The sequence below is a fragment of the Lepisma saccharinum genome, chromosome 3 (genome assembly GCF_977018435.1).
Source record: "Lepisma saccharinum chromosome 3, izLepSacc3.1, whole genome shotgun sequence".
In the NCBI taxonomy this organism is placed as follows: domain Eukaryota; kingdom Metazoa; phylum Arthropoda; class Insecta; order Zygentoma; family Lepismatidae; genus Lepisma; species Lepisma saccharinum.
Window position 1 is genome coordinate 65509092 of NC_139231.1, and position 61739 is coordinate 65570830.

At 36.8% G+C, this 61739-nt stretch overlaps 1 protein-coding gene across 1 annotated transcript; it reads left to right on the forward strand.

Annotated features, from left to right (window-relative positions):
- Positions 1 to 8949: 8949 nt before the first annotated feature.
- LOC145985820 (uncharacterized) lies at positions 8950 to 60651 on the forward strand. Its single transcript, XM_083119911.1, has 10 exons — positions 8950 to 9488; positions 12313 to 12401; positions 16987 to 17123; positions 19065 to 19369; positions 23058 to 23264; positions 31411 to 31983; positions 34013 to 34214; positions 39748 to 39884; positions 43768 to 43947; positions 60092 to 60651. The coding sequence occupies exons 1-10, from the start codon at positions 8954 to 8956 to the stop codon at positions 60181 to 60183; spliced, it is 2457 nt and encodes an 818-aa protein (XP_082976037.1). The 5' UTR covers positions 8950 to 8953; the 3' UTR covers positions 60184 to 60651.
- The last annotated feature ends 1088 nt before the right edge of the window (positions 60652 to 61739 follow it).

Consider the following 61739-nt stretch of genomic DNA (forward strand, 5'->3'; position numbering starts at 1 on the left):
TTTTCAGCATAATCACCAGCGTTGTTCTGGCATTTGTCGTAGCATGGCACTAAATTTTGTATGCCCATGGCATATGTGTCTGACAGCAAATACTGGAACTATCTCTACCGCAGTGTAGCTGTCAAATCCTTGTTCTGCCAAAAATCCCTTCAGTTGAACAAAGAGATAAAAGTCGGTGCATGCAAGGCCAGGGCTGTAAAGGGATCTCTAACCTGAAGTGATGCAAAGGGCCCGCGTGTACTCAGCTGTATGGGGTTGTTGTGCTCATTCAATTGGCCTTCTGTGAATTGTCTGCACCATCGTATGATCATACTATCACTCATGACGTCCGGCCTGCACACCTCACACGATTGCTGGTGGCCCTGTGCCAAATTCTGAGCATGCAAAAATTTGATTACTACATGTAGGCTACATCACAGTCGGTGGGAGACTGTATGAGAGCTGGAATCTTTAACCTAGAACTGTCCTAAAATGGCTGCATTGCGACTGTACCAGATTGCAGCTACATGCCACTTCTTCCTGCCCGCATGTGTGTGTGTCGCTCTCCGACCACTAGTTCTGCGTATAGACACCATTGGAGCTTTTTTCAGGATGCCCCTCATATATGAACTTTCAGAAGCTGTTATTAACAATGCAATTCTATAAATTCCTTGCATTAAATTTCTAATACCTATATACCCTTTTCGTCATCAATAATGGTATAACTGCTTGTTGTGAGTTTCACAGTACTTCACTTGGATATACCTTACTGAAGCAGAAATCCCATTGAAAATGTAAGGAAATATGACACTTTCTTTTGTACAATTCACTAGTTTCACTTATATGTAAGAGTTAAGTTGTTTGCTTTACAGAGAAGAGAGAAGTAGCTTTATGCATCGAAAAATGAGTCCGCACTCATGGCTCTTGCAAGCATAGGGTTCCAAACCTCAATGGAAGTATCAACATATAATACCGGGAATGGATAAGGAGACTGATAAATTACAAAAAGTATTTCTAAATCACTCCCTACTCTAATATCATTTAGTCGTAACTTAAAAAATAATCAAGTATTTTATTTTAAACTTACTGCGTATGATAAAATTCCGTAATCCTTACTACCTACTTTGTGAATTGTAATGATTTTCCAAATTCACTATTTTGCAGTTTGAATTTAAATCATAGAGAATAGAGAAATTGTGAATTTCATAAAAGATAATATTGGTACTTAAGAATTCCATACCTGGATCTGTCTGAGTTTATTATTTCCATTTGCAAAACATCGATTTAGTTTAGTTTGTAATTGTCAGGGAAAAATGTAAATTTTGTCCTGGAAAACCTGGAAAAGTCAGGGAATTTCATTTCTGCTTGTTTGTAGCCACCCTGATATACATGTTAGGAAAAATCAAATTAGTAACAATAACCAATGGCCAATATCTGTCTCTTGGCTGCTACATCATGTACATTTTTTTTAGCTAGTTGTAAAATATGTCATTACAAACCTGTAAACTCATAACAGTAAATTCGAATTAAATAGGTTAGCTGTATTGGGTAAAAAGCAAAAATTTTGGGGAAAAAGCCAGTGCTCTAAGATGCCAGAGGTCCCAGGTTCCTTCATCAATTTCATCATATCACCAATCATCCTCATCTTTGCGATTAGCCAAAAGTGCCAGAAAAGTGAAGTAATAATAAACTAAATCAATCAATCAATGTAACAAAATAGCAGAAAACTGCACTAAATTATGAGATATTTACAGATATATCGGATCGGTAATTTTACCGATACAACAATAGAGTACCGGTAAATCCTTCCCAACACTACCTTTTTTTTAAATACTGAGTACAGTATGTTTTTTTAATATTTGTATGTTTTCTGTGTCAAGTATCATTAAATCAGAATAATGAGCATGGCATGATAAATTTTTGCACTGTTGATATCCGAATTTTAAAATCTGTAGCGATATGGTAGATTCGGCCATATATTACAATGTATTGTGTAGGATGTATCCTTAGGAAGGCCACTCCAGTGCAAGAATTAGTTATTCTTAATCCGGTATTGTATTACTTAATAAATTAAATGTTTCAAGATCACATTTCATAGCTTATTTTACTAGGAGATGCTACGAGTTGGGAAATTACGTTTGGGATGGGACTTCGTGTAGTGCACACTAGCCATCCATTTATGAAAAAAATGCCTTTCAATGTCTCGAAGCATACATCATGTGCCTCAAGCCGAAAGCAACTGTCGCTAGGTGTGGGAAAGCAGTGGACCTTTGTCCTAAAGTTACAAGTAAATTTAGGCATTTGACAACATTTTCGCAAAATTTCAAGGTTTTGGTTGTTTGGAGTGACAGAATGAAAAATATAATTAACCTTTACTCGGCCAATGGGTCACATGTGACCCATAGAAAATATAGGTGTAGTCGGCCCATGGGCCACTGGTGATCACGCGGATTAAAAAGTTCATGTGCTTTTAGCACCTTCATCTTGTATGTGAGGTTGTAAATGCTGACAGATGTTCAGATAAGACCTTGAAATGTCCTGTTGAAGAAAACCCAATTACCCATGACCTCCTCTCCCCCTCCTTTCCCGTGGCATTTGTTGACACCTGGGAAATGAATGCAATGCAATATATGAGATTTACGAGCTTGTTTTCTGCCTCCCAGCTTGGGAAATCCAAGCTATCTTTTGTCAACATGTTGGGTTGTGTGTTCCAATGCTGAAGTTGGTGACGAGAGTCTAAAAATAGAACAAGGGAAGCCAAAATGCACTGTCACACCTGACTGGAACAAAAGGAAATATGTTGGTCACAGCTTTCTGCGAAGGAAATGTGGCGCCTCTGCTGTCATTGTTGATAAAATTCTGCCTGCCTCCCCCTCCCTCCCATGTAATCAATAGCGTCTTTGTGAGTCGCACACAGTGACAGGTCACAAGCGATTCTTGAGTTCTAGCTGAAACTTGTGCGTCTGTGTGCTCTGTTGTTGGTGCTTGCTAGTGCGTTGGCTGATTGTGGTAAGTCCTTGCATCTTCTGTTCTGCAAATCCACTTTTTTCTGTTTATTCAGGTCTTCGATCAAACATGTCCAGGAAAAAGCGAATGAGCGAAAGGGAGATATATGATTTCCTAGACAACATGGATGACGAAGATGAGACTGTAGGACCACAGGGTGACGAAGATGCTGTAGGAGCTGATGATTGATTGGGAAAGTATATTCGATTCTTCTTCTGATGAAGATGATGCTCCTGTTCCATCAACATCAGCAGCATCGACTTCAACTTCGTCAACCTGGGGCCCGCGACCCGCTCATCTTCCAAGTCCAACTGCTTTCCCTTTCACTGGGCGACCCAGACCCAAAACTTCTGATTTTTCTGAAAACTCTTAGCCTTTTGATTCTTTCCGACTATTCTGGACATGCTCTTTTCGACATTCTGCTGGTAGAATCTAACTGATACTACCAGCAGTTTGTGGACAAGAGTCATCTGTCCAGGGTAGAGCCCCCCCAATCACCCTTGGCGAACTTTTTCTTTTGTTTGCCCTGTGGCTGTACTTCGGACACAATAGACATGACTACATAGAATCTTACTGGCAGAGAAACCTTTTCGATATCCCTGGGTCGGCTATCTCCTTTCCTGTAACCGTTTCCGGCACATTCTTCGCATCCTTCACTTTTCCGACAATTCATCTCCTCCTCCTGCGACAGAGAACATGGACCGACTGTGGAAACATTTTTTAGAACATTTCAGACAACGTTACCTTGACTTGTGCCATCCCACTGAACATGTATCCATTGACGAGGCTATTGTTCTTTACAAGGGTAAAGTGCTGTTCAAACAATAAATTCGAAAGAAGCACAAGCGATTTGGCATCAAGCTATACTTGCTCTGTGACTCTTTGGGATATACGTTTGATATTCCCGTTTATCTTGGAAATGACAGAGCAAGGCAGACTGGAACTGTGACATCCACCCATGCCCTGGTCATCAAACTAAGTAGGAGAGTTCAAGGAATTGGCCATAAATTGTTTATGGACAATTTATTTACCTCCCCCGATCTTTTTTATGATCTCGCAACAAAGCACATGCAATGTTGTGGGACTCTCAATAAGAATCGGCTTTCCATGCCTATTGACTTCAAGACAAGCAAGACAAAACATGGTGACCTGGACGTACATGCGAAGGGAGACTTGACATCTGTACGGTGGCACGACAAACGTGACGTCCTTGTGCTGACGAATTACCACAGACCCCCTGTACAAGGGAACTTTCTTGACGCCCATGGTAACCCATTGAAACCCGAAATTATACTTGACTATAATAGACATATGGGTTACGTGGACAAAGCTGACAGGATGACATGTACCTATCTGACTGGCAGATGGACAATCAAGTGGACTAACAAACTCTTTTTCCACCTTGTAAACCAGTCCATCCTGAATTCTCACATCCTCCTGAAACACTTCTCCCGAAATTACTCACATCGTGATTTCCGGATAAGTTTGATCAAGGAGCTGGCTAAACGGGGGAAGACAGAGCAGGCTGGTCCTTCCGATGCCAATCTCCCACCACCTCTCGAGATGGTCAGAAGAGAAGCTTCGGCTAACAGGCATTAGCCTATATTGACTACGACACGCAGAAGGTGCAAGGTTAAAAAAAAAAAATCCATGAGTGCAAAGTATCCATAGTTGCACTATGTGTGTACCTGTGCTTTGAGGCTTTCCATGTGGGCAACTAGGTGGTGAGTACATATATTACTAGGGCCCGGGACATTGTTATAACATATTTTTCATTTGGCTTTAATATTGGGGTGAGATCTTTACATATCTGATGAAAATCAGCTGAAATAGACAAACTTGACAAAGCATATTTTGACATACTTCACCAATTTCACGTTTTTACAACATATTTCTTCAATTTTGTTGTAATAAGACATATTTCTGTATAATTTCGTAATTCTCTCGCACATAATAGATTATTTCATATTGTCGATGGCAGGATATGAAAATTACGGAGGAAGAAAGGTGCCGTCTTTTCTTAGTACAGAACACTAATTCCCCACTTTTTTATCCTGCCGATAATGATAGCCATGCAAACATTATTGAGGAAAAATGTTCTCTCTCATTGTTGCACGGGAAGTAAAGAAGTTTCGTTCTCATTTCTTTGCCTTTTTAGCTTTTCACAAAAATCAGTCAAAAGTAAAAATAATATTCGGTACATTACAGCACCTACTCTACTCTATCGGGTATGGGAGAAATTCGAGACTACTGTTGTTCATATTTTTGGCTTTACTGGAAATATTTCTTCATTTTTCTGACATATTTGTAATTTTTCATGACATATTTTCCAATTTATATGACATAATTACATACATCTTTTACAGGACATAAAGTCCTGGGCCCTATATATTACATAACACTAGTTATTTTGCTGTGCAACATTATTTATCATGTCTCTTTTCGTACTGTTTGCTCCCAAATGTAACCCAACGGGATATTTTGACATTGCATTGTTGCAAATATTGCATTGCATTGTTGCAAATATTGCATCATTCTAAACTTTCTATGACAGCAACGACCATGAAACAAATTTCATTGTGTTGCAAAAGGTACATTCTTTGAAAACAATGCAAAAGTTTGCACCCTTTTCCCAAAAAAGCGAGAAAAAAGGGGCGAACGCCAGATTTTTATTTTTTTCATTGAAATTTGGGGACTTAGCCCCCCCCCAACCCCGTTTTTCTCACTTGGGCATTCTGAATTGTAAACAGTCGCGTGCTCTGATGTTTTTGCTTCCAAACAAAAGTTAGCTGAAGTAGATTGCTCAAATAGTCTCCGAGTAATAATAATTTATTCTCAAATATGCAAATTAGCTATTTTTTGCCAAAATGCAGAATTGTACATATTGCATCATATTTCAGCCTGTTTGTGGACTACGGACTTGAAACAAGTTTCACTTTGTTGCAAAAGGTCTATTCTTTTAAAACAATGCAAAAGTGTGCCCTTTTCCCAAAATAACAGAAGAGGGGGCGAACGCCAGATTTTTATTTTTTTCATCAAAATTTGGGGACTGAGCCCCCCAACCCCGTTTTTCTCACTTGTGCACTCTGAATTGTATATGGTCGTGTGCTCCCATGTTTTTTCTTCCAAACAAAAGTTAGCTGAAGTAGATTGCTCAAATAGTTCAGAGATATAACATTTTTCTGAAATAGGTGTAAAAATTAAAAAATCGAACGCAAAGGCCGCGGCCAGAGAGGGGTTACCTTCGAAAACCCGCTTGGCGGTGTAAAGGACATTAACAGGTAGATTATACGCTGGGGTAACTTTGACGTCACCGGCCTGTGTCTTGTTGAAGATTTGAAGTTCATCGTCCAATTGTTGTCCGCATGTTCAGCATATCAGCTGTTACGATATTTATGTTGGTCGTGTGCAATGGAAACCTGTGTTGGACTTTGCTCTCAGTTGGAACAGGATCTGCATCGCTCAAACTCAGTTTGGTCGCCTGTGAGCACTAAACTCCATGCTGACGAGAGAAAAAAATGTATCTACTTCCTTAAGTACTTGAGAGTACTGAGCAGCATATCCGATAAATTTGATGCCCCTTGCTTTTGGGTTGAAATGTGATGACTGCCGCCTAGAGTTCAATTCCCTATGTACCTGATTTCTAAGATCGTCATGATCTTTACGGAGAGCAAGAGTCGTGGAAACTAGATTTTTAAGTACAGACATGTTACCCTGTAATATATCGAAAATACTGGGTGTTTCATAAATACTTGAGGGGTTACACATATTAATGTATTGAACTTACGTTAATGAGACCAGTCCAGAATGAACAAGGAACTCAAATAGTTTATTTTAACACCTGCAAATGTTCAATGTATGCACCACGGCTGACACAGCACGCATCAACACAATAGTCTACTTCTTACAACACTCGCATCAACATGGGCCTGTCAATAGTGTCTATCTCTGTGATGCTATTCTCCTTTAGGGCTGCGATATCATGCGCCACTGGTTAGACGAATACCCTGTATTTAATGAAACCCCACAAAAAGAAGTCGCAAAGTGTAAAGTCTGTGATATTGAGGACCAAAAGATTGCACAAAACACTGTGAGTGATGTGGCTGATTTGAGTGTCACCTAGTGGCAGGGATATGAACTCTCAGCTTAACAAAACATGCACACACAAACTTTTGCATTCCTATTGTGTTGATGCATGCAGTGTGTCACCTGTCGTGCATACATTGAACATTTGTAGGTACTGAAGAAAACTGTTTGAGTTCCTTAATCGTTCTGGACTGGTTTCATTAACGAATGTTCAATAGTTTACTTCCAATAATTTTTTTATAACCCCTCAATCATTTATGAAACACCTGGTACTTTGTTGATTTTTAGAGATCTGGTTGTGACATTTTGTGATTGTGATATATGTGATGTCAAGGTAAGAGACTCTTAGAGCAATGTGTTAGGCATATCTCTTAGCTTGCAAAAATGAATTGTTTGCGCTAAAGGTTTCAGGGCCGGTGAAATTGTTTCTCACGTGCGAATCCCTGAGAACTTCTTTCTGGCTTTAATGAGCTCTTCGCTGGAAAATTTTGTGAATTCAGAAAACAATATTTTGTCTATACTACAAAAAAACCAGCGCATTAACCACCATGTTACATTTAGGTCATTCGCCAGCTTAAATTGCTTGGCTGCGAGAAGATGTATAAATGAGGAATGGAATAAATTACAATCATCACCCTTTACCAATATTTAATCGAAACCATATGCACGAGCCAGTGTTAAATCTAAACACTGATATTGATAAACTCGGCGTCACCACTGTACCTGCTTTGTCTCATAGCTCCTTGGCTGGGTCACGGCACAGTTGCTTTGGTCCATCGAAGGTATCTTCAGTGGGTTCGCCCAACCCCTTTACAGTGACCAACTTAACAAGGTCACTCGCAAAATGACCAACTTTACAAGGTCACTCGCAAAACACTTCACGCTTTGCCCACTCGATCAAGACTTCTCCCAGTGACCTCTTGTTCCCAGGGACTGGTGGTGTTTTTCATTACACAGCCTTTTATTCTGGCTATTGATACATGAGGTGAAGATATTGTGCAACTACCAAGTCATCCGGTGGCATGGTGCTAACTTATCAGTGCTTCAGACTGTACCAATTTAGGCACTTTGCAGAACCGACCTTTTGTAACTTTCTGTCTCTTTAAAATGTACAAAGTTGTCTCTCCAAATTTGTAGTTCATTTGTGCACAATCATTTCCAGTCATACTCTTGTACCAATTATAAAATTCATTATTCTAATTAGCATAATAATTTGTTAGATGCCTGAAAGCACATATATATGATGTGTACTGAGTGCAGAATAATTTTAACATCCATGTTCATGACCATCTTGTAACAATTGCCTGTTAATTACCTGTTTTCTGAGGGTTGTTTTGCTTTCAATTGTTATAGTGTGCAGTTGTTTGAGTTGTTTTTTTATTTTACTTTTTTTTATGCAGAGTAAGGCTAATCTGGACTGGACCTACAGTTTAAAGTGGGATCAAAACCACTATGTGCCAACACTGGGTATTAAACCCTGGGCCCCTTGATTACGAGGTGATTGTGATGTGGTGAACTATGCCTTTAAACTAGGTTATATTGGGTTGGTTTGGTTTAACATTTCACTTTCTATTTTCTATTTGTGTGCATTGCTATTTCATGAAAATTACCATGTAATAGATTTTGTTGTTCTCCGAACCAGCATGCAAGAAAACATATAATCAATCCAGTCCCAAATACAGAATTGAGAATAACCAATAGAGTTGTTTTACTCGTGTGGCATCCATTTTTAAATTGCCAATGGATACTAAAAGCATCTGCATTTCTTTTTAGTAGATATCACACATTGTTTTAATCCCATCTCATTAAATAATGTTAGATGAGTAGCCTATGAACTGAGCAAGATTGCATATTTCTGTCTTTTCTTTGCAGGTAAGGGAGAATGGAGCCTGAAGTGCAGGAGTCTGCTAATATGAACGAAGAAGAGAGAAGCTGTAGTATGCAGAAAGTGAAAAATCAAGCAGTCAGACATGTTTGGTGCCAGAGGTCTGAAAATAACACATCAGAGATTAGTGCTTCGGAACCTAAGTGTATTGACGATAAAGATTGCATTGCTGATATGATGTCACTTAAGATATCCCACGAACAGTCAAATAGAAACTTGAAAAATAGATGCAAGGAAAGTGAGATGTCATCGTGTGAGGACACTGCCACAAATGGAAGTTCCAAAACTGCTAGTCCTGAATCGGACAGCTTTCCAACGGATAATAGTGCTGATTCTTGGGATTGCCAGTACATTGTAAATTGCAACTACTTAGAAGATAAAGATGTTGGTATGTGGAGTAGTGAGAGTACGGAAACAAATGAATCGCCTGATGATTTGGAAGACAAAAACACATCTGAGGGAAATGACTACTCCAATAGTGCAAGTGACATTTATGATGCATCTTTCAAAATAGATACTTGGGTTATGGAAGGTGGGTATACATGTCAAAATTTGCTTTCATACACTGGTATAGTATCACTGTGTAGCTGACACATCTGATATACTTAGGAAAAGAGTCAAAGGGGTTCTGCGGATTCGTTAAGGCACTGTGGCATTTTTAGGTTGAGCGTGCAGACTCCATCATCCATCTGTGGAACTTATTGCCCTTGAAATCCAGAAAATGAACTCTCATTTTTTTTTCTTCAAATGGCTACTATATACTTAGATATCTTTCTTGGGACTGGACCTGTAGTTTTTCTTCTATGTATGTATTGCTTGCATTGTAGAATTATTTCTCTTGTAGTTTACAATTCTTACAAGCATATGAACACTATATTTGATGTAATGTTTTGTGAGAACACATACTCCCTTCCTCAGACTAAGAATAAATGCTTGTAAGATCCCCAAACTACATCAGAAATCATTCTTAGCCTATAATTAAAAGTGAGATACAAGGGTCGTTCAAGGTTGACCGGGACTTTTATTTCTGCAGAGGAAATAGGTAGCAGAAGAAACACCAAACTATGTCAGTTTTTCAAAGTATTCTCCATGCACGCCGAGGCACCGTTGCCATCGTTCTGGCAGCTCCCGAATTCCTTTGGCGTAGAAAGAACTTTGTTGTTGTTGTCGTAGCCACTGGAGGACATCGCTCCGCAGTGCTTCGTCTGTCGTGAATTTCTTCCCTCCCAGATGGTCTTTAAGGGGTGCAAACAAATGATAATCACTGGGGGCTAAATCCGGACTGTAGGGGGGATGTGGCAGAACTTCCCAGCGCATGTCGGCCAGAGTTGTTGTTGTCACATTAGCCGTGTGAGGGCGGGCATTGTCATGGAGAAGAATGACATTTCCAGACAACATCCAAGGTCTTTTCTTGCGAATGGACTTTCGTACAGCACCACTCAACAATGTGGAGTAATACTGGGCATTAATCGTACTCCCTTTGTCCAGAAAATCCACATGGATAACGCCCTTCATATCCCAGAAGACACTTGCCATGATCTTTCCAGCGGACGGCTGTGTTTTGCTTTTCTTGGGGGGGGGGGGGGGACCTTTATGCCGCCACTCCATGATGCATCTTTTGGTCTCTGGGGTTGAATTGTGCAACCATGTTTCATCACACGTGATGATGGATTGCAACAATTCATCACCTTCTGCACGAAACCGATTCAGAAGCTGTTCACAGACCATCCTGCATGTCCACTTCTGATCGAATGTCAGCTGGCGGGAAACCTACCTTGCACAGATTTTGCGGAAGCGTAAGTGGTCGTGAATGATTGTCTCAACACTCCCGACACTGATATTCACCTCGGCAGCAATATCCCTCACTGTTACTCGCCGGTTCTCAAGAATCATTTGCTCAACACGTGCGATATTCACTGGTGTGACTGCAGTCGGGCGAATGTGTCCATGCGCTTCATTTGTCACCAGCTCCCGTCCTTCGCGAAACTGCTCACACCATTCGTACACTCTTGTCCGCGACATTGTTTGTTCACCATACTGTGCTTGCAATCGTCTGAAAATCTCAGCTGGTTTCACTTTCTCCTTCACGAGAAATTTGATTACACACCGCTGCTCCACAGCCACAGACACACTGCTTGCCACCATGTTCGCTGCAACTGCTGCGCATGCGCGAAATACGTCATGCCGGGCGCTAGTTACTCGCGAAGGAATACATTACGTCACCCACACGTTTCATCATGATCCGGCTATTCATCGGTTTTTTACGTACGAAAATCCCGGTCAACCTTGAATGACCCTTGTACAAAGCACTGTGCCATGGGTCTCCACTGGTGATAAAACCCAGGACCGCTTGATTTAAAGGAGACATTATTACAGATATTTCAATTTTCTTTATTAAAGGGCGAGGTTCAGCCTGCGGCTGTTCTGCCACCTACCCATTGACATCCTTCCATCTCTGTTTTTGTGATCCTGAATGAATTTTGTGGCTTGTGTACAGTAATTGCTAAAAGCATGATTTGGTGCTTGTCTAGCTACAAAATTCCTCAACTTGGTATCTCAGATAGTGTAGCGGTTTAAGTTCCTAGGTTCAATTCTTCATGGAGACACATCGCACAGTGGCTTGGATTCCTCTTTATACTTGGTCGGGTTCGTATTGGCCTCTTTGAGCATATGTTAAGTAAAAACTCTCATGTGTGCCTGTAACTTGATTTGGGTATCAGAATATTTTTTTTAGTGTCTGAACATGTAGTCACACAAAATATGTCTTCAATCATCCATGCTAGGAATTGCTCCAAGCAAATTTCAGGTAAGGGGTTTATTTTCCATTGGCTTCTGGTGCATGTTTGACCATTTGCAACCAGATGTGCTGTTTTTGCAATAGAAAACATGTGAAGCAAGAGTAACTACACATTGAACAAGCAAATAATCCAACATCACATATGCCAAGCCCACTGATCCTATCTGCATGGGAATAACAGCCGTGAAAATTATAGAACTTTAAAAAAATGAAAAATTCTAATTGTATACATGTTCCACATTTATGAGATGAGTTTATTTTTGCTTCCACATAATATCTTTCTGTGGTATATTTTGACTAATGTCCGTAAGATATGTCAAACGTCTAAAGGTACCCAGAACTATGCTACCTGGAACATGGTGCTCCACTGTAGCTGAAATCAAGAATGTTCAAACTATCTCCCTCCATATGTGCCTTGATATTATGGTTGGAGTGCACATTATCTTCTTTTTTATGGCAAGTTGTATGCTGATATTTTGTTCCCTCTTGAGGTTATAATTGTCCTGAAAAACAGGAAACATTATTGAGGCAGATCTTAATATTCATTATTTTATTTCAGGCACGGGTAACTTGGAACAACAGGGAAACACATCCAATGAAGATGATGTTCCAGTCAGAAAGATATTTGTTGGAAATCTTGTTCATCGGGTAAGTGACATTCCGTGTTCTCGCACCCTAAATTGCAGTGATTGAAATGCTTGGGAAAATTCATGTGCAAGGTGCAATTATTTCAAATAGGGAAGAATAATGTTACCAATCGTATATATAGGGTGTACCAGAAGTGATAGCACAAACTGAAACTTTGAAAAGTACACAATAAGAGAAGTAAAAAAGTCTCTGTAAACATAGGATCGCAAACAAACCACTTGCAAGATGATTGCGAATGTATGGTTATGTGTGAGGTGCCATAGTCCTACTTAGTGACAAATAACAAAATTAAAAGATTCACCTCGCTAGACTTTACTGTTGCTTTTATTATCAAGAACTATTGTACTGTACAGTATGTTACATGTTTGACAGTGTTCAGTTTTAAACAAAGAAACCTCGGAGTGCTCAAGGAGACAAGCATACGATGTGTACAAACAATCAAGTCCAAGTCCAACCATAGCATCGTGGCTACTCACCGGGAATTCCTTGAATTCTGGGAATTATGCTCGAATTATTGGCTTCTGGAATTGTGTGAATTCTATTTTAATTTTTCTCCATAGGCGTGAAAAATTGCAACATTTTTATCCAGGAAGAAACAGAAAACATAGCTCTGTGGAAAATAAATGCTTTGTTAGTGTTCTTTGCAGAACAATCTGTCTGATGGAAGATTATTGTTGCAAGATTTCTTGAAGTTGGTTATATAAATTGAAGTTTGAAAATCTTGCACGTCAGCTTATATTGTCTGTATGATATGCTCAATATGTTGACCCTCTTCAGCAAGGCACATGTTCAGACGACACTCCCAGTTCTTTAAGACACTGAGAATTGTGGCAGGTGGTATTTGTGCTTCACATTCAGTTATCCTCCCTTGCAGATGGTGTAGGTTGTGAATCTAGGTGGAATAAACCATTGCCTTCAGGTCACCCCATAGGTAATACATTTGTGTGAGGTCAGGGGACCTCCTGGGACACTCAATGGGGTCTTGCAGACCTATCCTCCTTTCCGGAACCTGGTCATCCAGCCAGTGACGGAAAATTAATCCATAAAGAAACACTGTAGGCAACTTGTCATCCTCATTAAGAACTTTCGGCATGGCACATTCCTCTAAGAGAGTCTTGTACATCTAGGTGGTGAGGCTACCTTCCTTCGATAGAAAATGGACCAATGATCCTCACACCCAATATTCCACCACACCAGTATCTTCTCTGCACCCTGTCTCTTGAACGCATCTGTCTAATGGGGATTGGTGTCACTCCACAGTCGCCAGTTCTGTGTGCTGACTACCTGTAAGAAATATCCTCCTGAGTGCCTATTAGCAGAACTCTTTGAGTGTAGATTGGGATCATCCTCACTAAGGTGTTGGAGCATCTGCAGTTTGTAAGGATGTCATTTTTACTTCGTACAGAACTCGGACTCTCCTCGGCTACTGTCCAAGGTCTACCTGATCAAGGTCATTCATGCACACTGCCAGTCTCCTTGAACCATTGGAGCAACTTCACGACTGCACTATGCATGATTGGATGTCTATCAGGGTGTAGACGATCGAATTCTGTAGCAACGTCTCTTGCACTGTGACTGCCAGCCAGCAGTACCACTTCAACATACTCGTCTTTGGTCAGCACCTGAAACCCACAATAGTCACACATAGTCCTATGGTTCCTGACTTTTGACTCACCCTGTATATACCGATCAATTGAATTGAATTAGAATTTTTAGATAATTAGTATCGTGCAGACCCTTTATATTGTTAATGCATCTATGTGTGTGTGTGTATGTGGGAGTGGTGAGAGGTGGTAATATGTAAGGTTGAAATAGAGAAAACATCTGCTTGTACCCTTGAATTTTAGGAAAGTTTGCCTTGCCTTGAAAACCGGGAATTATACTTGAATTTTATCATGGTCCTGGAATGGCCACCCTGCATACATTCACAATTCTCTCAAATGATGAGGACAAACAATGAAGTCAGTGGTGAATCTTAATGTGATCCCAAGTTTACTGAAGTGTATAATTTGTATTGCTTCACCTAGTATAACTCTAAATAGGCAGTTTCTTTTTCAAATGTAAAAATCCTTGCACTTACCTAGTTATTCATGGGGTTAAGGAATCATTCAGGTTCTTCAATGAACGTTTGAAATTTTGTATCCGGTTAGTAGGCTACTAGTCCTCGTTATCTGTGAATTTGATATCTGTGCATTTATCAACATCAGTCCATCTCTAGTGTCAGCATTACTGTATTTACAGCAGTTTCAAGTAACTTCTTAATTTTTCTTGGAGTAAGATGTCAACTGACAGAATTAAGTAAGCTACAGATTACATAAATAACATTGTTGTAATTCTTAACAATTTTATCAAGTAATCTCTTTATCTGTCATTCAAATGATATTTGTATCAATTATCTTGCATCATATAGAAAAATGTCATCAACTTGGAGTGGAGGGAATAGAACAAATAATGTGTACTTTGGTTGTTGTAACAGGATAGCCCAGCATTTTTTTACATATCATATACTGGTGTGTGTTATAAGTTATGACACAAAACTACAAACTTGTTCTTTTAATGTTTAAAATTCTTTTAGACTGAATTTTTTAAAACGTAAGTGCAGATTTTATTTATGGAATTGTGCTATATTGGTACTCACTAAAACTAATTGTTTGGTTCGTGGAAAGTTTCTGGTCTAATTTTGCCGATTTTTATGTCTGTTGCTCTTTATGGATTTCTTTTGTGACATGGCATACAGTGTAGCACTAGTTTGGGATAATGTCTCTGGAAATGATTGTCCATGTACAATGTATAGATGAGTCCTTCCTTTATTTTTAACAAAATTTTCATTGTTCTGCAGCGAATACATTTTTTATGTAATAATGTAAAACTGAGACTGATCTATATGAAACTGAATATTCTTAATCTCAAAGTGCTAATTCGAGACCTCAGATTACCTTTAAAACTATTTTGCTTTCTTTTGCAAACAACTAAAGTAACATTCTCGTACCTTCTTCTCTGAAGCTTTTTGCTCACTGCTTTGTTGCCAAGTCATTTAGCACAGGGAGAGGTTTATCATCTTATGAGGTCATGTGAAGAGTGAAGCATGAAATCAAGAGGTTAATACATAATTATAATTATGAAATGGATAGTAGGAGTTTACTTTTCGGGGATCCAAATTCATCAGTTCTTATCTTATCTTATAAATGTATACTCTATGTGAAATGAGAATTCCGAGGGGATCGGTTGTAAGTCCACAGTTCTGTTCTGCTTTTTGTAGAGGCATTTATGTAACTGGGATTTTTTTCCGCCTGTTCAAGCAGGTCCGGTGCCCACCCAGTGTCGTATAAAGTGGGTACCTGGACTAAACTCCGGGGGGTAAAGGCAGCCAGGGGCGTGGTGCTGATCACATCACCCACACCTTTGGCCATGGTCAAGAAAGTGTGGGGCCCTAACTCCACACCCCCTATACGCCTTCATGGTGTGGTGGAAAGTACAGGGGAGCAATTGAATTCACTTGTTTTTCCATACATTATTCGTAGATTTACCTGAGGTTCACTTCAATTTGCTATTCAATGAATTCAGTCTTATTTCCTCTCTCCCCTTTGCTTTCCATCCTAACTCAATTTACATTACAACCTCGCACAAAAGGACATAGTCTTTAGTTATAACTAGGGTGCGAATTTATAGCACTAAATACCTCTCAAATAGGCAGGCAAAAAAGTGTCAAAAATGATTAAAATAGGCACTTAAAAAGGTGCTATAAAATAAAAGGCACTAAAATAGGCAATTAAAAGGAACCCCAAAACAAAAACAAAAGGACATTATGATAGGCATTGAACATGAAGTTATTTCAATGTTCTTCTTTCAATGCACAGTCATACTCAGGGCATGGGTTGGTTGGGGTCATAACCCAGTATTCCTAAAAAGAAAAAAAACATCAAAGGAAGGAGAAGATGGTGAAATGAGGGCTGACTGCTAACCAAGTATATGTAACCCTACCTTTTGAAAATCTGGCCATCTTGTGCTTTGGCATTTTTGTACACATGAACATGATATCTATACAGACAACTATCTACTACTTCCTTGAATGGGTGGATTGGCGTTGTTTTGTCCAAGTATGAGTCACCAACAGGTTGTCCAGTTTGGTTACCCTGATCAAAGGACATTTGCTATTTCCAAAGATGACATCTCTTGCGACTCTCAAATCTAGCGAATATCAGATTTTAATCAGTTTAACATCAACATAGGCTTACCTTCTTCATTGTAGGGAAAGGCAAAGTAAGCAAGAATTTGCATTTTTAGGGATGATTAAGCAAAATATTCACTAACCATCCATTTTTGGACTAGAAACACCATGAAAGGAACTTAAAACATTAATGCCTATGTTTTACTACAGTGGAATAGAGAAGGAAGAAGGCACTCTAGTTATAACTGTTGGCAGTGCCATTAGTTCATTAGTCCACCACCTACAGTGGAAAAGCTGGAGACTGAGTACTTACTTCCCTTCTATTCACTCAGCCTGGAGTGTACATGCACATTGATAGATATTCCTTCCATGTGTATATTAGGTTTGCTTGATCTTATCCCATACCTTCTCTTGCAGATCAAGAAGAAAGAGCTGAAAGAAGTATTTTGTAAATATGGAAATGTTGTTGATGTCCATATATCACGGGATAGATATACGTTCAAGTATAAAAATTATGGATTTGTGACATACTTAAAAGCTGAGGAAGCCAGTAGGTAAGTACATTCTTATTAAACAACTTGCTTTGATTTTTTTCCAATCTGTATTCATATCAATCTGCATGAACAGAGATTTCTTAGGAATTTTTCTTCCCGTTTCATCTTGTTGGTACTACGCATTTCTATATTTGTGCACCTGATGTGAAGTCCACTTTATGGAAAGATAGGCTAATTTGAGATTGAACAGTTCAAAGTAAGATTTAATAGAATTAACTACTGTGCTATTGGAAGTCCATCATTTGAATAATAAGATAATACAATTCCATCACCCTTTTCTCCCTGACATGCTTCTCGTTCAGCATAGTGACAGTGTAGGCTAGCAAAATGTTAGTTTTATGTAGCTATATTTTGTTGCCTGATCTTTTTTGTTTTCCCATTTGTCATGTTTTAGAATTTTATATGCATCACAAAGCAATTTGAGTCTCTATTGCTCCTCTTTTTAAATGTATCATTTTTAAATATATCTTCTAGAACATGTATATTATGGACTGATATGAAAATTCCGTCGATACAAATAGTCCTTTTTCTACTGATACAATGTTAGACGGAAAATGTTCAATGAACATGAATAGTTCATTCAACTCCTTAAATAATATATACAACAAGTATAACTGTAATGGGTTTTCTTTTTTAAAAAAAGTGTTGTGTGTTTGTATGTGTTTGACTGACATTGCTGCTAATGGAATAAAGCAAATGAGAATTGAAGCACTGTTTGTTGCCTCACATAACACATACTGTAAGTGTGTGGTTTCCAACACAGGACAAACAAACCTCAAGGTCAACCATAGGTTGAAGTGACCGACAAAATAGGTTGGAATCCTGGGTATGGTGTGAAAATCATAGTGTTCACAGTCTGTAGAAGTAACAGATTTTTAAAATTCGTATCAATCTTTATCAAATTGTTTTATCAGTATCCATAATTGTATCATTGCATCATTTTATTCTCAGCATTGTTGATTGATTTGGTTTATTTTACTTTGCATTTGTGCCATGTTTGGCTAATCGCGAAGATGAGGATGAGTGATGACTAGAGGCACATATTTTTGGTAAATAAAAAAGCAAAATTTCGGTACAAAAACAGAGTTGATTTCGGGTTCAAAAGCGGTAAATAAAATAAAATTTCGGTATTATAGCGGTGAATAATCACATCAAAAGTGCTACATAAAATTACATTTTGGTTTTAAAATTGTGAATATTATCCTAAATTTGATTTAAAACTGCACTTATTACACAAAATAAACTTATCCCTTCTAATAGCACATTTATGTAGTTACCAGAGTATTAAGTTTATTCCTGTGTAAAGGGGTCCATTTTTGCTTCTCAAATATTTATGGCAGAATTAATCGATTTTACGTGAATTGCATAACTCACAGGATACTTCAGACTTCAGAAAGTGTCGTGTCGGTATATAAACGGTAAATTTCGTGTTTAAGAGTATATTTTGCATTTTGCAGTTCATTTCGCATTATTTCGTGACAAAATAGGGTAGAAAAATACACCTCACACCTTTTAGAAACATGAAAAATGAACATTACATCATGTTATTTCATATTTCGTGTTTTCGTCAAAAACGAAATTTGCATGCCTCTAGTGATGACATGATGAATTTGATGAAGGGATAGTTGTAAAGAATATGTATGCCCAAGATGGGATTCGAACCTGGAACCCCTGGCATTGTAGTGTGCTGTGTTAACCACTCTGTCTTGGAGGCAGCATTTTGATGATTGGCCTACAGACAGACAGACAGACAAAAAAAAAAAAAAAAGGCAATGTAAAATACCAAATAATCAGTAAACTGATAAGTCAATGAATCGTTAAGGTACCTAATGGCGTGGCAGTAAATTTAATGTCATTACAAGTGGCTATTTGAAATGTGTCTGCATCTCGGCTATTAATAAAGCTGTCAAGTTGGTAAACTCATCATGTCTTTTCTTCCAGAGCATTGAAAGCCCCAAGGAGTGAGTTGAAGCTTCAGGGACAGCAACTCAGAGTCTTTCCGGCAGATCAAAAACATCAGCCTGGGAGAAATAAGCCTGTCAAACCAAGAGCTCGCCATTATCAAAATAAACAACGCATACAAAGTAGTCAGGCTGATACCGAAAATAATAAAGATGTTCAAAACAACAACAAGGATGAACATGAAACTGACGATGGAAAGTGTAAGATAAATGACCTCAATGCGGATTGTTTGTTGCATATATTTAGCTTTCTGTCTCTACGAGATCGGATTAGACTAGAAAGAGGTATGATTCTCCATTATTTTCTTTACTTAGTTATTACAATCAGGAAGTTGTAATTTATTTACATGCTTGCACCTACAAAATGAGGACGGATATGCTCTTTTCACTAATGCTGACTTTCTCAACAGTGTTTATCATTCAACTAGTCGTTATAAATTCGCTATTTAAACCTGTACATATGATTTTTTCTTATATTCAAAGTAGAAAAGATAATAGTTTTGTGAAAGTTGTTGTAAATCTTTTCAAAGAAACTAATCAGGACTGGACCTATTGTTTAAAATGAGATCTGAACCACTGTGTCATGTTCCCTAATGATAAGTAGAGACATGCATATTTAATTTTTGACGGGAATACGAAATGTGAAACAACATACTGTAATGGTAATTTTTTGTGTTTCTGAAATGTGTAAGTTGCATTTTCCTACCATGTTGTGTCACAAAATAATGAAGATGAAAATATACTCTAAGACATGAAATTTAAAGTTTATTTACTGCTGCAACACTTTTGAAGCCTGAATTATCCTGAGTTATGCAGAATCATGGAAAATTGATTAATTCTGTTGTAAATATTTGAGGGGAAAAAAATGCACTCCTTTACACAGGAATAAACCTTTATTATCCTGAGCTTCATGCTCCTGTATTCTTGTTAACACCGACACCTTTTCAAGTGTGTTCTTTTGGAACTTGTCGCGAAGTACAAAAATATCATAGCTCAAGAACTACTTGTCGTAGACAAATGAAATTGGTTTTGCTTTCTTTCTTTAACCTTTACTCTCCAGATGTTACCATATGGTATCATCAGAGTAAGGTCATACTGCCCCGATGATACCATATGGTATAATGGTACTGATTACAAAATGAATGTGTTTTTTGGACCTTCATACTCATATGTTTGGGTGGAAACTCTGACACAGGTCTGGAGCAAGCCTGGAAAATTCACATTGATGACCAACCTCTCCCCTTCCCCTCCTCCGAACATCTCTATGCCACATTTCTGAACAGAGTTTCACATTTTGGCTCATTATTCAACTTGTATGGCACCCAGGTGAAAGGGATACTAAATTTCGCACCTTCTCCCCAAAATAGCAGGAGAAGAGGGGTCAAACTCCAGATTTTTTAATTATTTTTTTTCCCATTGAAATTCGGGGGTCGCGTGCCCCAAAACACCCCTTCCTTGGTTCGTCATTCTGAATTGTACACGGTTGCATGCGCTGATGTTTTAGCCGCAAAACAAAATTTATCCGAAGTAGTTTGCTCCCATAGTGCCCAAGTTATAACAATTTTCCTCCAAGAATGCAAATTACCTATTTTTCGTAAAAAAAAACAAACAAAAAAAAACACATTTTGGCTTATTATTCAACTTGTATTGCTCTCAAGAACTTCAAACATGTTTCATTCTCTTGAGAAATGTCCATTCTTTGAAAAGAATACTAAAGTTTGCACCCTCTCCCCAAAATAGCAGGAGAAGAGGGGGCAAACTCCAGATTTTTGTTGTTTTTTTTTCATTGAAATTCAGGGGTCGTGCCCCCCAAGCCCCCTTCCTTGGTCCTGCATTCTGAATTGTACACGGTTGCATGCGCTGATGTTTTAGCTGCAAAACAAAACTTATTCGAAGTAGATTGCTCCCATAGTGCCAGAGTTATAACAATTTTCCTCCAAAGAGTGTTCGAATTTAAAATTCCAGCCGAGAAGCCTGGGCGAGAACGAGGGTATTTTCGTAAACCTGCTCGGGAGTCTAAAGATTAAGACAGGGCTTTCGGCAGAGGTAAAATTTATACATTGTGCCTCCAAATAATTAGTGTTAGAGATAGAAGAAAATTGAAATTTTTGAAAAGAAAGCAATGGCATACATCACGGCCCTGTGCCCCCATCAATGGACCAAGGTGAATTTTAAAAAATGTACTACGTAGAGGTGGTATATTCCTGCAACGATGCAAAGTTTCATTGAATACTTCTTGGCTAAAGCAGCAGTGTTGCCAGCTTATGGAATAATTTCCAGAATTTCGCTTCTAGCATAGGCCCTATGGATAAAAGACAACTGAAATTTAGTGCATAGTTTTCAAGAAATGGCATGTTATTTCTGCCATGTGGTCCGGACATATTTCAAACATTCGGCCTTTGCCCTGTCTCTCCCCTGGACCCTTAATTGTTGGACGTTGCTTAAAATGTTACTTTTTACTCATTCTTACATTTTAAATTTTACAAAATGATGCAGTGGTTGAAGAGTTGTAGCAATTTTTAAAATCTAATCCATAAATTTATAGGCCTTCTCGATGACGCATTGGTAGCATCGTCGTCTTGTAATCAAGGGGTCCCAGGTTCAATACCCGGTGGAGGCACATAGTGGTTCGGAACCCACTTTAAACTGCAGGTCCAGTCCCGATTAGCCTTACTGAGCATAAAGTGGACTTTAAACACAAAATCAATCAATCACTCATAATTTTATGGGAGTACCGAAGGGAAAGAAAGGACTTTTTCAAACTTCACTTGTTCATAATAGTAACAGTGGATATATTGTTTTGTAATTCAAGTATGCCATACCTTCATATGTATACTAAAGAACAAAAAGACGGAATTGAAATAATGTGTGTACACTGAAATGAAATTTTACATACTGCTTTTGATCCCGATACATGCCCAGTTTTTGTACTTGATCTTTTATTCACCACAAGAAGCATGCGGCCCTAATGATGATAAGGTGACAGCATTACAACTGAGCCATCAGGAAAGCATGCAAAGTTGCTTGCCAAGTTCCGTTCTTTCAATCTGCTTTGCTTTTATATCTTGGATGGGTGCATATAGCAGGAATAGAGTTTGAAGATAGAAGACAAGAAAAGGCATTCATTTTATGTAGTAATCTTCATAAAGGGTGTGGAAATAGCTCCACTCACATTCAGTTAGCTAGGCCTCAGTTGTGGTTGGCATGAACAATCATTTGGATGAATGATTTCATAACTCTTCAGTTAATATGTACAACATAGTGAATTTCATTCCTTTTAACTGGATTTGGCTTTTTTGCAATCCATGTGTAATAGTTATTCAGTGTTGCCATCACTTTGTCATATGTTATCAGGCACTAAAAAGTAGGGATGGACCAGTATCAGATTTTGACTGATACCTATTTAAAATTTACTAGCATCAATAACCGATATTCTACTGATCTGATATAAAATTCCAAGTGGTTCATTTACCTCCTTAATAAATGTATGTTACCAGATGAAGCAATCTTTTGCAATACAAAAGGAGCTGCATTTAAACATTCAATTTAAAAACTACAGAATACAGAATATGGATTTTTATCTGTAAAAGCTATAACAAAATTTCACAATATTGCACTAAATTATAAGATATATCAGATTGTTAAAATTATTGGCTGGTGCCGGTAGAGTACCTTACCTGCCTTATCCCTACTAAAAAGTGACAAACTGAGAATGTGATAGTCCTCATGACACTGTATGCACAGAGCCTTAAAAGTAAATTTTTCTTCAGTAGGAATCAAACATTATTGATTATGAGGCTATAAGCTCTTGGGGAGGCCCATCATAAACACTTGACCACTGAATGCTCAGATAAAAGGAAATTTGATTAATTAATTAATTAACATTATGGTACCACTGTTTGCTTAATGTCAGTAGCTGATGCATAATTTTAATTCCAGCACAACAACTAACCTTTGTTTTTGTTTTTCACAGTATGTAAACTCTGGAAGTTTTTGCTCAAGATCCTGTGGGAACAACAGAAGTACTTGGACTTCAGGAGTTTGTTTTCACATGTTAACAAAACAGCATTAAATACCTCAATTCTCTGCGGTCTTCTGAAACGTTGCAGTGGGAACTTAGTCAGCCTCGATCTATCATGCCGTCCACATCACTTAAATGCCAAAACAATGCAAGCTGTTGGTAAGTCCTATTTAGAAGATGGAATAACCAAGAATATTACTGTATTTACTAGAGTACCCCTCGCCCTTGAATAAGCCACGCACCTGGATTTTGGAGAAGGAAAATGCAAAAAAAAAAAAAAATCATGACACTATTCAATCTTACACTTCCCTTAAAATTTCTTAATTTGCTTGAAAACAGTATTTCTGCTTATGTTTTGTGCATTATACCTTTATTGAGTGATACCTTATATATGTACAAAGAGGAAATAGCACACTTTAGCAGAAATGTGGAATTTTATTTCAAATTAAAGACACACAAAAAGGAAGTCATCTTTTGCTAAAGTAGTTGTTCTTCGTAAACTCAGATTGTATCGTCTAAAAAAACCTGACAATCCAACCCCGACTTGCTTTAAAACCATGAACTCCAAGTTCTTTTGCCAGTGAAAGAGCCTTCAATTGACATATTTCTGCAGAAACTGCAAATTCAAATTGTCATTTTTCATGCAGCTTCCCTTCTATTTCCGGGAATTTAGCCTTTCGTCCTCGAAAAGCTCTCCGATTGCCACATGTGTTTAGCAGTATTTCCTTTTTTTCCTCCAATCTCTCACATAACTCTCACTTATATCATACAAGCAGCAGCATGATTTCCAATTTCCTCCGCTACTTGAATGACGCAACTTTTCATGTGCTGTAAAAGATCGCAATCTTCTTCCTTTAGTGGTCATCTTGCTTTTAGCATCCATCTGTGAAGCAAGATAAGAAGGAAGCTACTCACATGAGTCACTGCAACACAAAACAAGCCTTACAGCTTCCCCCACCCTCAACCCACGCAGCTGGACTGGCCAGACGTAAGCATCCAGCTGGTTGCTGTCTTTATCTCTTTCTTGGCACCAGTGTGACTGCAGAATGATTCCCTTGGCAAAAGGCGAAGGAGAATATTCTTTTCCATTCTGTCTGCAAGCTTTTCAAGAATTAAGTTGACCCAATTTTTTAAAGGAGGAAGGGGGAGGGGGTGGGTTGAAGGAACAATGCACATAATGCAGTGCAGGGAGAGAGAACTGTGATTTAATTAAACCAGGACATACTTAGAATGATTTTTTCTACTTGATACAGGAATTATGGCAAATGTGTTTTGTTTTCTTTCCAAGAGAACAGGCTGAGAGATAACATCTTGACCTCAACTCATTCTATCGTAAGCTTGTATAACAGGTTGCATACCTCCGCAGGATAAATTGTTTACGCCTGGTGATAAATTCTATACTCGAGTAAGCCGTGCACCCCCATTTTCAGCCACGTTTGAAAGGAAAAAAGTGTGTGGGATATTCGAGTAAATACGGTAATTAATTTTAAAAGCCACTGATTTCATGTATCTGCAGTCATTATTTGTAGCACAACCTCAAGTTTCTGGAGTACATTTAATGCCTCTGGGTGAACCCTTCTCAAATGGTCCAAAAATAAAAAAAAACATTCAGAAAAGTTTTATAATCCCTATGCGAGGGAAGTTCAAAACATGCTTTATTTATTTTTTTGTTTGACTTGGTTTTATGACGTTTTTCAAGCACTCTAGGCGAAATATACAAATATTACACGTCACATTGCTTCGGTAAAACACAAACAAAACCTGGGATAAAGAAATAAGAAACTACTTACAATTTTTGGATTTCAGGCTTCAGCCATCTTATTCAGTTGTGCTGATGATAATTTTTCACCTCATTCTATATTGATATTTTTTCTTTCCAGAATCGAATACAAGTTGACATAATTTCTACAAAGTTTCATATTAACAAATTTGAATATTTTTTTACAATATTGTATTTTCTTGTACGAATGATATAATACAATTTGTTTTTTGAATATCCTGAACTTTTCTGTTTTGTTTTAAAACATTTACCTAAATAAATTTATTTCACAATGATTTTTAGTTTTACTATTTTTATATTGACACATATAAAGGCAAAATAATATTTGTATATATTAGAAATCAAGTGATAAAGATTCTGATGTGAAATTATGAAATGAACCCATATCTTTTTGAAATATGCTAGCTTAAAAGTATAATGCTATAAAAACAAGAATAGTAAATATGGTATAATACCTGAGTGAATGAATAATTCGCAATGACAACATGCAACAATCCAATCATGTTACACAACAATCCAATCATGTTACAAAATAGTAGTAACTTCTACAAGAATTTTTAAAGAAATTCAGCAGGAAGCACTTTGCTACTTCCAATCTTAATGCAATACAAGAAATAGTACAAACTCTTCATTTGTGAGCAAGATGCACATATCACATATATATATAAATATATTTATTTTTGCTGACTTCACATTATCAACATGAATAAAATGAGTGTAAGGAATGAATATTATGTATACAGTATATTTGCAACTGAGCGTGTGTCCACCACATGTCATTCAAATGCCAATTATACCTGAACATGGACAAGAAAATAAACATATTGAAGGAGCATACAACTTTTACCTTCAGCAGTAACTAAATAAACACCGGGCATATTTTACATGTAAGTATTGTGTGGAATGCCATATCCGTGCAATACCACCTTATTAATCTTGCAAATTTAAAATTTTGGTTATTTGCTCTTGCATATATTATGCTAACGGAGTATTAACTATGAGTGAAAGCACAGAATTTGTTAACCAGTTATTCTGACAATTCACATACGATCAGTATTTATGCTCATTATATACCGAGATTCAATATTCAAAAGATAAGGTTGCATATCTTACTGTTCACTTACGTCATACTGGAAAATAAATATTATGTGATTTTATAACATTACGTTGAGAAGTCTAAGGGTATCACATATATTTGCATCACATTTAAGATACCTCTCTACAGAGCTTACGCGTCTACTTATATATCAAGTTACAAAATATTACCTTGCATGTCAATGAGACATTGAACGAAGTAATGGAATACTGTAAATATAACTCACTATCTAGAAGTCAAACACTACCCTAATGACTTTGAAATATTTGTTTAGTGTAGGTGTGGACACCAAATTGACCTTTACAATTTTTTGTTGTTATAATGCCAGTACAATTTCAGGTAAGATTTCTCCTAGTGTCATGTTATCAAGAACTTTGTGATCGATTAATATCATAAAAGTGAACAGCTAACTGCAAATGTAGCACAAAGTACATTGCACTTCACCATATTTATTCACTGTAATCTAATAAACATTACATGTAATTCTAAAGGAAAACACTTTTATAACATATTATAGTACCGAATCATTGTCTGCAGATAATTCAACAGAAGGCTAAAACATATACATTGCTTCAAAAATGAGCATACATGTCTCACAATAATAGATAAACATGCAGAAATTATATTTCACTTTGCATTTGTACAAACATAAATTCAGATCTCTCAAAACAATATGTAACACACTGCAATAGCATGTGAATAAATATTTAGTACACTGTATTACATGAATGCATCTTATTGAAGTATGTGTCCGTGGGTTATTTGTTTACTATTCTAAATACATGTTCTTACATACTGACACAAATATTTACTCATTTGTTGTTCTTTGGAGTTCAAGAATTAAACATAAATGCAAAGACACGTAATACAAATGCTGGACTAGCATCATGAATATAATGTTACTCTGAGACATGAAGGATATAAAAATAATGTATTTATTTTGCAGCTGAGTGTACCAATAGTGTTACTATCTAAAAACTGATACGTTTCAATTCTCTAAATACTTGATTTAAGGTTTGGCCAGCTAAGCAGTCATATATAGGTATACATTAACCTACATATATACTTATCATCTCTAATATTTTTAACGTACTACCTACCACTCAACTTATTATTAAAACATAATTCATAGTACACTTATGAGAAAACAAAAGTAGTAAGTTACAATACATAAGCTTCAATGGCATTACATTGCATGCATATGGTTCATTCTACTATTTAAACAATCCAATCACTGCACTGTGGTAGTACTAGCAAATTTTGCACTGTTCTGGTTTCATCACCTTAATATGCTGAACATGGACAAGAAAATAATGTTGCAGTGCACGTTACTTAACATTTTCTTTTAACATATTACCTTGCACTTAACTTCTTTTTTTTTAATTTTATGAAACCCTTACAAAAGAACAAGACAACATGTTTCACTATAAATCACTTTTGAAAGAATTACAATATATACATCTGGTTACTTTCACAAAGCACACTATTGACATTAAATCAATACTAAGAATTTCGTGTGTGTGTTTTCGGATCCAAGATTGTCTGTATTGCTGCCTTTATGATCACCTTGCTTCTTCATTTTCACTTTTTTCTTTTGTCTCTTATCGTCTTTATTTCCTGTTTGCTCGGAAATTGCAGAACCAATTCCTTCATCTTCCGTACTGTCTGTAACATGCTTTATCTTAAAAGTTTTCCACTTTGTGTGTCTTCTGACATCTTCACTAAGCATTGGTAAGACTTTATCTTCTATCAAATACGCCTTCTCACTGTTGGAACTTCTACATGCAGCTTCCGTTCTCGATTTCTTTTTTTGCTTTTTCTTCTTTCTACTTTTTACTTTCTTCACTATTTTCTCTTGTTTGTGACTATCTGAGGAGTCGTTACTGCTACTGGATATCTTGGAGCTGACAATTTCAAGTCGCTTTACATCCTCTGCTTGGTTTTGAGAAAAGTATGTAGAATTATTCTTATGCAAACTCTTCTGATGATGTATGTTTACTTCCATAAATTCAAGTAAGCTTGCATTGATTTTACTACTCTCCTTAAGAGACTCTCTAATTTCACTTAAGGCATTAACTATACACTTGCTGCTTTGTTCCACATTGTTTTTACCTTCTATTTCCAAATCAAAACTGTTTGTGGCAATAACTACACCTGAAGGTGGACATGCATCATTTTCTGGGCACAAGAATTTACATACCTCTGCTATGTCTGTTGCATTGTTGTGTCCTTTTTGCTCAATTTGGATTTTTGTTTGACTAACTGCTTCCGTGTCTAACTGACTAATAAGTGCAGACGTAGGAATCAAGATTGGTGAGTCATCCAATAGATATCTTGAAGTACCTCTGTCTAGCATGCATCTCACTTGTTTTTCTTGTAATTCTCCTAATCTTTTCTTAACACTCCCCAGTTCTTGCATAAACTTTGAGGTGGTTCTATTTTCACTTTTATTTAAAATCTTTCTCACTACCTTTTTGGTGTCTGCTAACTCCTTTTGAATTTCACTGATTGAGGCAGTGTTGTGCTGGATCATTTTTCTACTCTCCTCATTTTTCTTCTCCATCATGTCAACATTTAGCTTTAAACAGGTGGTTTCCCTGTTTTGTGTATCTATCTTCTTATCTGACTTTTCACTCCTTTGACTACACTCCACTCTGTACTGTGCCAAATCCTTATTCATTTGTTTCATCTCACTTTTAAATTCCTTTACCTTTTGATCTAAACTTCTTTCTAGACTAACTTTTGTGTCCATTATCAATTCCATTATTTTATCTAGTTTCTTCTCCATTTTGTCCTGATTTTCCTTTTATACACTTGCACTGAACTTACCTGCCAAGTTCTTTGTTCAGTATCAGTCTTGCACGTGCAATTTATCTTATGTCATTTATCCCTTCTGAGTCTCGTATATCTTATTTATGACGTTTTTCAAGCACACTAGGCGAAATATACAAATATTACACGTCACATTGCTTCGGTAAAACACAAACGAAACCTGGGATAAAGAAATAAGAAACTACTTACAATTTTTGGATTTCAGGCTTCAGCCATCTTATTTCAGTCATGCTGATGATAATTTTTCACCTCATTCTTTATTGATATTTTTTCTTTCCAGAATCGAATACAAGTTGACATAATTTATATTAACAAATTTGAATATTTTTTTACAATATTGTCTGATTTTAACTTATTATTGAATAATTTGAAATAAAATAGGTTAAAAAAAATCGCTACTATGTTGGGATATGGTTTGCTATGGTGAACAATAGATGGCTCTGGACTTTTGAGTATTTTTCTAACATTTTTCTTTATTGTTTCTGAATGTTTTACTGTGGTGGAAATGAGTTAATATCTTTATCTTATTTACAGAATTTATAATTTTATTTGAAATTGAGAAGATAAACCACATGTAGGAAGATAACAAAGTTTCATTTCTAATTGCCGTAAAGAAAAATGTATGTAATTTCCTTTTATAGAAGTAATAAGAAAGCTAAATTTTTCTTGCCAAATGGCTCCCATATCAATATCATTTGCATGATATTGATATAGTTTAAAAGTGATAATTTTTTTGTTTCATGGCTTCCTGCATCAGTCTTTGCAGGCTCTTGTGATAAATTTGATAACTCAACTAAGAAAAATGATAGAAAGCAACTACACTGCACTTAGTGTCAAAAGTGCAGCAAACTAGACTAGGTCACTAGGAAAGTGCCTATTATGTATTGTCCTAATTGATGTGTTGCTTTTGTAGAAATCATTGCTATTCCTCCTGAACATTTCTAATGTGGTACTTTGAGGGAACAGTGTTTTATCATTACATATATTCCAAATTTGCAGGTGTTTCTGCCATTACCCTATATGTTAATAATCTATCACAAGCAGGCCCATAGCCAGAATTTTATTTCAGGGGGAGGGGGGTTTATTCCTTAGCAGCTGCCATCTAAAGACGAAAAGGTGGTGGTAGAAGCCCTGAAGGTGAAATTCTGAGTAAATTACAACTTATTATACAAGATATTTATTCTTGCTACGGAAGTAAAATTAATTACCACTACACATTATTTAAATTAGAAATTTGTAGTATTTTGGTTGGGAGGCATCAGCCCCCTTAGCCCTCCCACTGGCTACATGTCTGATCACAAGTATACATCACCAATCGTAACAGTTTTTTATTTGTAATATAGGGTGTCCCAACAAAAGCGACTGTTTTAATATGCTTAATAGAACACCTTTTTAAAGAAGAATGACAAATATTTTTACATCATTACAACGGGTAAATAGCCGGACCCTGTGGCCGGGTGGTTAGCACATCGCTCTGCGACGCCAAGGGTCCCGGGTTCGAATCCCGCTAGGGCTTGGTTGTTTGTGACTGTCAATTCATCAATTTCATCATTTCATCACTCATCCCCATCTTCGCAAATTAGCCAAGAGGCACAAAAAGCGAAGTAAAATGAACCAAATCAATCAATCAAACAAACAACGGGTAAATACTCTGATTTAAGGATTCCAAGTTTGATTTATGCAACATGTTATAACAAGTACCTTTATCAGTGATTGTTGCAGCTTAGTTGACATGGAGGATTACACAAAGGAACATCGAGTTTTGATAGTTAAAACTCATTTCAAGAATGGCGAATGTTATGCAGAGACTGTAGAAAGCTTTGTGCAATCCTTGGACGTGAATGTGCACCTAGTGAGAGTAAGTTCGCAAGTTGATCAAGAAATTTAAGGAAACAGGTTCAACAGCAGACATTAAAACACCACACTTTCAAGCTAGCCGGTCTGTTGAGAACATCGCTATTGTGTGTGACAGTGTTATTGCGAGTCCAAAAAAATCTTTCATTCTTAAATCGGAACATTTACCTGTTGTAATGATGTAAAAATATTTGCCATTTTGTAAATGTACAGTATTTTCTTAAGCATATTAATTAAATCCGTCGCTTTTATTGAGACACCCTTTATTATTCATATATTTTTGTCAGAGATAATCAGAATATTACACTAGCTGTTATTTAATCACAATGTATCCACTTTCGTTGCCAACTTTTGAGAGTTGTATATTTTGAATAATTTCAAACTCTGAAAAAGTATGAACCAGAATCGGTAGTTAAATTCGAACTAGTACCTTCCATGTTGATACCACAACTATCAGGTAGTGTATTGATTTGGATAGGGAATGTATCTGATAAAGTAGAATTAATTTTTTTGTGTGTGTTATTTATAATACACTTCTGGTGATGTATTTTGTCTTTTTCATAGTGCACATTTTAGTTTAAGATACTAACATAAATGTGATGGATACTCTTTAAACAGTGTGCCATATTTTAGAAAACACATTAACACTAGGAAAGTGCCTATTATGTATTGTCCTAACTTATGTAGTAATTGCTGTTATTCATTGTTGTAAATTCTAATGTAGTTCTATAATTTTTTTGCAGCAAAATACTGCCGAAGTATACAAAAGATGAACTTAAAATCCATGCCTATGCATGCATACGGCATTCATGCTATGGCGAAGTATTGCACTGATCTCAAGTGGATTAGTTTGGAAGACTGTTCCGGAATCAAAGACAGGGATATCCAGTCACTCTTCAAGCGGTGTAAAGAACTGGAAAACATTAACTTATCACGAAATGCACGAATATCCACCAAATGTTTTCATAACATACCCAGCGGTGTGAAGGAGGTGATTCTCAATGACTGTGGGAACATAAGATGCAAGAATCTTGTGGTGGGTCTAAAGAGGCTTCCGAAGCTGAGAAAACTCAACCTGGATGCTTGCATGAGCCTCACTGCAAGTGATATAGTTGAAATATGTGAAAATGCACCAACTCTGGAAGTGTTAAGCCTGGCTCAGTATTTCCCCCTATTGGGCACTGGTTCTTTGATAGCCATAAGCAACCTCAAGAATTTAAAAGTTTTGAACGTGCAGATGAACTCTTGTGTAAATGATGCTCTCTTGAAAGCACTTTCGGTGGAATGTGTTCATTTGGAAACGTTAGATATTTCAGGTGGGTAACCTTTACATTGTAAAACTTGTCAGGAGGGAAGGTTTTAAAGCATGCACTTTTCAAGGATGCAGACCGCCATCCCACCAAAGAAAAAACACTTCAGTGGAGAGAAGGTTAATTGGCTGGCTCTTGTTCATGTTGAAAATTCTAACAATCACATGCTGAGCAAGTCCAAGTTACAAAAGAAGAGAAGTGTCACATAAAACATCTATGTCCCTTTTCCCCCCTCTACAATGAATCAAAGGGGGATAGGAACAATATCACATTGCTAATGTGTTTACAGTCTTTTAAAGTTAAATTGAAAACCAATAAATTAATTATACCACCAACAAAAAACATTAGTATACTCAGCTGCAGAAACAGGATTTCCCACCACAACCAGAATTCTCTAAGTTAGATACTTGAGTTTCCATTGAAGTACACAACAGATTTTCAACATGGCATTACCAATAATTTTTCAAATCCCTTCTGGCATAGTGACTTGTCAAATGCGAAGATTTTTTTGTACATATCTGCACATTTGTAAAGTACATGCTATAAAACCTTCTTAATTTTTTGGTACTCTTTTTTTATAAACATTGACATTGATATGTAATTTATTCCATGTACCTATCAAGAGGATAAAAACTGCAAAATTTCAGATTTTTTGGTCTCTTAGTTTTTGAGTTATTGACTTTCAGAAAAGCAAAAATCTCAAAATTTGATGACATTTTGAAATCTTTAAATAGCTGTAGATCGAAAACTCTTTGACCTAGAGAGCTCAAATTGATGTCATTCTCTTTTGCTTTTAATGAATTTTAATATGCAACATGACTGTGCAATTAAAATTTTGTAATTTTGCAAAAAAACTGTTTTTTTTTTTGAAAATATCAAAAACACCCCCTTTATTATTTTTTAAAAAAAGTATGTGTTTTGAAAACAGCAATTGACAATTTGTGTGTAATGGGTTCCTATGAAAATTATTTTTTTGTATTTTAATGTGTGTGAAATTTGCTAAATTTGTTGACGGTAATTTTGCCTGTAGTATTATATGGGTGTGAAACTTGGTCCCTTACATTGAAAGAGGAACATAAATTGAGAGTATTTGAAAATAAGATCCTTAGGAAAATATTTGGACCTAAAAGGGATGAGGAGACAGGTGAGTGGAGAAGGTTACATAATTTAGAACTACATAATTTGTATTCATGTCCAGATATTATTAGAATAATTAAATCAAGAAGACTTAGGTGGACAGCCCATGTGGCACAAATGGGAGAGGAAAGAGGAGTTCACAGGATTCTTGTTGGGAAACCTGATGGTAAGAGACCTGTAGGAAGGCCAAGACGAAGACTGAGGGACAACGTTGAGATGGACCTAAAGGAAATTGGTAGGGATGGAAAAGAGTATATAGATCTTGCTCAAGATAGGGACAGATGGAAGGCCTGTGTTGCAGCAGCCATGAACCTTTGGGTTTGAGAAGGCGAGAGAGTTAGTTAGTTTTGTTGACTTCCATGGTAAAACCATAACTATAAGCTAAGTGGTTGATGTTGAAGTCTTCATAGTAATCTATTTTATAATTTTTGGTCTATAAATAATGTGAAAATACCTAAAATGTATAACTTTTAATATCAGGTAAGCTAATTTAAAAATTTATAGTTGTGTTTACATTTTAGAACAGGATTACAAGATTTTAATATCGAAATCATGTATACATGTAATATTCATTATGAACTAAACAACCAATTTTATCAACCACAGACCACACATTAGTTTAATGAAAATTATTTAATATAGCATATTGCTTTATTGGGACCAACAAGGTAGAATGTATAAAACAAGTAAAAAGAAAAATAAAGAGTTCCATTGTATTTGGTTTCATATCTAAAAGTAGTTTTTTTTTTCTTAATTTTTTTTATCCCATTTTAAGATCCAACATTACTGTTGCAGCAGTTAGAACTTGCATTGATTGTAATGGTTATCAATGATGCATATGCAATTCTTGCACTAGTGTGATTTATTTTTATTTCTTGTTCATTTGTGTGTGTTGTAGGTTGTAGTACTTCCTCGACGGAAAAAGGAGTAACAGATAGAGGATTTCAACATATTTCAAGCCTTCGAAAGTTGGTGCACCTGTCTTCAAGCTATTTGGGGAATGTTACTGATGAGGCTCTCATACATTTATCTGATAAGGGCATATTGAAGAAACTGGTTTGTCGTGGATGCCCATCTTTCACAGATACAGGTTGCAGCAGGTATGTTACTTCACATATTGATTGACTGATTGATTGAGTTGGTGTTTTGTCCACATTATGCACAGAAGGCTAATCACAACTGAACCTACAGTTTAAAGTGGGATCCGAACCACTATGTAACTCCACTGAGTATTAATTACTTCACATATCATTGATGAAAAGAAAGAAAGTAAAACAAATCAGGATGATTCAAGTAATATGTCAGTGTGTGAAAGTATTGAATTAAAATGTTAACAGCTCATTCTTGAGCTGGCAAGTTTAATACCCTCATATATACACAAAGGAAAGAACTGAATATACACTAGGGATGGGACCGATTAATCAGTACTGTATCGGTATTAGCCAATATAGGCATATTGGTAAAATTACCGATTATTTTACCAATCCAATATACCTATAAATATCTTACAATTTAGTGCAAAATTCTGCCATTTTGTTATATTTTTTAATGGATAATCTCCACACCATACTTTTTTGAAAAAGTAAATGTCTCAATACACAGTTTCTTTTCCACAGCAGTCATCTTCAAACACACATTTATTAAGGAGGTCAATGATCCAAAGGATCATTTGGAATTTTATATCGGGTTGGTTATCGGTAGGGGCATGCATATTTCGTTTTTGGCAAAAACACGAAATGTAATTTTATATACTGCTATAACAGCGAAATTTCATTTTATTTACCACTTTTGAATTCAAAATTGACTCTGTTTTTATACTGAAATTTTGCTTTTTTATTTACCAAAAATATGTGCCTCTAGTTATCGGTATCGGCAAATTTTATATCTGTACTTTATCGGTATCAGCCCATTGGATCTTATGATATGAAATTCTGGCCGATACCGATAAAGTACCAATATAAAATTTACCGATACCGATAACCGGTATTCTACCGATCCGATATAAAATTAGATATGGTACTTGAAGAACATAAAATGTTCCTTGATCTCCTTAACAAATGTGTGTTTTGAGGTGACTGCAGTGCAAAAGAAGTTGAATATTTAAACAATTACTTTTTTAGAAAGTAGGGCATCGAGATTGTCCATAAAAATTACAACAAAATGGCAGAATTTTGCACTAAATTATAAGATATTTATCGATATATCGAATCGGTAAAATAATCTAATTTTACCGATAAACCGATACACCGATATGCCTATATCAGCCGATACCGATAGAGTATCGATTAATTGGTCCCATCCCTACTTAAAATGCAGGAAATGTAAGAAGCAGAAAAAACGTAAGGGATGGTGAAACTCAAAGGCAGGTTAAGAAATAATCTCAAAATCAATATTTTTGGGAATATGATGTATTAGAAAGAAAGTAAGAACAGAAAAGAAGTGATATTATTATGAATTCCTAAGAAGCCAGATATCAGTGAAAATCATTGCCATATCAATGGCTATTTTTCTGGATCCCACTTTGAACTGCATATCTAGTCCTGATAGCCCATTGCATAAAATGAAATGCTTGTGCATTCTTAGACATCAAAGAGGGGAGATTATTATTGACGATTATTTGTTGGATTAAGGAGTCTTGTTAAGGAGAACAGCCTTCCATCGGGCTCAGTGTATGTTCTTGAACATTGTGTGATTTATTTGTAACACATTAATGGTTCTAAAGCAGTGATTATATTACATTTAACATTGTGTGCATTTCCTGTCTGGAGTTCTCTGGGTGTTCAAGATGTGTTTTCTTGTGTTAACCTGAAAATGAGAGTTAGTTTTGTGTATGAAAAGGTAGCGAACAGAAAAAAAATAATTGATGGTGAAATATACAGGAGATCCTTCACTTTTTCCTGAGAAATATAAAGGACTTCCCATTAAAAGGAAAAGCGTAGTCCTTACCCAATTGCTAACCAATGCCGTATTCAAGAAGAAAGGAAGTTTTTGCTAACAAAGTTCACTCCCTCCCCTGCCACCTAGAAATAATTCTGTAAAAGCATGGATAAGGAAGTGAATAGTGGCATCGAGTCCTGTTGTCAATTTTGCACTCACATTTTTGTGGGAGGAGAGGGCAAACAATGACACCTCAGTCACATTCTTAGTGTTCAAATCCTAAGGAAAGCAGCATTTAGCAACTGTTGATCAGCGTGTTTGTTCTCTAATCAAAAGAGGGAAGATTTCTACCTGACAGGGAATGTAATTTTTTTTCCTTTACTATTCGACAAGAGAAATATAAGGTTCAGATTGTGGATCCCCCAGTGAGCCATACCTCTTATCTCCCTCCTTTCTCACTGAAAGTTCAAGGTCTCTTAGTGAATGAAACTACTACAAAAGCAAGGAAATGGAGAAGGGAAGAGAGAAGTCATGGAGTCAACCTTGTGGCCAATTTTATGAACTGTCACAGTTAGGAAAATGTGTAAAGCAGGAAGTTGGGGGTTACGGTATATGTAAGATTAAGGTAAATGACCTATTATTTAATGCGATCTTTAGGCCAAGTGTATTAAGCAGGACATTTGAGTCATTCCATGCCAAATCAACACAGATTTGTGCAATTTTTAACCTGACCATCTCCGACTTTTATGAAATTTGGGGAGTTGAAACTAGTAACTATGAACATTTTTAGTCTCGTGCATCTTGTAATTGTTAAATTATTCAAGGTCAAAGTTAGCAGAAATTGCCCTTTTTGAGCCCGCTTAGCTATACTAAATCTGCTGTAACTCCGCCACTATTTCGACTAGGAAGCTAAAATAAAGTTTATTGTACAGGGAATTAACAAGCTTTCCAGTGGTATATATCAAGCCTACCTTTGGATAAAAATATAATTTTGTCACGTGACCTTGACCTTTGACCTTGAATATCTCAAAACATGTCATCACCAAAAATCGTGAAAAAAATATATTTGGTCTCTCATGCCATACATGCAATGGGATCAGTAGATACAAAATAATATGTGTAACTATGTGACTGATAAAAGCCCCATTACACGAACTATGACGAGTCAAAAGTCCCTTAACACCCTCTACAAAATGTAAAGGAGTTATCCTGGTCATGAAAGAAATAGGTTAGACACAGGGAGATCACTAGCTATGTGTGTCAAGCGCAAGTCCGGCACATTGTTGACCGCCATATTGAATTCAACGCAAAAATTTCGAAGGGAAGGGTGTAAAGTTATATATGAAATCAGGCTAGAACTTCACGAGAAATGAAACGGTGAAGGTATTTCCAAAGTATCTTTAACCAGCAAAAAGTTATTGCTGCATGTTTGTAACAATTTTCTCCTTTTCGAAGTGTTAAAAACAAAGCATTAGAATGCTCCTAACGTGTTAGGAACTCGTCGAAATCACGCTGACATCTTGGGAGAGAAAGAAGTATAAGCACCATTGCTTATGATTTTAATCAGCAAAATTCTCCAAACACTTGAATAGTGGGGAATATCGGGAAAAGTATCTCAAACAATTACGTGACACTTCCTTTGGAATGAAAAATTCTTCAGTGACGAGGCTAATTTTTATGTTCACGGTAAAGTTAATAAAATTTATATGCAATACATGTGATTTGATAATCTACAGTAGACAGATCCCAGCCGAATGGTTGTTGCTGGTAAGCTAATGATGTGGTATAGTGTATGGAGAACGAGAATGGTTGGTTCATATTCAACAAGGAAACCTTAAATGGCGAGGGCTTCTTGGATGTGTTAAGTGAACAGGTTTTACATCCTTGCTTACGGGATATGGCACTTTTCTAGAGTTTTGAAACAGGACAGTGTGTGACCACACTATGTGAACATTTTGGTAATTCCTTCATGGTAAACTTCTGGGTAGATTGATGGGCAGACGGGGATCCATTAAAAGGCCTGCACATTCCCCAGATCTAACATCTTAGGAGGACTTTTACCTTCAGAAACATTTGAAGAGAATGGTGCATGAACTAAAAGTCCCTGATATTGACCATCTGACAGAAGGCATAGTTGCTGCTTGCAATGATGTTGCACCTGTTACATTGCCAAATGTTCTATGTCAGTGTGAGAGACGTCAACGAGTGTGCTCACAGGAATATTGACAACACTATAATGTGCATATATCGTAAGTGAAAGATATGCGTATAACGTTTTGCTCCCTAAAAATAAGTTTGAAAAACCTTCGCTGCTTCATTTCTCGTGAAGTTCTAGCCTGATTTCATATATAACTTCACACCCTTCCCTTCAAAATTTTTGCGTTGAATTCAATATGGCGTTCAACAATGTGCCGGACTTGCGCTTGACACACATAGCTAGGGATCTCCCTGTGTCTAACCTATTTCTTTCATGACCAGGATAACTCCTTTACATTTTGTAGAGGGTGTTAAGAGACTTTTGACTGTCACAGTTCATGTAATGGGGCTTTTATCAGTCACATAGTTACACATATTATTTTGTATCTACTGATCCCATTGCAGTCCCAGAATGATTTGTTGATATGTTTTATAGTATGGCATGAGGGACCAAATATATTTTTTTCACGATTTTTGGTGATGACATGTTTTGAGATATTCAAGGTCAAAGGTCAAGGTCACGTGACAAAATTATATTTTTATCCAAAGGTAGGCTTGATATATATCACTGGAAAGCTTGTTTAATTCCCTGTACAATAAACTTTATTTTAGCTTCCTAGTCGAAATAGTGGCGGAGTTACAGCAGATTTAGTATAGCTAAGCGGGCTCAAAAAGGGCAATTTCTGCTAACTTTGACCTTGAATAATTTAACAATTACAAGATGCACGAGACTAAAAATGTTCATAGTTACTAAGTTCCATGCATAGTTTCAACTCCCCAAATTTCATGAAAATCGGAGATGGTCAGGTTGGGGGCTGTGTTGATTTCGCATGGAATGGCTCATTTGTAAATTGCAGGAACGTAAAGTCAAGTCTTCCACTGTATGTGGATCAGCCATCTGTCAAAGGTTAAAAGTGCTTAGGAAAAATGGAAATTGGTTTTGCAAAATAATTGGGAACCCTGTATTGGTTCAAAGTTCAATACCCTCAACCTCTAAAGATGAAATTCAATTATTTACAGAATTATGCATGTTTAGAACTTATTGCTTATGTGACAGTGCCAGTATATCAAAATAGTAGGGATGGACCGATATGAAATTTTGGCCAATACCGATAAGGTACTGATATAAATTTTACCAATACCGATATTCTACCGATAATATTATTTCGGTAAAATAATCTGTAATTTTACCGATTAATCTGTCCCATCCCTACAAGATAGGAAAGAGAAGCATGGTTCAGTGCCATGTTTTGTCGTCCTTGATGCACAAATAATATCAAAATTTAAACACATGGAAAGGGGTGGAGATGGCCACGAGTGTTAATGGGCTGACATGCATCGGACTTCTTCAATATTTTTTTTTTTTTCAATAACAACACATAAAAATCATCGTGTGTAGTTTGCATCTGATGTTGGCAATTTGCTATGTATGGAATTGACAAGTTGGAGCCAATATTGAAATCTGTAAAAGGAAGTTTCGTGCATGCGAGCAGTCAATATCTTTAGATACAATGTACCTCCTTTGCTTGGGTCGTAATTGCATTCCTTTTCCCTTCCCAGGATAGTGTCGTCTTGCACTGATTTGGAGGAGTTTGATTTCAGCGGCTGCGATCTTGTCAGCGAGGTTACCTTGAAAGCTGCTCTGGAGTCTGTGAAACTTAGGACAAGACCTCTCAAGCTCAAACTCACTATTGGAGGTTAGTTTTCAACACTCAGTACTAGAGACACAGACAAAGTCACTTGACCATGTTCATGATTAAATTCTGCATTATGTGAAACCTTAAGTGAATAATTGGAATTGAATCGAAATGTATTTATTGAAGTGTTGTGAACAGATTTACTCCTTAAAACTCGGCTGGACCTTTGACCGAACATCAGGGTAGAAGTTTTCAAAAATTCCTCTCCTTTCGAAAAACCTATGATATTCCAAAATCTGAAAAATTACATATTTTTAGAATTTGTTCTAGAGCATTCATGTGAATCTTCGCTTAGTTTTCTTTTGCTGTTGCTTAGGTATTTTCAGTAGTTTTGTGGTTACGTAAGTCTATTAAACTATTGGTAATATCTAGACAACAACAGCAAACCACACAAAGATTCACATGAATGCTCTAGAAGGAATTTTACAAAATGGCTGTTGTGATGTCGGCCAAAGGTCCAGCCGTGCCGTAATACAACACTGTGTATTTGACCTACATGCATAGAACTATTTTACAGAGTTATTTAGCTACATAAATGGAACTTATGATAATGCAGAGTCAATACCTAAGTTAGAAATTTAAATAAGAATGAAAGTGAAGAATATGATTCTTAGATTAGTCTGCATTATTGTCTGATTTAATTCCTGAACACTAGGACATTTACCTCATGTAGTGTTAACAGTATATACATAAAAAAAAGGTAAAGTGCTCCCCTGTGCTTAGCACCACACCATGAAGGCGTATAGGGGGTGTGGGGGTAACGCCCCACACTTTCTTGATCCGGTCATGAGTGGGGGTGATGTGATCAGCATCATGCCCCTGACCGTCTTTACCCCCCAGGGTTTCCCCCAGGTACCCATGTCATTCGACGCTGGGTGGGTGCCGGGGCCGCTTCCATCGTAGTGTTAACAGTATATACATCCTAGAGTTAATTTCATAATTGTGCTTGCAATTACATTATGATGTCTTCTAATGTTATACTGAAACACTTTTGTATGTAATTTTTCCATATGTGCTTTATATTATTATACCTGCTAAGATATTTTCTATAAACTGATGACCGAATATATTTCTTCTACATTCAAGGTGACATAATTTGAGTTAATAATAAACATAATAAATTTTAAAATTATTATAAATCTACAAAACATTCATGAATATTTTCAGTTAGCAAGGTACACATTTCTTTTGAAATTTAATGGATACCATATTTGACAGGAATATTCTAAGGACAATTTAACCATAATGGTATACAGGAAGATGAAAAGTTCCAAATTACTGATTGCTTTCTTGCTTCCCATCTTTGTGTTAGGTTTCCCACAATAGATCTTGCTTTTTGTAAAAGTTGCATGTAAGTCTGGTTTAAATTTAAGCTTAGTGTCATATGTAACACCCAGATCTGTTGATATTGTCTACATTTTGTATTCATTCATTGTAAATTTAATGGTGAAACAGTGAAACCCCAATTTTATGTTCCTCTATTTTACATTTTCACGTATTATACAGTAGAACCTCGATTTTATGTTTTTTAAGGGACCAAGCCAGAAAAACTTAAAATGCAGGAAAACGTAAAATGGAGGAAAGTTTTATAACATTTTTGCTCTGTTGATACCATCAGGATTGAATGTATAATGTGGGAAAATGCAAATTCCAGGAACGTAAAATCAGTGTTCCACTGTACATGTATCTTGGTGGTCCCAACATAGGAAAATATTATAAAATTTTCCTCAATTTTTACAATTTCCTGCATTTTAAGTTTTTTTTTACCTCAGTGCCCTGAAAAACGTAAAATCGACGTTCCACTGTATTGTGTTTCCTGGTATACAAATTCAGAGTGGCTACTCACCGGGAATTATGTGCGAATTATTAGCTCTGGGAATTGTGTGTGGATTCTGTATGGATTTGTCTCTGTAGACATGAAAAATTGCAACTTTTATTAAATTAAATAAAGTTTTTCACAGTTTAGATTTTATTTTTATTGAGGAAGGAAAAATCTGTGTGGAAAATAAAATCGAATTCTCTTAATCTGTTTACTTTATTAGTGTCCTTTTGCAGAACAATCTATCTAATAGACAGAAGATTATTGCAAGATTAGATATCTTGAAATTGATTAGTTAAATTTGAATTCGAAATTCTTATACAGTATTGTGCAAATTAGTTGGGACAAAGAGATAAACGAGTGCTAACATTGAAGTATGAACATTGTATTTTTTCTTTACAGGGAAACTACAGATACACAACCTATTTTGCAATGTTTGTTTGTTTTACAGTTAAATCGAAGTTCAAGACTATGTTATTTTCATTTTAGTAGGAGATATGACCTCCTTTAGCTTTAATAACATCTTTCAGTCTTTCACGCATGGAATAAATTAGTTTCATACACATGTCCTTCACTTCTGCTTCCTGATGCCATAATTTGAGGACACACTGAAACATTTTGATTTTGTAGAGCAGTCCATTTTGCGTATACGAGTCTTGAGAATGGCCCACAAATTTTCTATAGGGTTTAAGTCTGGTGAATTACCAGGCCAGTCCATCAGTCAGTTTTCTGTGGTGAATTTTCTATAGGGTTTACGTCTGGCAAATTACCAGCAGGCCTGTCCAACACTGTCAGTTTTACTTGGTTGAAGAACCCTTTTGTGATCTTGGAGGTGTAGGCTGTAGTTCATCTCGTTCAAGGAATGATGAATAGCCAGAAGTACATCGATGTGCTGCAGGGGAAACTGATTCCAATAATGCATAGAAAGTTTCCTGGTGGTGACGGAGTGTTTCAGCAGGATTTGGCTACAGCCCACACCTCCAAGATCACGAAAACGTTCTTCAACCAAGAAAAACTGACAGTGTTGGACAAGCCTGATGGTAATTTGCCAGACGTAAACCCTATAGAAAATTATCAAGGCTTGTATATGCAAAATGAACTGCTCTACAAAAATTATGATGATTCAGTGTGTCCTCAAATTATGGCATCAGGAAGCAGAAGTGAAGGACATGTGCATGAAACTAATTTATTCCATGTGTGAAAGAGTGAAAGATGTTATTAAAGCTAAAGGAGGTCATATCTCCTACTAAAATGAAAATAACATAGTCTTGAACTTCGATTTAACTGTAAAACAAACAAACATTGCAAAATAGGTTGTGTATCTGTAGTTTCCCTGTAAAGAAAAAATACAATGTTCATACTTCAGTGTTAGCACCCGTTTATCACTTTGTCCCACCCAACTAATTTGCACAATACTGTACAATTAACAATTTTTCGTAGATTAATATATCCTGTAACATTTGTAACTTGAGCTTGTAGAAATATTTCGAGTCTGAGTAAGTAAATGGCAAATGTAAACTCTGCACTTTAAATATTTGAAATGTATATACCGTTTGAATTTAATTGTAATTTTTGGATACATTAGAATCACACCCTTTATCTTTTTTTTTTATATTTGGTGATAGGCAGTAATATGTAAGGTTAAAAGCATCTGTTTGCATATTTGAATCTGGAAAGTTCACCTTGAAAACCGGGAATTACACTTGAATTTCATCTTGACCCTAGAGTGGCCACCCTGAAATTGTTTTCTTTACATTTACTTTCAGTTTATTTCCTTGCATCCCTTTGTCTATGGAATAGAAACCTCTCTGTAATAAGTAACAATCATGTAATTGATTTCTTTGTATATTGTGGCATCCTCGACACATACTAGGGACTTGCTAATTGAAACAGCATGTACCGTATCATTTATAAAAAGCACGAATAGTAGTGGTCCTACAAATGTCCCTTGCATAATACCACTCTGCAGGTTAGTTATTTCTGAATTAAGAATTGTTAATTTTAACTTTGAACTTTGTCAACATTTTACTGTAATTTTCTGCTAATGCTTGTCTTTGTTTACAGGCACCGAAGCTGTTCTTTATGAAGACACCATTGAGAAAAATCCCCTTCTGGAAATCAACGTGCTTAATCTCTGTTTGCAGCATTTGAGACCAGATTTCTCAGATGACATATATTTTGCATCTCCAGACATAACAGATGAAGAGTTTGACGATGATGATGATGATATCTATGATGATCTAGGTAAGCATAGTAATTAATAAGTCAGGTACCAATGGAATTTTTTTAAGTTTCAGAGATCCAGGGTGAAGCCTGTAATATGGGTACTAGCATGGGGACAGAGGGAGAGGCAGTTGGAGCAAGGTGTTGATCACACCTCACCTCCAGTATTGCCGAGATTTAAAATGTGTTGGGACTTCTCTCCACACCGTCCATATGCTTACATTGAACAGTGCAATACACACTTTACCTTTTGCCTAAGGCAAGAATGTTTTTTATTTCTAAAAAAATCTTATGGCTTAAATTGAAAATTGATTTTTTAAAGGAATGAACTTTACAATACTGAAATGATAACAGAAATTAATCTGTTCACTGATTCTTGTGTATGGTGCTTATTTCTCACTCAATTCAATACAAATACACATATTTTTTTAAAAAAAGCAAAATGTGTACATTAAATCTCAAGAAAATGTATGTACATTTTTATTTTTTAAATTTAAAAAAATATGATTGCTCTTTATGCTGTGGACTTGTGGAAGATAACTCAGTATGTCCCTTTTCTACCAGAAGAGCTGGTTTAGTCTGAACCCTGTTTCCGACACTTTGGCCCATACCTATGCTCATTACTTCATAATTTGGTGAACAGAATGAAAATGTTTTTACACCTCTTTGTCACATGATTTTTGTAACCCTGTTATATGCAGAGACATGGTGCTCATGGGCATAATTTGTCTGTGTTGAATTTTCAGTAACATCTTTCCAATAAATTTCCAAAATCCATCTGCTCATTTTTCATTTGAGAAAGAACAATGGACATAGTAAAAAAAAAAAAAAAAATAGGCTACTTGTTGGCAGTTTGGTGCCATATGAACATAAACAGTGATGCATCAACACTAATGTCAAAATTAGGCAATCTGACAAATTTGAAATGACACATGTGTTTGATAATTCCTGGAATGTTGGCACCAACTATGTACAAGTTTCAGTAACATCACATAATTTTTATCCCGGCGATCGTGCACTACTTTTATGTGCACTGTGGCGTCAGGCATTTGACCAATGTGGAGCCTGAAAATCGTATGTTTACATTCATGCTTATCATGCAAGTGGTACAAGGTGAAGACTGGTTGATTTTTTTTATTTACAATTGCTTTTCTACCATTTTTGGGCTAATTAATCTGTGATATTTTTCATACTGTTGATATTTATTTTATTATCGTGTGTCCACTGAACAGATTGAGATAATTCCGGTAATCTGAAAACGTGGTACACTGGCTGGAACGTCCTTGGCACCAATTACCGAAATCATAGAACCCGTATCAAGAATGAAATTATATGGTTTACCTGCCTGCAATATGCTAATAGATACCAACTCTGCATTTGGGAACATCTGAACAGATAGACAATTAACATCTGGGGGTGTTGGCACGTCTCTTCCCCCGGTCGCTAGTGGCAGTTTTAAATTATTTTTCCTGACTTGGCAAACATCGGCTGTGCGATGGGGGTAAGAACCTCGAGAACACAGAATTCCGTCTCAGCGTTCCCCTTGCTCCACTCGCGGCGATGATGATTGAAAACGTGGGGACTGGAAACGTGAATTTCCGCGTGGCCACTGCTGGCTTCGGTCATGTCGGGAAGACCTGTTACAATCGTTGAACTGCAGGCGAAACTGGCTTTGGTTATAAAAATAACCTTTAGAGGACTGGGCGCGGGAGTTATGGGCGCCTCCTTACATCAGGCGGCTGCTGGCTGGGAGAAGCATTGGAAAGTGCATCCATCCTCCGAGACAAGTTCTTTAACTGTTCTGCGAGACCGGTCTCATTAGATGGAGGTCTCTGGTTCGAGTTCCCTTCGTATTTATGCTTGAGCGAGGCAAGCTCAGCTTGAAGAGCTGCGACTTTCTGTTCAAGGTCCGGGGTGTCCTGAGCTGGCGCCGCGCTGTCTTGAAACGCGAGATTCCTGGGAGACTGCGCATGAAGGTCGCCCATCTGGCGCAATAGGGAATCTTTATTAACGTCGGACAAAAGCTCCTGAGCCTTATGTTTTCTTATAAGGAACTGAAGCTTCTCGACTTCTTTTAAATCCCGTAAAAAGTCCGGGACAAAAGCCTAGTCTCGCCTGTACGTCTCGCGCATAAATTCAGGTTGGAGGCCCCTGGTCAAGTGTTTGATAACTTTGGCCATGGGCATGTTGGGATCGAGATGGTGCAACATTAGTTGCTTGTCGCGAATATACTCTGTGACAGATTCGACATCCGTGTGGAGGCGACATTTGATTTTCTCTTTCAGCTGCAATTTATCGGCCGAGTCTGTAAACTCGTTGAGCCACTGGGTCTTAAAATAATCGTAGGTCACTGCTTTGTCTACCTGTACAGCTTTCCAGCCTTCGAACCATTGAAGTGCTGTACCTGCCAGAAAAGCAGAAACCATTCACAACTTTTTGACGTCAGTCCATTCATTAAGCGTTGCAAAGCTGTCTACACGGTCAAGAAAGCACTTGACATCCTCCCTGACCATTCCATTGAACTGGAGGCCTTCGAGCATAAGGTGGGGGGGGTGTCAAAAAACTGGCAAAAGCCATTGCGGACGGGCTGGGGGCACAAACCGAAGTACTAGGAGTTACAGTGGGGAGCGTACGGGCGCAATTACACATTAAGTCTGGCATCGAACAGGTGGCGACACTTCGCTAGGGGACCGTGTCATCAAAATGAACGCGAGTTGAAAACCAATAAAAAAAATGCAGGTTTGAAAAAGACGCAAAAATGCAAAATTAATACTGAAGTTAACTGGGAGCGGTAAAAATAATAGAAGGTTAAGTTAGGTCGCAAACGGAGGGAACGTGTTAAATCTCAGGGGGCAAAAATAACCACGAAAAATTGGTTATACATTTCGCGGGTGGAAATGAATGAAAGAAAAAAGTGTGCAACCTCCACCACGTACGTTTGTTTGTTTATCTTTCGGGATCGTTGATAGGCTATGTGAAACCTGATATTCGAAGTTAATTGGGTGCGAGAGTTGTATCGTAAGAGGGGTATAGCTCTAAAGAGCTACGTCTACACTTAACCAAGCAAGGGGGCTAGCCCCGTGAAATAAGAACTACACTCACGATTAACTTTAAACACTACAATTGACTGGTCTGGCAGGGGTGCGAGAGAATGATAGACAAGGATTTTAGGAACATTCGTTGTTACCTGTAGATCTCGAAGTGACGATCGACTCGCTGGTTCGTTGATGAAACTCTGATGACCTCTCCTGAAATAAAGCTCCTTTCTGATAGTGTACTACTCCTCGCTGTAACTCCTTTTGTAACATTCGGTAATCCAACTTTGTCGGAGGCAACAACTCTTCACGCCATAACTTTCGTAGCTCAACAACTTGTATAATTCCAAGGCACCGACTGTGCACGCAATAGATTTTAGATACCAACTGGTTGTAGAAATATTCTCCCGAGCTATTTAAATTAAATTCGAACTTTGGCTGTTGACAGACCGCGTCTCTCAATAACTGTGCTTTCAGCGTAGAGCTGTGTTTGCAGTATCTTTCCTGTGATTCCGGAAGAATTTGTATCAGCGGATCTTTACATCCGCTGAAGATCGCAGGTGGCATTTGCTTGAAAGAAGCTCTTTCCAGCTTCTTTCATACTCGGTCCCTTTTTATGAAATGATTAGACTATTGGACTATGGCGCTTGGGGTCCCGGATTCGAGTCATGCCTTCGGCATAATACGCTTTTTACTAATCATGGCAAAGAGGATGAGAGATGATATTATGAAATCGATGAAGTGACACTCACAAAGAACAATCAATAATCCCCAGACCGGGATTCGAACCCTGGACCCCTGGCATCGTGAATTGAAATTGGTTTATTTTGGGAATCTCAAGTTATGTAAAACAAGAAAGTTATGTTTTATTTGGTACAATAATACAGTATCGTTTACAAACATACTTTTATTGCAGTATAGACAGTGGCGTGCATAAAGGGGTGGGGATAATAACCTCCCTTTGGCCCAGTAAAAAGAATGTCAAAGGCAGGAAAAGGTGGCAAATAGATGGCTGCCTACTAAAAATGTATAGCCTCTCTCCCCCTTTTGAAAGTCCTTGGTACGCCACTGCATATATAGAGCTTTGTTTTTAAGCCCACTTTATTCATAGGAAAGCTAATCAGGACTGGGTCCTTTCAGTTTAAAATGGGATCCGAACAACTTGTACCTCAACCTTGCATCAAACCCGGGACCCCTTGATTGCAAATATGTGATGTTACCACTATGCTATCCATCAAAGAAAGAAAAACAAAAACTGTCCCACAACTGTCAAGACATGGGCTGTTCCATTTGGAACAAAGAAAAGTAGGGGAATGGTCTGTTCCACTTTCTAATAGGGGAGGAAGTGTGATAATTTACATTGACATTTCCTAATATTTAAAAAATTATTTTCTCGAAAATGGGAGGAGGCCCCAAAGTTTTTTAATTTCCTGGTGTTAGTACATACAGCCCCTGGCCAAATTATTAGACGCACCTCCAAATTTTATGCAAAATTTTAAGGAAATGTTATTATCTCATCTAAATTTTTTGTTATTCTCCATTTTTTTATTCTTTATATTATTACATGAAATATTACATTGATTACACGTGAACCTTAACAAAAAACAACAATTACTTGACACATTAATAATTACAAATATAATTTCTTACTGTGTTTCTTGAATATTAGCTATACAATACATATGACTGAAAGTCAATTTTAACATTTGGTTGAGCCACCCTTGGCCTTTATCAGTACTTGGATTCGTCTTGGCATACTATCAATGCATGCTTGTACTGTCTCCTTCATATGAGGATGGTGATTCCACACTTGAATTTTTTCTTAATTAGGCCAATTCTTGTCGTAATTGTTTGCTTTGCCACTTCTTTTTTCACTAGGTACCAAACATTTTCAATTGTGTTCATATCTGGAGAGTTTCCTGGCCAGGGCAAGAGAGGAATATTTTCACTCTGTAGAAACTGTTTTATTCACTTTGCGGTATGGCATGATGCTCCATCCTGCATGAATACAAGCTGTATTGGTAACCACTCTCTTACTTGAGGTAGCAATTTTCTCCTAAGCACTCCCCTATACTGTTCTTGCCTCATTGTTCCTTGAACCAAATACAGATGTCCTGTACCCTTGCCACTAATGACTGACCAAATCGTAACTTTTATTGGATGTTTGACAGTCTGCACAACACAAGCAGGATTTTTTTTTTTCACCTGGACGTCTTCTCACAAACAGAGATTTATTCCCCAAGATTTCAAACGTGCACTCGTCACTAAAGCAAATATATCTACAAAAGTTCAAATCTTTTTCTTTGTGAGCTTTTGACCACTGAAAACGTTTGCGAATCATAGCAGGGGTTAATTTTGCTTTTGTAGCAGGTCTGAGTGCCTTGATTTTCATATCAGAAAGCCTAAGCCTTACTGCTCTTTCAGATGCACGAACACCACTCTTTTTAAGTTTATATTTAAGTTCCTTTGTACTCGCAAATCTATTCATGAGGCAAATGTTCTTCAAACAGTGTAAGGATCTTGGAGTAAAAATTGTTTTACGCCCACATCTGTCTTTCCTCTGTGGCTCACACTCTCCACCATATTCAATATTCTTCTCTATTCACCTCACAGATGCTTCACACACATCAGATGTTCGAAAAATCTCTCGATTAGAGAACATGCCATTACTGTCTTAATTTCAGCAATCTTTCTCGGTGTCAAGTCACTTTTTTTTTTCCATGACTCCTTAATGTTAATAATTAAATTTTAAAAAATATACTGACAGTGTACAAGCACAACATCACTGCAAAATTTAATACAAATACGATTCACTTATTCGCAAGACGTCTTCCTCTCAACTCAGCTTGAATTGAACTGCGGCATGTTGGTTTAACAACAATGACATTTGGTGTTGGCGGTATTGTATTGTTTGTAACAACAACAACAGTACCTCCTCTTTTCATATTGATCATTACAATAATCAAAAATTCAGCCACAAAGAACCCTATTGCAACATTTTTAGTTTGAAAAGTAAGAGAATTGTTGAAAGTGTCCACTGTCTCGAATTACATTACTTTGTATTATTATTACTATTATTATTATTGTTATCAATGTTGTGCAAGAAAGTGCATTTGTACATATTACTCATATTTGCCAGAGTTCAAATAATGCACAGAAAACTTTTCAGATAACTAATGGTCAATTTTTTACAAGTTTCCCCTTCAAAACTCTTATTTTTAAAAAAAATTGCGGTGCGTCTAATAATATGGCCAGGGGCTGTATATTCACCTACAAGTTGGCATACTTAGTGTATTTTTACCTTGATGCTGTTTTGAGATAGGCCTAATTCTAAAGATACGGATTTCGCAATTTTTCAGTATGTAACGTTCTAATTTGATTTACTTACAAACGATTGCTACCAAAAAATTAAGAAATCGAAACAAGGCCAGGATTGTATCAAAATATTAGAACGTACAAAATTGTAAAGATTATGAGGTATTTGCAGTGCAGTTCACAGCACCTCAAAGTTATTATATAACCAGTTAGGAAAAGCGTTAAATGTATATGCTGGGACCTATCAAGATATGATGCGTCAAAAATACAAAAAAGGGGTGGGTCAAAAACATATTTTGTCTTGAAAACAACTATCATGCTACGTTTTCCAGAATGTGAGATAACACTGAGGAACAAATTAAAACTTTTTGTTTTGCCGCTGGATGAAAATAGGTGATCTTTAATAAATCGGGTGCGCTGATTTCAAAAATCATAACTAAAATGCTCTATCACGTACTATTTCTGGAGGAAACCATTTTGAAAAATTTCACCGCACATTAAAAGAAGGATAAAAGTATAGCCTTTTTCTCCAAACCTTAATGTGATAATGTGAAATACTAATACATTGGGTTCATAGAATACCAAATATGAATGTAAATGATGTAGTTATGACATGCACTAAAATTTGAAGTTGCAGTCAAATAATAAACAAAAAAGTAAACAGTAAAAGTAACACACGTTCAAAACGTATTTCTGTATGATTTCCGCTTGTAGCAGGCGTGTTGAACATCTGAGACTGTGTTCCAGCAGTAATCTGCTAGTAAATTGGGAGACCATCTCCCTTTTATAAGGTTTTTCATTTCTGGGATTTGTTGGTGAAAAAGCTCGCCCTGCTTGTCACTCACTGCACCCAGATTAGAGGGGAAAAAGTCTAAATGGGAACAGAGAAAGTGTATCTTGAGAGCCATATTGCATCTTATTTCTTTGTATGTTGCCAGCATACGTTCTACAAGTTCAGAGTAATTGTGAGCCCTATGGTTGTCAAGGAAATTGCGACACACACTTTTGAACGCACCCCATGCTGCTCTCTCACATTCACTTAACAGTTCTTTAAAATTGGGATCGTTCATTACCTCTCGGATTTGAGGGCCAACAAAAAATCCCTTCTTTTATTTTAGCATTGCTTACACCAGGAAATTTGCTTCATAAGTACTTTTTGTTCCTTCTTTGTTCATGGTCTTCACAAAGTTCTTCATTAACCCCAACTTGATGTGCAGTGGGGGGGGGGGGGGGGGAGTAACACATTGTTGGCTTCGACAAGAGATTTGAGATTTGTGAGAGACACTTTTTTCACCAGGTGTGTATCACTCTCTAGGAGGCCAGTGTTTAGTTTTGTAATGCATGTCCTTTGCTCTGATGTCCCATAGACAGAGGAAACAACAGAATTTCATGAAACCTGATTGCATCCCCAAAAGAATTTCCAGTACCTTCAGATCAGCACAGATTTTCTACTGGTGTTTGTCGTAGCTAACACTTGTGAGAATCAAAGCAATGTTGTCATATGTTTCCTTCATTTCACTCGCATGAACAACTGACACTGAAGGTTTCTCATTTCCATTATGCAGGAGGACCGCCTTCAAGCTGGTTTTTGAGGCATCTATGAACAACCTCCATTCGTCTGATTTATACTTTTCTCCCAACTCTTGCATTAATCCATTGACATTGTTGCAGTAAGTATACCAGGGACCCATTCATAGAAAAAAAGGAAGAACATTTTAGTTGACGTTTTCTGAATGTAATACTTGTCCCTGGTTCCAGCAGGCTCCACCCTTGCAGTCTTGAACCGAGCAGTTCCGCTTCTTTCTTTGTAAGGTTCAAATCACGTACTAAATCATATAGTAATTCTGGCTGGGTGATAACATGTGGTGTCTTCTGTGACTCTTGAAAGTCAGGATCATGTCCGAGAGAAGTTTCTGAGAAAGTTTCTGTTACCTCTTCCAAAGACCATTCCAATGGCAGCTTTGGAACAGGTAATGTCTCATCATGTTGCACTGGTCTTATCGCAGAAAGTAAATTTCGATACTGTAGGATATTTTTGGATTTTCTTCAGAATCCCATAACATTAGTTAAACAAAAGTAACAATCAGTAACGTGATCTCGAGGTTCGCGCCATACCATGGGAACAGCGTAACTAACCACCATCGTAAATATCGCGAGCATCTACTGCAACAGACATGAGGAGCCCACCCTTTATCTTGGTCTCCGATTTTGCATCCGAAATATAGTTCGTAAGGAAATTACGAAGAAAACAAAGTTGACAGTTTACGAAACAACGTATGCACCTACACTAATTTACGGGTGTGAATCATGGCCACTAACAACTAATTATTCTAGCAAACTTCAAGCAACTGAAATGAGATACCTAAGAAGAATAGAAGGAAAAACAAAACGAGATAGAGTAAGGAATCAGACAATTCGAATGAGCCTTAAGACCCAACCTTTACAACAACAAATAGAAGCGTCGCAGTTGAGGTGGTTTGGTCATGTTCACAGAATGAGTGAAGAAAGGATACCTAAAAAGATATGGCAAGCTAAAGTAGATGGAAAGAGACCAAAGGGAAGACCAAGGCAGACCTGGGGCGGCTGGATGGAAGAAGTTTTGAGGAGAAGAGGATTGGACACCAACAGGGCAAAAATGTTAGCCAGGGACCGAGAAGGATGGAGAGCTCTTTGCAAAACCTCTACACCTGACGGTAGAAGAGGATCGACTAAGTAAAGTAAAGTAAGCTTTCTTCACTATTGGTGTAATTTGAGTTTTGTTGGAATTTTGTCATGAACTTACTACACACATAGCAAAACAGATTGGGTGAATTTACACAGTTACAAGGCATCACTGCACTATTTTCAAATACCACACAAAACAATCGCAATGAAGCACACAACCTACACTTCCAGCGAACATAACGCAACTGATAAAGACACAGTACAATAAGCCACCTTGCCTCTTTAACAGACTTTTCTCTACTCTTTTTCTTATCTGGTCAAAAATGAACAATATTTGCCCTTTTTTGTTGTCGATACAATGCTTTCTTCATATTACGCAGGAAAAACATGTTCTCTTGTAGAATCCCTGTATATCATATGGCGAAATAAAAGCTTTGTCACATTTACTTCAATTTTGTGTTATTTCAAAAACTAGACGTGGTGGAGGAAAAAAGGACATAATTTTCGTGTTCAGCAAGTCAAAAAACATAGAAATATGTTGTTTTCTGGTCGCGGCAAATTTCATTGTTCCTCAGTGTAATCGAAGGCAGCCTGCAAACATAAGTTTAAATCACTTGTACAATTACCACCACCACTAGTAATTCTACTTTTGTACCAATACCACTTATCAATGGTGAAGCTAACATTCATGTTGAAATAACAATACGGGACAATTTATTTTCAACAAATTAACCAATTTATTCAATTGTAGTTTCGTGTTTCAATTTTGCCACAATCACTTAACAATTTTACACATGAAAATAACAGGACTCAAATGTTTTATAAATTGCAGAATTTGAAAAAAACTACTCTTTGGTTTTAACAACAATATATATATATATATATATCTTCAACAGTATGCAAGTTTTTTGCGCATTTCAATGTCCTCTTGTTTGATTACAATTTCTAGATTTGATTATTTTAATTTACAAATATGTATTCTGTCTTTGCTAATGTAATTCATTTATACAACGTTATAATGATTTTTAAGCATGAAGTTCCATTAAATTATTATTTACAATTTTGTGAATAAGTTTTGGCCAGTAAATAACCTATATGGCGATCTACGCTCAATTTACTATTGCAGTGCACTCTTAATTACAAGAAACAATCAGCATTATCTCTTTTCATTAGCTACCTTTAAAACTAGCAGATTGTTATAACATTAGTTTAGTTGCTTTGATTTAGTCAAAATTATTGCAACAGTTAAAGAACTTTTATCACACGCAAAATTCGTACTTATAGTTCAGAGATGAACCGGGCAATTTTGGTGAGCAGAAAGTACGTAACTAAATACTGTGTATCAATGTACTAGCGTAATTCACAATCCAAAGAACATTACGTTCTTTTTATGCATTAGTAGATCCACTTTTAGGAAAGGTACACAAATGTGAACAATGCACAAGTAAAAAGCGTGGTATTTAACTTTTATGCAGCGTTCACCACGTCACTAGCGGCACTACTAACGATAAGCACTTTCATACCTTATTTTTGTAGCTTCTTTCCATTTTCCGAATTCTTGTAGTCTTTCATCATGGCCTGGACATGTAAATTGTAGAAACGGACCTATTCTCATACCATCAAGAATTACCACGAGGTTGTAGTTTCTTCAGTTTCCACAACTCTGGAACTTGGATGATGAATTAATCTTTTCTCCCCTTTTTAATTACAATGAGTATCGTGCAACTTATAACCCATCCTAACGTTATTCACTGTTAAGAACTGTATCACAATTTTGCAGTCAAAAATGTTCTTGCCCAACTCGATACATACATAATACAGGGAGGTTATTTCAGTTGTTTACCATCAGACAGTCGGCTGCCGAGCGGCCCCTTCATGCAACAGGTCCCGGCAAATTGACTTACAGGAAGTCCGTAACAGAAACTGCTTGCTTGTAATGTTTCCACTTTTCACAATTACAGTTACAATTACAATTGAAATAAACACGTACCTTGTCGCAAGGATGCTGGAAAAGGTGTCCTCCCAAATACAAATATTTCTGACATCTAATCTTAGACTAGACATCGTTACTTTATCCTCAGTTGTCGCGAGAGCGCCGGTAGCTTATCGGGGGTCGGGGGAGTTGTCAGCCGCAAGAGGGTGCTTCATACTGAACGAACGTGACACCTGTCGGCAGTGATGCCAACCGTAGCGACATGTCCTTACGCATAGGGACTTTTCACTATATTTCGCCCGCGTAGGGACAGATTTTACCAAATAAGGGAAAACGTAGGGACTCTTTTCAATCTTGGAAAATAACATTTTATTGTGCAAAGGTGCAAAGCTTACTCGCCAGTCAGTTGCACTTCCTTCGTGCTCAGTTTGGAATGAAGGATTAGTTTATCTGGATACTTTAGCGACGAGGAGAAGAAAGAACTAAGCAACAAATCTCCATCAGAATTTTGGAACATGTTATCGGTTACCAAGAACTTTCAAGGCAAGTTCTTTTTTGAAAACATTTCCACTCTTGCAAAAATAGTGCTAACATTGCCACATTCTAACGTGGAAAGGAAAGAATATTTTCAATGTTAAGTGATACAAAAACAAAAAAAGAGAAATAAAATGGGACCCGAATTGTTCAAGACTGCAGGAAATACAGCATCACCAACGAACATCTATCTCTTTACAGCAGCGGCATGTATGACTTCAATTAACATAATCAACAGTAAACGACTCAACGTTATTCATTAGGGATGTGCGGGATCGCGAAAAGTCAGGACCGGGATCAGGAAAAAAATTTCCCATCCCGATCCCGACTTCAGGAAATGACTTCCCGACTTTTCGGGATCCCAAGCAGTCAGGAAATACCGATTGGTCACTTTAAAAAGTCGTTAATTCTAGACTTTTTCTGCATTGTAAGTTTCTGGAACTTATCGGAAATTGTAAGTTTTTATTCTAGAAATGCAAAAACAATCACTTAAAGTGAAAATAACATGTAGAATTCGAGATTTACAGAGCTTCGGGAAATTTCGAAAATTTTCCGACTTGGGACTTGGTCGGGAAATTGCAAATTTTTTCGTCCCGAATGTCGGGATTTAAAAAAATTCCCATCCCACCCCTATTATTCATTAAGGCAAGAATTTACAATACCGGACCCTTCTGTAATTTCTATGCTACATCTTATACTCACGAAATAATTAGTCGTGATGATTTATCTCAAGTTAACATGTTGGGGTGAGGTGAAAAAATTGTTCATTAACGTGTAGTAGTTCTAAAATAAGCTTATCAATTCTCGCAATGATTCTCAGTATACAAGTACGGTAGCCATATTTGTTGATATGAACAATTGACGATGTTCGCAATTAGTTACGCTGTCTACAGCGTTGCCACACTGTTGAGAGCATGGATCGTGTAAGAATGGCGGAAGAGAACAGTAAAAAAGTTGTTAATGTTGTACAGATTGTTAGGTGGAGTGTGCAGGAGGATGCCGTGGGCTATTTAATAAACTTATGGATTTCCGTATATTGCCCAAAGAAGGTGCTTACATGTGACAGCGACAATCACGATGTAGAAGAACATGTGGAGTGTGGACTGATTTGATTACAGGTAAGTTTAGCAATAGTGCATCGATCGTAAAATTGCAGGATACGAAAATCGCTTCTTCGATGATGAACGTTTGCCGTTAAAGTGCTACGAAAATAAGATTTTTTTATCAGTTTGTAATCACAATTAGCACAAAACCATTCACGGACAGCCCCACTGACCATTCTCGGTAAGGTTAAGTTAGGTTAGGCAAGGCAAACATAGTTAAAATTTGGGGTCGAAAAACCATGCACAGGTAGCCCCACAAACCATTGACGGATAGCCCCACGAACCATTCAGCTAAGGTGCTAGTGCTTTATTGTGTGTTAATTGTTATTCATTCATTAGTTATGCCGCTAAACAAATATAGTCTTGAACAAAGAGTTTTTATGTACGATAATTACGTGAAAACGAACTCTTGCAGAAAAGTGGTCAGGCAATTACAAGAGACAGGATCTCTTGAACGTAAGAAACGTGTTGTATTGCTGTTGATGGAGGTCATTTTCAACATCTCTTATAACGCAGGAGGTTAGTGATCGTCATTATTATTACTTTTAAATATCATTTTACGCTTTCGGTTTGCTTTATGCGCCGGGATGCTGTCTTCCCTTTCTGTCAACTGAGGATAAAGTAGCTATGTCTAATCTAAGATTAGATGTCAGAAATAAGGTGCTAAGGTGCCAGAAATATTTGTATTTGGGAGGACACCTTTTCCAGCATCCTTGCGACAAGGTACATGCTTATTTCAATTGTAATTGTAACTGTAATTGTGAAAAGTGGAAACATTACAAAACAAGCGGTTTCATTTACGGTCTTCCTGTAAGTCAATTTGTCAAGACCTGTTGCGTGAAGGGGCCGCTCGGCGGACGACGGTCTGACAGTAAACGACTGAAATAACCTCCCTGTACTTCCTGCTGCTTACAAGAAACTGGCGAATCACTGCAACGCTAGCTGCTGTACGCGAACGAAGTCTTTCAACATCATTGCGTTTGCACTGTGTGTCGACTGAATCGGCAGATAGTGTGATGCATTAATTTTAAATCTATGAGATACGTGCTGCCATCTATTGAGAGATCCAGCAACTATCTCACTTTCATTTTGTAATATGATCGTAATAACGCAAAACAACACTTCTGGGTTGATAATGTAATGATTTTCGGTAAATATTAAAAGGATATAAATAGAAAATGCCGAAAATCGCTACAAGTATTCAAAGGTTTATATTTGCTAACAGCATCAATATCCCAGTAATGTGCTATATCAGGTAGCTTGCCCTAATAGTGAGCTTCAATGCCCAGTAAACAAATCTTTGGGGTACTGTTGCTTAACCAAGATATTAAGGGCCAAAAACAAGAAAAACTGCATTTTGGACCCTCTTTGTTGCCGCATAACAATGGAAAGCAACAATGTCCCATCAAAACAATTGAATGTATATAAGCAAACAGTCTTATATTAACAGTATATCAAAAAAAAAGTTTGGGATGTTGTTGATTTCCAAAAATTAGCAGTCTGACCTTGAACTTGGACATTTTCTACAGGGGAGGGAAAAATTTTCAAGGTCTCAAAATTGCACAATATTCATTTCTCATGACCTACTTTAACATATAAAAAAATGAATCCAATCAAAAAATACAACTATCTCACTTTGTTCGAATTTCAAAATAATGGCTCTTAAAATGAACTGATGATTTTTCTAGTGGACATAGTGATTTCCAGTACTAGCCATGGGTTAAACAATCTGTTGTGAAACATTACTGCACTTGAATCAACGTAAAGACCGAGCAGTATGTTGAATTGTTACTGAAATATTGTGTGTTTGTATGCAATATTTGTAAATAATTAATTTTATTTAGTATAAGTGCAGATGTAAGGTATCACATTTTGTCTTTCGTACATTGGTATTAATTGGATGTCTACCACCCTGAATTCAACGAATTTGTGCACTTTTTTTTAGCTTCATTGAAGGCTTGTATTATTACTTGGAAGCCATGAAGGTAATAAGTTAATATTATATTTCAGCAGGGATTGGCATGAATAAGTACATTGATTACTTTTTGGTAATTGTAAATATCTCAGATGTGGAGATTGCTCAGTTTGGAGCTAAGGGGGAGATAGTCTGGAGATCCCAAGGGTGAGAGAATGGTGCATAAATTATTCACATAATTACAAGGTAGCCACTCTATGACCATGGTAAAATTCAAGGATAATACCTGGTTTTCAAGGTGAACTTTCCAAAAATTCAAGGGTACAAGCAGATATTTTTATCTATTTCAACCTCACTATCCACACACATAAGTATATCAACAATTTAAAGGGTCTGGGTGATTCCGATGTATCAAAAAATTCTATTTCAATTTAACTAAATATTATGCATATTTTAAATATTAAGTTTAAGGTGCAGAGTTTAGATTTGCCATTTCACATACTCAGACTCGAAATACATCTACAGACACAAGTCACAAATGTTATGGGATATACTAATTGAATTGGTGAGACCAAGAAGGGAAAGATTCCTCTCGACCTTTCTTTTGTGAAATCAAGCAAGAACCTCATAGCAACCAAAACTAAAAGTCCGATGAAGAAACTTACAATTACAAACTTATTCTTCATAAATCGGTACTCTAATGGTATCGGTCGATATAGGTATATTGATAAAATTACCGATAATTTTACCAATCAGATATATCTATAAATAACTTATAATTTAGCACAATATTCTGCCAATTTGTTATAATTTTTAAGAATATAAACACACATAATCTAAAGTAAATGTGTAGCTTCTTTTGCAGTGCAGTCATGTGGTTGTTACATCTATGTAAGAGATCAATGAACCATTTAGGATCTTCAAGGACAATTTGGAATTTTATATTGGATCCATTATCTGTATCAGTAAATATTATATCAGTATTGGCAAAAATTCCATATCGATCATCCCTACTAAAACATTTTCCAGATTTTTTACATTTCTCTGTTAGAAGTTTTCTTTTTTCATATGGTCCCCTGAAAAACAAAATCTGGGTTGCAGTGTATTATTATATACCTGGAATTTGTGGAAAATCCACTTTGGAAAACTGGAATTATTCTTGAATTGTGTGTGATTGATTGAGTTGTTTCTTTTTAAGTCCACTTTATGCACAGTAAGGCTAATCGGGACTGGACCTTCAGTTTAAAGTGGGATCCGAACCACTATGTACCTCCATGGGATATTGAGTCAGGGACCCTGAAATGATATGTGAATTGTGTTTTTTTTACAGTGTGATTTAATTGGTGACTATTGTTTTCAGTGGAACCCCGATTTTACATTTTCCTGCATTCCTTTGCATTTCCTGTGTTTTTATGCTTGTAACAACCACAGGATATAAGATAAATAACAATACATTCAATCTTGATGCTCCCAACATAGGAAAATGTCCTAAAATTTTCTTCAATTCTACATTTTCCTGCATTTTAAGTTTTTGCAGCTTGGTTCCCTGAAAAATGTAAAAATCAATGTTCCACTGAAGTAAGTTGGATGCAATTAAAGCCAAATGGTGACTGTTTCAAGGTCAAATTTTAAATACCGATTCTATGTGATCTGTCCTTTGTTTCAGAATTTGAAATTCCACGTGGGGATGATATAGAATTCATGGTAGATATTCTGGATGAAGATGAGTTAGATGACTTCTTCGGTGATATTTACTAAATAACGCAAGGCCTACTTCCATTTGGTTCAACACAGGAAAATATCTGCACTCAGGCAGTCGTATGTGTTCAACTTGTGCAACTGTTTTCATTGTGTGCTCAGTTATGAGAACATATGTGTTAACTTCAAAGTCATTATGTGTTCAACTGTGAGAATGTACCTTTAGTTAGCACAATAGTGTTCAGTGTTCGATAAGTTAAATAATATCGCGATGAATAGTCAATTTTTCTAATGTTTTGTTGATGTGGAAATTATATTATTTGGTTCTCTATTTTTCGTACATTCATCAGTTTTAATTTAATTTTTGTAAATGTTATTTCTGGTAAGAAATATAGATGTGTATGTTTACATGTATAGTAAGATAAATAAAAAAAGGGGCAACTGGAAAGTTGAATTGTATTTTTATCATTTTGCATATTAGTCACCATCAACCGATTTGGTCCACTCCTTCACAGCTGTGATGACTGCATCATCTGTTGGGAAATGTTGCCCACAGAATACAACTTTCATTGGTCCGGAAAGATGGAAATCTGACGGAGCCAAATGAGGACTGTATGATGGATGTGGAAGGACAGTCCAGCCAAATTTTGTAATGTAATGTGTTCCTTGGTCTTGAAGTTTGTGTGTGTGCCTTATCATTGTCATGGTGCAAGAAGATTTTCCTCTTCTCTGGTCTGACTGGAAATTTGAGCCTTTGTTAGTGTTGCAATATAGCGGTCAGAGTTGATTGTTTCTCCACACTCCAGGAAATCCAAAAGGATGACCCCTTTCCTATCCCAGAACACACTACACATCACTTTACCCGAGGAGGACTGGACCTTAAACTTCTTCTTTGTTGGGGCATTCACATTTCGTCAGATTTCCATATTTTTGGGCCAATGAAAGGTTCATTGCATGGGCAACATTTCTCAACAGATGATGCGGTCATCACAGGTGTGAAAGAGTGGACTAAATCGGTTCATGGCGATTTTTATGAGCATGGCATAGAGGCTCTTGTTCATCGCTGGCAAAAATGTGTAGAGAAAGGCGGTGATTACATAGAAAAATAGTGTATTGCAGCTGAAACTGTGCTTTATTCAATTGTGTATTGTGATATTTTGTATCTGCTGTGGTTTGTTGGGGGAAAAAATGGAGGCATTACTTTCGGAGCAACCCTCGTGTGTTTGTTTCAGTGTTCATTTGTAACAGACAATTTTTATTATATTACATAAAGTATGTACAAAGTTTCAGACACATATTTTCTGATGGAAACATCTTACTTTTGTTTGTGATAAACTTTTGGTCATATTGGTAATTGTTAAATACAGCTTATAATAACAAATATATTTATTAAATCAGAGTATAGTAACAAATATATTTATTAAATAACAGAGTAATAACAAATATATTTATTAAATAATAGAGTACACCTGACTCAGTGAATGAATTCATTAGATATCAGAATTCTAAATTTGAACAAGGAACTCCAAAGCAATCATTGGTTAACATATATATCCTGTTAAATATATTTACATAAAAACTTTCAATGTAGTTCTAATTTAAAGATAGTTAAAGTA

Bases quoted from the DNA above. Each gene is read 5' to 3' on its own strand.
- LOC145985820 (XM_083119911.1), top strand. From the start codon at position 8,954: ATGGAGCCTGAAGTGCAGGAGTCTGCTAATATGAACGAAGAAGAGAGA. The intron at 17,124-19,064 runs GTAAGTACATTC...CTTTTCTTCCAG, and splicing joins AAAGCTGAGGAAGCCAGTAG to AGCATTGAAAGCCCCAAGGA. The intron at 19,370-23,057 runs GTATGATTCTCC...TGTTTTTCACAG, and splicing joins TCGGATTAGACTAGAAAGAG to TATGTAAACTCTGGAAGTTT.